This window comes from Sinohyriopsis cumingii, chromosome 5 (genome assembly GCF_028554795.1).
Source record: "Sinohyriopsis cumingii isolate HCF-2022 chromosome 5, ASM2855479v2, whole genome shotgun sequence".
NCBI classification, from domain to species: Eukaryota; Metazoa; Mollusca; class Bivalvia; order Unionida; family Unionidae; genus Sinohyriopsis; species Sinohyriopsis cumingii.
This window is the reverse complement of record NC_142965.1, coordinates 66,401,943-66,474,031: the sequence shown is the minus strand read 5'-3', so window position 1 is coordinate 66,474,031 and position 72,089 is coordinate 66,401,943. Positions and strand designations below refer to the sequence as shown.

Here is a 72,089-nt window from a genome sequence, read left to right as displayed (position 1 = left end):
GATAATGATTCTTTTAAAGATTTATTTTTATATGGAATTTAATGCATAAATCAACTTCACATCTGCAATATGCCTTTGTTGTAAATCTTTACTTTTAAAGGTATATCATGAATATGACATGCCTTATTAATAGTGTTTATTGGATATTCACCATGTCTTGGTTGATCTTGTTCATCAAGTCGGATATCAGGTCAGTTACCAGGACCGCAATAGATATATCCAGGAAGATATTTTTCTTCAGGGTAATTTGCCCCTGGTGTTCCTGGTAATTTTCCTAATGAAGTAGTGATATCACCACCGCCAGTAAAATTAATGGTATAAATAAATTTATATTTTTTTGTACCACATTTTACACATTTACCTGTAAGTACACGCTTTCTATTTGTTGTTATTATTGTTGCTAGTCCACCTGTGGATGTAAATGCTCTACATCGAACACAATATAGATCCATATTATTTATTATATTTATATTACATGGATGTCATTGATTTATCAGCGACACGAAAGCAAGAGCCAGTCAAACATTATCCAGCGCTACCAAATTCTATCAGAGCAATTATCATAGGTCCATCTGATCTGGACATGGTAAGACGCAATTATTACTTAATTTGATAATGAGATGGCTCAAATGGGATAAGTTGTATTTATTAGCTTCGTCAGTTGATGATCAGAGACGCTACAAAAAATTTTAAGATTTTAATTTAAAAGCAAATCAAATTTGTTGGACGAAGATGGCGATGACGTTATTAATTTTATAACTGATATTGATGAATCACCATCCGTAGACAACCTTGATGGATTTGTTAATAATTTAGTTGTGTACGATGATGTGATACTGGGCAAACAATCAAATCCAGCTAGGATATTGTCGAGATGCAGACACAAAAACACGGATGTGATTTATATTACTCAGCGATATACACAAATACCTAAAGTGATCAGAGATAACTGTAGTGTGCTAGTTGTATTTAATGGAGTCGATACACATACTCTGTGAAATGTTCATCAGACTTGGTGTAGTTTGGATATGGACATGATTAAGTTTAGAAACTTATTTTCAAAAGCGCAATCTACACCACACGGATTTATCACGATATACTTACATGATCCTCGTTCACGATATCGTGTAAGTCTCGATAAAATCTTTGGTTTAGAGATTGATTTAATTACTCACATACTTACAGCAGCAGGAGGTGCTACCTCAAGTTTAGTCCAATTTTGTAACATACGAGTACACATTTATATTTCAGTACATGAAAAAGCAAAATAATAAAATGAACTAACCCAATTAGAGACGCCTGCACTAGTGATGAGAATGCTTAATTTTAGCGTTAGTTTTACGTTATTTAATCGTGTTTTGTTTACAAGGGTTTATTTCGGCCTTTGGACCCTTCAAAAAAGTTGTCTGTTCATCCTCCCTGCTGCTCCTATCCATCAAAATCGTTATTTGTTCTAACAGCAATATTTTGTATTCTTGACACGATAATTGTTTTAAACTTATCCTAACAAATATTGCATTTTTAAATATCAACCATACAAGTTTGAATATGTTGTAACCATGTGCAAATTGTTTCTATTCTGATCAAAGTTTACATTCTAATTGTGTCCATATGATCACCATTGTTTTCACTACCTGTGTTTCCTGGAAACTTGTGAAAGGTAGGCATGAACTTCCAAATATGGAAACATAAATTTAGAGCTGTTGGTTTCCCACCTTTCTTAGAAGAACAATTTTGTATCTGCTTTTGTGTGTATACAATACTGTAATTGTCCAAATTACCGTTATGTTACATTGGTGTTAAGAAGTGCATATGTAAATAACTCGTTATTCTGTCTCACAGCAATATTTTGTATCCCTTACACCGTAATTGCTTTAAATTAATCCCAGCAAGTATGGCATTTTCAAAGATCCACTATCACAGATTTGATTATTTTATAACCATGTGCGAGATATTTGAATTCGGATCAGGTTTTGAATATGTTTGTGATACACAAAATATTGTCCAAATGACCACCATTGTTTTCACTAACTATATTTCTTGGTACCTTCCCATAGGTAGGCGTTGATTTCCAGATATGGATATATAAATATAGAGCTGTTGGTTTCCCATTTTTCTTGGAGAAACGGTCTTTTCTTTGTACTAGTATGTAGACAATTAATATTTTGTATAAAGTACTATTAGTCTACATTGGTGTAAAGAAGTGCAGATCTAAAGAACTATATTAACCCAACTTCAATTTGCACAAACACCCGACACATGAGAAATTAAATCAGTATCATCTTTGCTGCAGTTCTTTGAATATTTGAGTCAAAATTGTGCCTTATTTATTAGTTACATACCTGAGTTGTTCATATATCTATCTATCTATATATATATATATATATATATATATATATATATATATATATATATATATATATATATATATATATAGAAGTGTGTACACATATTTTAATAGTGAAAAAATCTTGGTACCATGTATACCACAAAACAATCATCTACGTTTTTTGTTATTCTCGATAATGAAATAGTTTATATGTTAGTCATATTTAACCTGCTTCTAACTGCTGCCAAAAAATACACACTTGTATATGACCAGAGGGAGGCGTGCCTGCGCGCGCGCGCGCGTGTGTGTGTGTGCGTGTGTGTGTGTGATTTATTTTTGAGTGATACCGCACAGCAACACATTGAAGCTTAGGACGTGCCAAGGCAATTAGAGTTACTTACCTTGCCAAAGGGTACATTGCAGTTGGGAATCCAACCCGAACTATTGCAGTCACGAGCACAATTCCTTGCCCATTAACCACGGGGTCACAACGGCTCTGAGACAGAAATAACTTCAGTTGCATGATTTATTTGTGTTATTGTTTTTTTTTATTGCTTTTCGTTCTTCTTTTTTAGGTTTGAAATACAATATTACCACATTAATGACTATCTGACTCACAGGACACGGGAGCCTAATACCTTTCCAAAGGATACATTCTGTCAATGATCCATGATGTTCTTGGCGAATATTTAACCCGGGACCCTTAAAGTACGAGTCTAACGTTTAATTAACTGAGCTATCACTGCTCTCCTATCTGCTATGATCTATGTCGCTTTGGTATCATCTTTTGTAATCAACGTACTTATTGAGCTATCGTAATGTGTAATCAATACCTTTATTTTTCCAAAGATAGCATTCTTATACGTTGTCAAAGAGGTCGAATATTTAGCCTTATTCACAATGACGATGGAAATATTACTGGTAAACTATGTTAACTATACTTCGCATGGTTCATGCACCCGATCCGTGTACAGGTTATAGCAGTGTCGCCTTTTGCGCTGTTTTGAATACTTTATTGTCCCTGCCTTTTGTTGTTAAATATCTGAGCTCCTGGATATAACACTTAACGAAATGTTCATCAAATTAGTGACAACTAAGTTAACCACGGCGGTGGGGTTACAATGATTGAGGAAGGAATCGTGCACATATCTCGCAAAGCGATCTCAGTAGCTCACATATTATGCAAGAGACTAATCATCCATTCACCTTTTGGATCCTCTTCGATTTTTGTAAGAAAAATCTGTGCCTATAGCTGGTACAAATGCGATTTAATATTTATTATTAGAGAGAGAGAGAAAGAGAGAGACAGACAGACAGACAGACATACAGAGAGAGAGAGAGAGAGAACAAGTAGAGTTAAGTGCGTCCCAAAGGTTACACCATGGGAGACGTAACTGACACAAGCTGGTTGGATGGCAGAAATCGAACCCGTATTATTGGGGTCACGTGTCAAACATTTCATCCACTTTTTCAAGCAGCTCGTTTAGAACAATCACTTATGCTATATGTTATATATGGCCTTGATACATAATTTGGTAGCACTTAATTATCAACAAGAGATCGTGTACATTGCTTAAAATACTTGTCTTATTCCTTGAACACTCATGTGTGTCGATAAACATTTTCCATCAATTAATAAGCTGATTTACGTTTCAGATTATCGGTATTTCGATCCCAGCTAATGTTTGAAACTGCAATATAATTTCCAAGTGTTGATGTTAGTATGCAAGATAAAGTAAAACTGTCTTGGCTTAGCAGAACCCTAAACATTATGCATTTTATTTAATCAAATAGGAAGTAATATAAGAAATCTAATTACTAAAGTAATACCTTGATTAATAACTCATTAAAACTCATTGTGAACACATATGTGTATAATTAAGCAAAATAAGTAAATAAATCATTTTTTGGTGTATATTTGAAATTTGTCATAACCTCCATGACCTAAGAAAGGAAACTCGAAGCTGGAGAAGAGTTGGTGTGGATGCCGCTATTGAAGAATATAACTGACAACCAAACTGAAACAAGACATGGGAAAGGCATCAAGGCTCTAATCTAAAGATATTAGTTTGAAAACCAAATGTTTCCAGTGTGTATCAACACGAATCTATCCAAAGGAGAGAGAAGTTCTGGCGAGAAGCAGCTTGCCAACGCGATATAGCTACCTACAATTGGGTAAAAACACCACGATATTATTTTGGCTGCCCATAGATTACTTTCAGTTTTTATGTTTTTGCGGCAAGAAAGAAGCCTTAAGGGCGGCTGATAGCGTCCTGAACAAATAATGACTTTGCTCTCAAGTGACAATATACATATTTTGAAATAATGAAATCAGTATTTATAAATGGACATTACCCTGGACATTAGAGAGTGACGGTTAAGGACACGTGCATTTTAGAATGTAAAATATGTTGAAAATAACATTGATTAATCTGTGTTCGATAAACACTGTTTTGCTTGCATTTATAAATGAGTCTGATGTAAAGCGATATTGTGTATGCATGTATGTACCGATTATTCGATTTCCGGTTTCAATACTCGTGTTTGTTTATTTCTTTGTATCGTTGTTGCCATGTCTATAATTACACTTTCTTTCACAGCTTACGATGTTATGAGTACTAATTATTTGTCCAAGTTGTTGGACCTTATTAACTTGAAACAGATAAAACCACTTCAGATTCTGAATTCACATTTCATCATAGGCTTACAATAAGTGGGTATAATATTGACATATATTCAAATTGCATATTGGTTTCAAGAGAAATCGTTTATATATCTATGCGTGTTATGTCTATTTAGACCGTTGTCGATTCAGAAATTTAAATACATTAATGATTTTGTTTTTCTTTTCATGTTACTACTCACTTTGTTACCTTCTTGAAGCAGCATTTGAGAATCACGATTGCAATAACCACCAACATGGCTAAGCCTAATACCGCCGAAACAACGGATGCTACGATTAGAATCCAGTTGTCAGGTGAATATTGTGGATTCTTTTTGCTGCTGATACATCCTGCAAAGAATATCAAACGTTTATAACTAGGACATATATATCACCTTGCCTCGCTCAAGCATGAACACTTTTATATCAAAGAACATGACAGATTAATTGAAATTAACCTTGATAAAAACACCCACCCACTAAAAATTAAATTAGTAATATTCCTTCTGATGTCTCCACTGCAACAGTTGAAATCAGTCTATTTCTTGTTTGTTACCGTAACAATGAAAATTAGTTTTGTTGATAAAACATATGATACTCTAACAGTAAAAATCAGTCTTCCACTGAAATGTTTTCTCCTGCGGAATACAGTTCGTTGATTGGACTTTTGCCTGCAAGAGGTAATTGATTTAGCCAAATAGTTCACTTCTGTGACGAATGAAAGAAAGATAACATGGAAACGTAAATTAGCATGTCATGAAAAATAAATATCAACCGTTACTTTCTAAATGTGACTTTGTTGTTTTGCTTTTTATAATGAAGTTATCGTTGCAATATGAAAGAAACAAAATAAACTTTGCTATTTGTTATTTGTTAAATGTAAATATATTGTAGCATGATAAAAATGAAAAACTTTAAAATCATGAATAGATTTTGTCTTGAAACTTAAATAGGTGTTTCCATAATATGAAAGCACGAACATTGATTTTTGACTAGTAAATTGTTTCCACCATTAAAGACAAATAAAACTTGCTTTTGAGGTATGCATTTGCAGCACGATGAAATAAACACATAGTATTGTTAGAAACGTAAAGCTGTTACACGATGAGAAAATTAAAAACTTCTCTTTCCCAGATGCAAACGTTTTTCTTTCGTCATGAAAGACAAAATAAGAAATTGATTTATTTTGAACGTAAACATGATGTGCTAGAAAAGAAATTACTATTCTCAATGTTTCGGTGAACTGTGAATGTTGTTCGCAATGAAATAGAAACAAAATTTGCTGCACAATAAAAGAAAAGCGTAAATGTGATTACTTGTTTAAATTAGAAACCGCTTTAACATTTAGATAACAGGAATGTTGTATGTTTAATAAAAATACATTTTTGTCACAATGAAGTAAATAATAAATGAAAGTTGTTTTCTGAAATATAAATGTTTTGTTGCACCATGAAAGAAAAATGATCTTATTTTCATTTATTGTGCTATACATAATGTACATTTACAAATATCAGAAACATAGGTTATGTGTTTTGTACATGTGGAAGAAATATTTGCATGAGAAAAAAAAAAAACATGTTTTCTTTGATGATCATCTAAATCACAATTAAAATAAATTAAGGTTTGAGAAAAAGCAATGTTCACGTTTTGATTTTCTTTCATGATACAATATATCCACATTTCAAAAAGCAAATTTCATGGCTTTTCTTACATGTTGAATTAAAAAGCATATTTATATTTTAAAAAATCCAAGTTTATCTGTTCGTGTTGATGCAACAAATTCACATTTCAAAATTAACAGTTCATATTTTAGTGATGGTTAATCAAATTCACATTCAAATTCATACAGTTCATACTTATCTTTCATAGTTCAACAACTTTACATTCACGTAATCAAAGTTTATGATTTGTCTTTCATGGTGTAAAAGAATGACATTTACAAAACCAAAGTTATTATGTTTTAATTTGTATCGCATAATAAAATTACATTTGTAAAACGATAATGAATGGCTTGCATTTCATTTTATAGCATAATTACATTCTAAAGATAAATGCTCTGTCTTTCCTAGTGATGAAAACTTTTACAATTCAGTGCATGTCTACTTCATGTTGTAACAACCCACCCCACCCCCAATAAAGTGCATATCTTTCATTTCATGATGCCACAGAAGTTATGTTAACTCAATAAGGTTTATATTTTCTTCATGGTGCATTAAACTAAAAATTCAAATGACATTGTTTATGATTCTCTTTTCATGATGTAACAAATTGGCATTCCATATCACAAAAGTCATGTTTCTTTCATCACTAACGCGCATACAAATACACGTCCTTCACATCATGAGTCACGTACTGTCGCTATGTCTTGAATCCAAGATTATAAATTTTAGCGAAGACTTTTGCTGATGCATTAGCGTATACTCTAAAGACGAAACTAAACTTCATGCTGCGGCTGAATACAAGTCTGTAAACAACTGACCTTTACTGTTGTACACGCGTTAGATAAGAAAGTGGCTTTTTACGGTTCCAGATGGATACATTTAGGGGAGAAACTGACTTTTACTCTTCCTGTAACACACATGGCTTGCAAAGCTAAGTCAATTCCTATTATTAAGCGTGATTTTGTTCTTTTCACCATCCCTTTTAAAGATTATTGATGACTCTGCTTGTATATGCGTGTATGCACTACTCCCTCGTTTTTGATAGTGTATAAGGAACATAATGCACTCAGGAACGTTGAATCTACGAAGATGGATTTGCCACAGCACATTACACGTCTCCTAAGAGATTTCCAGAAAGTCGTCCGACAGAATACTTGCAGAATGACCTTTTCTTTCGAGATTGGACACGGGGCTCACTAATGGTTACGGCGTCAAAGAACAGAAACTTCCATGAAAGGAGAAAAGTGAGACAAACTTAAATGTATCTGCTATGATATTCAAGAAAAATGAAAGGGTCTCAAGAAAGTTACAACAATAGATAAAGAAGGACATTTTGGAAGCAGTATCAGTAACAGAAAAACAATCGATTTCATCAAAGTAATTCATAGCAAGACAAGCGCAGGAAACATCACAAGAATAATTTCTAGTAAAGGCACTCAGAAGAGAAAGAAAGTGAACAAGTAGAAAAGTGTACTATGTGGTGGTTTTGCAAGGTCATGGTCAGTTTGTTTCTGGTTTCTCCCAGGAGTTCTATGAACCGGCGGTAAGGGGAAACTTGACAAGTCGTAGTAGGAAACGGTTTATCCTGTGGTAACAATTTCAATCATGTGGTTAACAAACCATCAACCCTATTCAACGTCACAGAAATTCTTGTAAGACCTAAATTTTGACATTAAAAATGTGTAATCACTGCTTTGGTTTCATACATTATTACTGTCTATATAGGTTACCTATTTGTGTTTGGTATTGTAAAAGGTAAAATTGTTCCTTTTCCTTCAGTGCATATGTGTTTTTACTGTCTCCATTCTATTCAAGTTTTATGGACAGCTACTTGTTCTCTTTTTTCCAAACTCCTAGTGCTGATATTACTACAATTGTCGGGATTATGAATAAGGTAATCGCTGTGTTGTTAAGAAAAGGTATGGATGAAAACGTATTGTCCGAAGAAGCGCCTTAATGTGTTCATAAATGGATAACACTATAGGCATTATCAGTGAACAGGAACAATCCCTTTAATAAGGGATTTTAAATTTATTTTATACCCCTTTATGTGTGGTCTTTAGTATAGTAGGACTTGGTTACTTCAACGGCTGTGATGATAGTGAAGTGTTCAGCATTAAAATATCACTAACTATTAATGGTAGATGTAGTTTTTACATTCCATTTCTAGTTAGACACCGAGCAGCCATTTCCTGGTCAAATTCCCGTCTGACTATAGACAGTCTCATAATGTTAACCCTGTTGACATTTGTATGCATATGCTTTCCCATTTTGTCCTAACACTTTTACAATCCAGTTAGACCTTAGTCGGGACCCCGAGTGGCCGAGTGGTCTAAAGCGCTCTCCGTTAAGGATCACTGCCATCTCACCTCTGTCTGCCATGGTTCGAGTCTCGGATTCGGCCGATGTGGGTATGTGAGAAAGCTTGCCTGTAGCTTCTCGTGGGTCGGTGGTTCTTTCCAGGGTTTTGCCGGGTTCTTCCTCCACCATTAATACTGGCCGCCATGTATAGCCTATCGGTCGCTGAAAAATGGCATTATACGCTACAACAACAGCAACAACAAGACCTTAGTCAGGCACTACTATAACATAATTCCGTTAGACCGCAGACAAGACCACAATGTTACCCTATGAACATTTTTAACATTACATTTGCCACAGGAGGCCAGAGAGGGCCATAATGTTACATTGTTATATTTGCCCTCAAACATACACATATACTTAACATACCATTTGTCATTGTGACGTTATAAACCCACAACATTGCAACATGATTTTACAGTGGGTTTTCCGCTTATGTCCCCCACTATACTATTGGTGACTTTTGAAGATAATATATGTTGATGATGATGAAAAATGTACCATAAGCACAAGGACAAAAATGATAATAATAAGAAAACCAATGATAATATATCAGTATTATGTGTAGGAAAGCTAATTATATAATATGTATGTTCGCACCTAACGCATATTCAATTATGTACATTAAAATTCCTCATGCATGTGAATGCAGTCTAATATTGTTTTATATAGCCTCTTTAGTAGGTACATAGTGGAATCAACAGACCTTTAAATTATTATGTTTGCCTTTCGTTGCAAGATCTTTCAGTATATTCAATACGCTCGCCCAAGTAGTAACCACTGGTTCAAATACAGGCTTCACATCAAACAGGGGAGATAACTCTTAAAGTACTAATCTGACAAAACTGTTTTGTAGATAGACCAAAAACCTTGTCATAATGCAAATGCTTATTATGTTTCTTAAGTATATCTCAAATGGCTCTGGAGAAGTTAATCGGATTAGAGTATGAAGGACGGGTCGATACAATTTACAATAGAAATAAAGATAATGTTTAAAATACTCATAAGACAGAATATTTTCGTATACAGGACAGTGTATAGTTTGCTAATGCATATCCTATTTAATAAATAACAATAAATATAAAGCTAAACAAAGTGTGGCTGAGAAATCTACTATATTTGGTCAAGTGGTTTTTTTTGTGGGGGTGGGGGTGCGTTAAGGTGGGTTTGGTACGCTGAATGTTGGCTTGTCTCGCAGGCTGCTAACCAGTTTCGAATCACGGCAGCGACATTGTTTGTATTCTTTTGTATATTTTTTTATATTCCCTTTTGCGCCCAACTCTTAATTAGGTCGTTGCGCATAGGGCATGCGATTCGCCCGTTCTGCGCTGTGAATCTTTGGGACATTCAAGAGTAAATGTTATTGTTCTTTGTTGTGTTTCATGTCTTTTATCAGCACAATATACAATATGCATGGCGGCCAGTATAATTGGTGGAGAAAGAACCAATGAAATCCCGGTAGGAACCATCGACCAACCCGAAAAGCTTTCGCACGTACCCACATTATCCATGCTCGAAGATCCAACCAACACAGACAGGGTTGAGATGGCGGTGATCTGGAACAGTGAATGGTTTTGACTACTCGGCGATTTGGAGTCCCCAATTGTATACGAGAGACAGACAGACAGACAGACAGACAGAGAGAGAGAGCAGTTAGGCACATGATCTCTGTGACACTGCTATGTTCTTTAACACTTTTAAAGTGCACCGATACCAAATGCTAGATTGTTTAAAACTTCGTTCATATAGCATGCACCTTCATAGGTGTGGATAAGCATTTTCAATCAAGTCTTTATTTTGTTCCAACAACAATATTTTGTATCCTTCCAACCGTAATTGTTTTAAATTAATTGGAACAAATAAAACATTTTAATAGTTGAACCATATCATATTTCAACCATGTGCGAAATATTTTAATTCTGATCAAACTGCACTTTCTATTTGTGATACATAAAATAGTTTCCATACGACCACCATTATTTTCAGTAACTGTTTCCTGGGACATTATCAAGGTCAAGCGTTAACCTCCAGATATTTAAGTATGAATATAGAGCTGTTTGGTCTCCCATCTTTCTTGGAAGAAGAGGTTTGTATCTGTTCCAATATGTGAACAATACTATGTTTGTCCAAAGTATCATTAGTCTGTGTTAGGATGAAGACAGGAATGTGTAAACAAATATATTTACCCTGAATATTACTGCCGATACACTGGAAATTTTTGCAGTGCCATCTTTTCCGCAATTCTTTGAATATGTTAGCCAATATTATGATATAGTACCATAGTTAAGTATGTTTTGCCTGCTTATAACTGCTTCCAAGTACAATGCATACTTATATATGACCAGAGGGAGGCGTGCCCGTGAGTGCGTGTGTGTGTGTGTCTGTGTGTGTGTGTGTGTGAGAGAGAGAGAGAGAGAGAGAGAGAGAGAGAGATGCGTTAGCTACATTCTCTATATAGCACATGTATCTTTGTAGGACTTTTAAACTTCATTGATGACACATTTTGGATTGGTTAAAACTTCTCCCTTACTGGCTGTAACTGTGTAAGCTTTTTCCATCAAAGTCGTTATTTGGTCTAACAGTAATAGTTTGTATCCTTTAGTCCATAATTGCTTTAAATTAATGCCTACAAATATCACACAGAGCCACCAGAGCAGACTTGATTATTTGATAACCATGTGCAAGATATTTGAAATCTGATCACGTTTTGAATATGTTTGTGATACAAAAAAATATTGTCCAAAGGACCACCATTGTTTTCACTAACTCTGTTTCTTGGCACCTTGCCATAGGCCGGCGTTAACTTTCAGATATGGAAATATAAAAATAGAGCTGTTGGTTTCTCATCTTTCTTGGAAGAACGGTCTTTCATCTGTTCTAGTGTGTAAACAATAATGTATTGTATGAAGCACTATTATTCTACATTGGTGCAAAGAAGTGCAGATCTAAAGAACCATATTGACCCAACGTCTCATTGCCCATATACCCGAAACATTTGCGCTTATATCAGTGTTATCGTTTCCCCAATTCTTTGAATATTTTAGCCAATATTATGTCTTTGTCATTAGTTAAATACCTAATTTGACTGAAATAATACCGACAGAAATATCGGTCTACTCAAGCCTATGTAAAGTTTTGCAAAAGTGGAGACGATTAGTGGGTCAAATCTGGAGGAAGGAGTGTGCACACATATTTTAACAACGAAAAGATCTCGGTACCATATACACTTGACCAAAATATAATATTCTATTTTATGTATTATATAATTCTCAATTTTGAAATAGTATCGAATTTGAAGCACATTTCGCCTGCTTCTAAGTGCAGCCAAAACTATGCATACTTATTTATGACCAGAAAGAGTGGTGTGTGTGTGTGTGTGTGTGTGTGTGTGTGTGTGTGTGTGTGATTTCTTTGTGAGTGATACTGCACAGCAACACATTGAAGTTTAGGACGTGCCAAGGCAAGCAGGGTTAATTACCTTGCCAAAGGGTACATTGCAAATGGGAATCCAACCCGGAACATTGCGGTCACGAGTACAATTCCTTACCCATTAACCACGGGGTTACAACGCCTCTGAGACAGAAAGATAACTTCTGCTGCATGAATTATTTGTGTTATTGTGTTTGGTTGTTTTCTTTTTTTTTTAATTTAAAAGATACATTCAACACATCAATGGATATATGACTCAAAAGATACGGGAGCCTAATATCATTCCAAATGATACACTCTGACAGTGGTGTTGCATTACACTGGTCAACAGTGAAATCATTACTGACTTGAAAAGGCCCTAATCTGTAGTATTTTGGTGTGCCGAACACGAATATAACCGTGAAAAATTTGTATTGGCTCTCGTTTTGAAGATATTCATATACCTCATTTTCTATGTTTCACTGTGTAAATTTCTCCAGTAGGACTGCAGCAACATCCGGAATAATGATGTAACATTGCATAATACCATCATGCTCACATCATCCACAGTTGATTGCATCATTTTCTGATGCAATGCAATACTAATGCCATGCGGCTGCTGAAGTAAGTTGACGTCAGCAGTGTACTATACATGTGTAGGCCTATTATACTAATGCCAGGCGGCTGCTGAAGCTGACGTAAGCAGTGTACTATATAAAGCCCAATCAGATAGGTTCAGCATTTAAAATATTTTAGACGTTGTGCGAGACAGTTCAAGCTACTGTTACATAAAACTTATTATTTTATCCATTTACGTACAATAAAGAACAGTAATGCCTCGAAAGTGTGTTAATACCGCGGACAATTTTTGCTATATTTGTGGGGAAGTGACATTTGCCAACCAGAAGAAAAGTATCAATTCTCAAGTGAAGAAGGCATATCATCTTTACTTCGGATGCAAGGTTGGTGACCAAGACAAGCCTTGGGCTCCGCATATATGCTGTGCTACATGTACAACACAGCTTTCACAGTGGTTGAATTGCAAAAGGTCATCAATGCCGTTTGCAGTCCCAATGGTGTGGAGAGAGCCAAGCAACCACCTAAATGACTGTTACTTCTGCTTGGTTCCTCCTCTTTCCGGCGGAATAACGAAGCGAAAGAAGTCGAGAATAGTCTACCCAAACATTCCGTCTGCATTGAGACCAGTTCCACATGGTGAGGGACTTCCTATTCCAGAACCTCCAGCAGAATATTCTCTTGATTCATCTGACGAAGACAAAGGTGAGTCGACCTGTTCTTCTCCTGGTCCATCAGCATGCAGTGATCCAGATTTTCACTGTGGTGCATCATCAACCCCACACAGAATAACACAGGAAGAACTAAATGACCTGATTCGTGATTTGGACTTATCAAAGAACAAGGCAGAATTGCTAGGATCAAGACTCCAACAATGGAATCTTCTAGAAGAAGATGTCACAATTACTGCATATCGAAAGCGCCACCAGCAATTGGAGCCTTTCTTCAGAAAGGAAAGTAATCTGATATTCTGTTCCGATATTGAGGGCCTCATGAATGCTTTAAAAATCACTCATGACCCACAAGAATGGAGACTATTTGTGGACTCTTCGAAACTGAGTCTCAAGGCTGTGCTTTTGCACAATGGAAACATTCTTCCATCTATTCCAGTAGCGTATGCTGTCCACATGAAAGAGACATACGATAACTTAAGGCAGCTACTGAATTCCATTGAGTATAACAAGTACAGCTGGCACCTCTGTGGTGATTTGAAGGTAGTTGCCCTTTTAATGGGACTGCAGCAAGGATATACAAAATACATGTGTTTCTTATGCGAGTGGGATAGCCGAGCAAGGGAAATGCACTACATGAGGAAGGAATGGACTCACAGGCAGAATGTAGCCATTGGAGAGAAGACTATCCAACACCCAGCTCTGGTTGAGGCTCAGAAAATCTTGCTACCACCCCTTCACATCAAACTAGGTTTGATGAAGAACTTCGTGAAAGCCATTGGCCGGACTTTGCCAGCATTCCGATACCTGCATGAAAAATTCCCTCGACTCAGCGAAGCAAAGATTAAAGAGGGAGTTTTTGTGGGTCCTCAGATTCGAGAGCTTTTCAAAGATGACCGGTTCAACAACTTGCTGGAAGGTGACGCGAAACAAGCATGGAATGCTTTTCGCCTAGTTTCTACAAACTTCCTCGGAAATGTTAGGGCAGAAAACTATAAGGAACTAGTAGAAGACATGTTGATGAAGTATAAGAAACTTGGCTGCAATATGTCTCTAAAGATTCACTTCCTTCATTCCCATTTGGATTTCTTTCCTAGCAACTGTGGTATTGTTAGTGATGAACACGGCGAACGTTTTCATCAAGATATCGCAACAATGGAACAAAGATACCAGGGAAAATGGTCCACTACAATGCTGGCTGACTACTGCTGGACACTCCTCAGAGATGCTCCCGAACAGCTGTACAAGAGACAGGCGAAGAAATCTAAGATGTAGTCAATGACTTGATTTTTTATAGGTAGGCTATTACAGTTGACCTTTTACTATTGGAATGCATTTCGTTATGTAAACATTAATTTCTTGCAGATTACAAAAAAACTAGAGCCAATTTTGCAATTTGACTGTCATATTCGTGTTCAGCACATAAAAATTGATAAGAATTGACTAATTTTATTTCAGTAACATGACTTTTGTAAAAATTTGTTGTCCAGTGTTATAGGAAATCTACCATGGTATACTTCACTGTTTATTACAATGAACGGAGTATTGTTAATTCTAATCACATTTACGTTCCCCATTTCAGGTACACATTATTGACGTCCACCAGTGGATCAACTAACCCTCGGCAAAAAGAGTCATTCAATTCCCGAAGGGGAAGAGCTAAATATATAGCTGTCGGCTATTCTTAGAATAGTATGCTTAACTCTCTTTTGTAATCAACGTACTTATTGAGGTATCCTAGTGTGTAATCAATAATATTATTTTTCCGCAGGTAGCTTTATTATACCTTAGAATTAAAGAGGTCGTGCATTTAGTCTTATCCAGAATGACGAGGAAGATATAATTAGCAACCTGTCTTAACTCTACTACGCACGGTTCGTACACCCGATACGTGTACAGTTAGTTTATAGCGGTGTTGCCTTTTACGCCTTTCTTTGAATAGTGTAGTCTTAGTCAAATATCTGAGCTCCTGCATATAACACGTAACGAAATATTGATCTAATCAGTGACAACTAAATTAACCACGGGGGTGGGGATCCAATCACGGAGTAAGGAATTGTGCACATATCTCAAAACGCGACGAGATCTCGGTACCCTACATACTACGCAAGACACTAATTACCAATTTACCTTTATGGATCATTATCGATTATTATAGACAACTATTGCCTACAACTCGTACAAATTCGATTGAATATTTGTTGAGAGAGAAAGACGTTGAATGTTAGTACGTGCCTTTTTTTATTTCAATCTGTACGTCGTCCCTTTTACTAATTATATATCTTTAGTTCCTTTGACAGCTTACGACGGACTTGGCGATTTTATGAGTACTAATCATTTGTATAAGTTGTTGGAACTTATTAACATGAAATATATAAAAACATTTCAGATTTCATATTTCATCGTAGGATTACAATAAATGTCATTTACACTGTGTTAGGCAGCATACACTCATAGATCACGTGTAATGTTAAAATAATAGTAAATAACAGGAGAGTGCCAAGATATTAAGGATGTTTTAATCCGATTATTGTCAGAGATTTGTCGAAGATATTTTGAAGTTTGTGTCAAGTTTGTTTATTTACTGCTTCTTTCTGTATACGAATCGTGCTCCCAGTATTGTACTCCATTAATCCCCACTCACTCCATTTCAGTGCTGCATTACACAAGATGGACATTTAAAAAAAAAAGACTTCGGTGTGATAATTTCTTAGCTGCAAAAGAAAGGATGAAACAAGTACCCAAGTTTATATTTAGGACCACTTCAGGGTTGAATAGAGGTACATACGCCAAAGGTCATTATCCACGTAATAATCAGATGAACTCTCTATCTCTCTCTCTCTCTCTCACACACACACTCACACACACACACAAACACACACACACACACACACACACACACACACACACACACCTACCCTCATCCAATGTACATTTGTGGTAACCGACAATTTACAGACTGGTATGGCAAAGTGACGTATTTTTTGCTGGCTAATATTGACTAACACAAAGGTACTACAGGATGCGTGATCGGGGTTAGGTTGTATATAATTCAAACGCTTATCTCTCAGGTATTTGGCTCATGTTCCTTTTGAGATAGGCAGATATGGAGCTGGATGAGGCTTGATACGACGAAGCAGAATGAAGAGTTTGCTAATTGAGAATAAAGATTAAACGAGAGAAAACTACATTTTTAAAATATGTATAAATATCACATTTCATAGATCTCATGACTCCCAGCTTTACATTATTTAAGCTTGATTTTATTGCACTGATAGACAATGAAAGAAATCTAACAAAACCCCAACATTATTATGAAGACACAAACGCACGTGCATCTGTAATAATTCAGTAACTTATTAAATATATTTAAATGAAATAATTATCACAACATGTCCTGATAAATAAATACATTATAAATTAGAGACGGTTGTATGATCTTGAAACAATACAAATATAAAACATATGAATAAACAAGATAAAAATTAATATAAATATTTAAATATTTATTAAATTAATGGCCACAACACAACGACTCAAAATTAAAGCGTATACAGAAAAGAACAGACAAACACATTATTTGAATAACAAAAGACACAAAGTAAAAAACAGATTGAGAATAAAAGCCTCTGATACATTTAAACTAAGATCGATACGTCAGGATACGTTCAACCGACTAGAACAATCCTAATATACCGGTACAATATACTTTTCATCATTTACCAACAACCGTCCGGCCTTGAACCTCGGTCTTTAATAATTTCATATGTAAATACTCTTGATTAAAGTTGAGATTTGTGCCGGAACACTGTCAAAATTAATCACATATGCAAAATAGAAAATATAATTTATATGAATAACATTGATGATGCAATCATACAAAATATGATGTATGTGTAACATCTTTAGGCTGCGTAATTATGTCCGTAACAAATAAATAAATCATAAACAGCGCATTGATAACAATAGCATGTTTTCTTCAACTCGGTGGACTAGTTATATCTTCTATAAATGATGATGACTATATTTAATAGAGCTAATCACTGTAGCGAACACTATCTTTAATAATGTGTGCTTAATCCGAACATGAGAGGAGATTACATGTTTAAAAATGTTCCAAGATTTTCCATTTCACCAACAGCATTCACTTCAGGTAGGCATGAGATATGTCAGGACCACTAGATTTCACTGATTGTCGAGTGTCTTCCATCTTTCAAGCAGAGTTCACATTACGTCTAATTACAGAAAGAAACACTAAGCAAATAATGATAATATAAGATATCAGAACGACGGAATATGTCATTGTAATGACGCAAGTATTTATTCACAAATGTATGTTCCAATTAAGTTATACAAATATGTACTGACCAACATTGCTACAGCAGTCATAAGACATATATCGTTGAATGCAGCAGCGTATAAATTGTAGTTTTGGTAGAACAATTGAAAGCTAGAAATGACATTTGCTTATTTGTGCAATTTGTGGATTTCCTTATAATATAGACATGCATTGTTCCTCCTTTGAACTACATACTGGGTGGAAAAAATGTTGCAGTGAGCATACAAAATGTGCAATTCATTTCAAAAGACCTTCAGTGGAATCAATGTTTCTATATATAATAATGAGAAGATAAAGAGAATATTAGAAGAAAAAGAAAAAAACGATTAAAGCTAGATGTGTGAGGTATTACCGGTATTTCGTTTTACCGCGGTATTGTTTTATGATGAAACGTTCCACGGTACTTATTTACAGTGCAGATACTTCGGTAGTTTCCGTCAGTAAGGAATGTACAGAAATTCCCGAATAATCTCGCGACGAATTTATTGATATTCGCAGTATAATTAGGCTTTAGATGACAAAATAATTCAATAATTACTATTTTGCTTTAGCAAAACAGATGTAATTATCACAAATCAATTTTCAATATTACAAATATAATAACATGCATGATTATTTAATCACATATTTGACTTGGAGTAGGCAGACGTGGTTTCCACATTCAAATTGAATGTCGTGAAAGATCTTAGATTCAAATCCAAAGTGGTGGAAAGATTTCGGACTTAAGAGCACATATAAATGACATCTTTAATTATTTTCTTGATTATGTTAATATGTCATAAAAATGAATTCGTTTTGTAAAATTGGAAAACATTTTAAAATGTTTAGGAGAGCAGTTGCGTTTTGTTTTAATATTAGTTAATATTTCAGTCCATCAAATATTTTCTCATTTAGCAAGTCAGTGTGTTTTATGTGTGCTGCACCACTCTGATAAATATCGTGCCAGGGGCTTGACACCAGACAAAGTTTCCTTGCCTATTATAATAGTAGGATAGCAAGTAAAGTGTACGCTTCGGTCGAACAGATCCTTATTTTTATCAGCAACCTCTCTAATGTTAACCTGATATCTTTCACAGGGTGTCAGCTATAATGTAAGTTAAAGTTGTCAGATTACAACCTTTAACACAGTTATCATTAACCTAGTAAATTTATTTATAATCAGATACGAGCCATTTAACCTTTGGTTGAGGGAGGGCAACATTTTCTTTTGAGATGAGATATTCCATTTTAATTTGTCTCAAGATAGTTTTGTTTTCTTCAAATGATAAAATGGATATTACCTGGTGTTAAAATGCATTTTACCTCATGCTATAATGGGTTTTATCTGGTGTTATACTGGATATTACATGATGCTTGTTTGCTATAAATCAGAGCAAGTTATTATTACAATTGATGTGTGAAGGAATGCGTCTCGAAAATAGTGTCATGCTCCTGACCTAGACCAATAAATTGTTGATCCCTAATATAATTGCGGTAGAACTTATCGCTGTATCTTCAGAAATACCGCGGTGTATCCCAGTATTAAATTTACGTATTACCCAGCTCCAAGTGCAACCACAGCTTTAGTTCTAAAATATCAAGTGCAGACTACATTTTATCTGTACCTGAAGTTAGACTTATCATTACAAAGCGAACTCATTGGTCAGCTTGTGTGCTCTCTAATCACGGTGAAGGGCATGTGATGTCACAACATGCCAATGATCATTCAAGGAGTGTCGAGTATGGAAGTGGTGTCGAGGAAAAATCGAAGGAAATGTCTTTAGCAGTTCCTGGTCTATTTCCCCACGGTTGATTGTTGAGGAAACTGAGCTCTCTTTCAACCTTTGGCTCATTGCCTGGTACATTTTTCTGACCAGAGTTTTGTTCATTCTCTTGAAATTTAGCATTGCCAGGAGACGTTGTTATTATGTTGCTTTGAAAGTTTCCGGTAACCCTGAAAATTATAAAACTATATATATATATATATATATATATATATATATATATATATATATATATATATATATATATATATATATATATATATATTGCACAATAAAAAAATGTTTAATATATAAACAGAAGATACAATACGGAGCATATTATCATAAATACGATAGAAAAGATGAATTATGCACTGAAAGCTTTTGCATATATTTTTCAATAGGCATGGACTAGTATATACACGTGTTTGGGAACAATTCAACACTTTCCTAAATATAATTAAATGTCATGTAATTTGTGCCAAATGTGAACTACTAGTGAAGTAAATACATCGTATGTTTATCTTTAGATTTACATTGCACAATAGTTTGTTGATTCTTTAAGGGGTGCGGTTGGTGGAAGACGATGTAGGTATAATGTTGACATATACTCAAATTGTGTATTGGTTTCAAGTGCAATCGTTTCTCAGTGTATGTTTTATGTCTATTTAGACCGCTATCAGTCGCGAAATTTAACTACATGAATGCATTTGTTTTTCTTTTCATGTCCCCACTCACCTATTTTCCTTCTTAAAGCAGCATTTGATGATTACGATTGTAATAACGACCAAGATCGCAACGCCTAATACCGCCGAGACAACGGATGATACAGTTAGAATAAGGTTGTCAGGTGAAGATGGCGGGTTCTTTTTGTTACTGGTACATCCTGCAAAGAAAATCAAATGTTTATAACTAGGACATATATATCACCGTAACCTCGCTCAAGCATGAATACTTTTATATGATAATACATGAACGATTAATTTAAATTAACCTTGAAAAAGCCTCCCTCCAAAAAAATTACATTAGCAGCAATTGGCGATTCTTTCTGAGGTCTCTGACTCGTTTCACCTTGCAGACCATATCACGACACCGGTCAGAAGTCAAGATTGCTAATACTGACTACACTGACAATGTTCTAAAACGGGACGCACGTCATCGTGTAATGATATATCATTAGAATGCCTGGGCCGAAATATTGACCTCTTTGCACGATTCTAATGAAGATAAAAATGGCTTTTTCGCGTAAAATGTCGTGAAAATAAGTTCAAAGGAAATGTAAATTTGAAGCACTTCTTTATCTGCTTCTAATGTAGCGTGACTGGGTTCTAATGATGATCAATGGAAACTTAAATAACATATCATTCGCTATTGTTTGGTTCCTTGGGGTTCTATTTAATTTCGAAGTGGGAGTTGCAACTGAACCCTAACTGTACGACTCTCATCCTAAAGCGTAAACTAAACCCTCTGCAACGATGCGCGAATTTAAGATATATAGAAGAGCAGGCATCATGCTTCAATGGATGAGACTACAATGACATTTCGGAATATCAAGTTACTCTGTGTAATTTTGGTACACTCTAAACAGTTCAAAGAAATATGAACACAAAGCAAGTACAAATGCAAGAAAATATAAACAGTCCAAAACACTGCCATTAGTTTATCGTTTGAATAGAAAACATAGACAGCCAAAGGTTCTGCCGACACTTCTTCGTTTACATACAAAATTATAGATAGTTACAAGCTAAGCCAATAGTTCATCGCTTGCATAGAAAGAGCCACAAGTTATGTCGATAGTTCATCGTTTAAATTGAAACGATAGACAGCCAATCGTTATATAAATAGAAACGATCGACAGCCAATCGTTATATAAATAGAAACGATATACAGCCAATCGTTATATAAATAGAAACGATAGACAGCCAATCGTTATATCGACAGCTTGTTGCTTGCATATAATTTTACAAGAACTTCAGATTGTGTATATTCAAAGTGGCAACCTCTATAATTAAGACTTTTCTCTTTCCATGGTTTTCTGCTATCTAATCTATTATCAACATCATGTGCGGTTGGGACAACCATAACGGTGGAAATCGTACACATTTTTGTCCGTCGAAGAAAACCGAAGAAAAAAACAATCGAATACTGAATACCTCTTAATCACTGATATTGACTGATTCTATTAGAGTTCCAATGCCCAAACATTTAAAGGGTATCTTATATATATATATATATATATATATATATATATATATATATATATATATATATATATATATATATATATATATATATATATATATATATATATATATTTAGATATATTTAGGCCGAATAGTGGATAGGAATTGTTTGTGTCTTCATCATTAAAAAATAGTATTAAATGTTATATATATTAGTGTTTTGTATCACAAAATTACTCACCTTAATGGCGTAAAACTATCCACATTAAATTCAGCGCAAATAAAAGTATAAACGATTTATAGACTGTGTATCAATTGTGTTTTTACACTTGTAAATCACCGCTCCGGTGGCCAAGTGGTTAGAGCGTCCGCCTCGGATGCGGGAGGTCGTTGGTTCGATCCATACCAGAGACTTAAATAATGGTACTAACAGCTGCCTCGCTTGGCGTTCAGCATTAAGAGGTTAGTGTTAGGACTGGTCGGCCTGGTGTCAGGATAATGTGACTGGGTGGGACATCATGCTACATGTCTGCGGCATGATGCCCCAGTGCTAGACATCACTATAAACTGCCACACTGCAGACATCGCAGCGATAGGACTGAAAATTTTTTAAAGCTACGTTAAAAATAAAAAATCACATCACATCTCATCACACTTGTAAATCTATGCTTTCCTTAAAGTGCAAAGTCAGCTCTCAGTTTTACCGGCCATAAAATAAAGATATATGCAAAACCAACTAGGATATCCAAGGGTTAAGTCACAAAAGATCGGTCTCATTGAGACATGCGTTACTAAACATGCTTCTTTTGCTCAGTTCCTTCAGTTAGGGTGACACCATTTACTATAGCTCTCTAACACGTAAGGTCATAAACTGCGTGAATGACCTGCCAGCAATTATCCGAAGAACTACGTTTTGAAACACTAAAAGAGGTTTAATTTACCGTCCGTCCATGAGTAGGGATCAACAGAACTCTGGCATGTTTTACAGCTGTCTGATGGATCTTGGTTGCTATCATTATAGCACACATCATCAATAAAGCAGCTTCCATTCTGAAAACAAACGCAAAAGCAAAATAATCTTTAAATCCTTAAGGAAAATGTTTATAGGCGTCAACTGGCTCTCAGGTGGTAATGGATTACACTGTACATGTTATACTTCAGGACGTATTCGTATCATTCTTAGAATGTATTGAAAATTAAAGCAATATAATAGTGCCGAATGTTATATATTAATGTTTTTGTAACCTTAAGGTAACATAATCATAAATAATAGTCATTACCACACCAGTCTTAAAATTCATGCGTTTGAAACGTTGAGATATTTATAATTATTGTACGTACCATCTTGCATGCTGGCGCCTGATATACTCAGGTACGACTTATCCATGAAACATACTTACCATAAGATAGAACGTGTATCCATTTGTTGCACTGGCAACACCCTGACATCTGGAATCATATATAAAGTAGGTCTGAGGGGAACCATAGTTCCTTCCATCATTCGTCAAGTATACTCGAACTCCTGAGACGAATGTTTGGATAATATTTCTAGAATCGGTTCTTGAATAACATGGTACGTTCATTGTACCCTCGTATTTGTTCTTAACGGGAATGTTACTGATGATCGTTTCAAGGACTGTCTCTGTCCCATCAGCATACCTCTGCAAAATAAAATATTAGATACACATTGACTCTTTTGCGAAGGATTATTCTAACTAGATTGTAGATATCACTCTTAGAAACACGACTATGCGATGCAATTGTCGAACTCTCATCTATATATTCAAATGTACAAAAATACAGAATGCATGAATATGCAGCAGAAATACCTTTAATAAAAGCTTACTTCATTGTTTGCACTTTTAAAATAGGCAATAAAATAAGGCAGAAGCAAAACCTTACATAAAGAGCAAAATGGATACCTACTGGGAAGAAAATCTATTTCCTAGATGTGTAATGAAATTCGTATGAGTCATAGAGCTAATGTAAAAGAAATATGTACTCTGTACTGACTGATATAAAAATAGCTTTTGTACGTTTATCAATGCAATTAACGTACATAAAATTTCCCTTTATGTGCGCATTAAGACATTTATAAGCCTGAAATGTGAAGTTTCGAACATTTTCATCGCTGTCATCAAATAATTTTAGCCATTTTCGGCATGCACATTTGTCTAGTAATTTTAAAACTATAAGGCTTTTGTCAGTGCAACGTTTACCTGGAAGCGTTCCGATTTTTGCTTGGTTATTCCTTCCACAAAATGTATTCCGTATATTGGTTTGTCGCCGCAGCAGTCCTCATCGTCTCTCTTGCATAATCCCCCATTGAAAGTGTCATCTACGTCTGGGTAGACATTCAGAGACACAGAGCAATCCTCTTCAATGTAGGACTCGTGACAAAAGCACGTTCCTGAATGTTGCAATATACATCGGCAATTTTTTATTTGGATTAGAAATAATGTCTCTTTAAAATAAATCACAATGTTACCGACTTATATAGCACATTTGCGAACTAATAAATGCATGCATAATTTATAAACTTAGGGTTGAAATTATAAGAAGGTAAGGATTTATAAACAAAAATACAAAACAAACCGGTATTAAATCCATGTAGCCATGCAGTATATCCATACAAATCGACAAACACAACTTTTGTAAGTTTAGAAGTCACTCATAAAAGTGTTGTTACCGCATTGAAGATAAAATAGTTCTTACAGAAAATAAATTGAACCACGGTATAAAAAATATATATGTAAGGTTACAAATAATAATGGATTGTTAAACGTTCTTACCGTTGACGCAATCGCCGTGAAAGTTGCAATTACTAATGCATGCCATAGATCGAAATGAGTTCACTACATCAGGGTTAGCCTCTCTGTATGTACTGTTTCTGCTTATTTCTTCATCGACAACTGATCGGTATGATTCACAGTGGACATTTGCAAGCGAAGAATCTCCAATGTACTGGATTATTCGATGTTGGAAACAATAACATGAGGAACAGCGAAACATATTTGCAATGAAGGATTCAACATTATTTTACAAGGTCACGTATATCAGCCAGTGTATCAATTCACCTTCTCAAGCGGCAAAACATGTTATGTTATTAATCATTTTGAATTTAAATGTTAAATGTAGCGTCACTGTCTGCCTCCTGGAGCATACTATCTAAAGGAGAAATGACATATAGTGAAAGTTTTGATTTTTTTGTTCGGTAATTTATACAAGGCTGCTCCATCTATACATCCATTTGTATATCTGTCATTTGGCATTTGATCTAATACAAATCATACACACACATATATGAGCGTAATCTAAATTTTTTAAAATTAGAATCTTTGCATATCGTACATATTTACTCACCATAATATCCAGGGCACAGTTTGAAAGCGAGCCATTTTTGAACGTTTTACTATTTTCTGGAAGACTTCCTTCAAAGGCAGTTGTCGTGCAATTTGCATCAAATATACTTGTGCATAAGGTGAATGCTTCTTCAAAGGTATAATTCCTTGTTTGTCTCTGTTAAAGAAATATTAAAAGCAATGTCAATATGGTTTTAATTCAACAACAAGCTGTCTCTAACGCTGAGTGAAGACATATTAATTATTCATGTTAATTGTTATCTTGTATTTTTTCTCAAATTTTTGTTTAATTTTCATATTTGTCAAATATTTACACTATGTATGAAGTCCAAACTTTTCATTACGATATTAATCGCTTTATAGCCTACAATAAAGTCATTGTGGAATATAATATCACCTTTTGAAATCTATGAATATCGAAAATTGGACCAGCATCCGTGCTCTGTTTGAAGGATATCCGTTCCAGCTCTTTAGTTCTCGAGGTTTCTGATCTTTTCGTTCTCACCTCACAGGAATAAGGCTTGCCCTGATTAATGACTTTCTTTGTGCACGACAAGTATAAACTAGCGGAACAGAGTGGAGTTGACCTGTCTCCAGAGGCAGTGGTAGGAGGTATTGTTGTGTTCAAAGCAGCCGGGCATACACAGAGGTTTGACCATTCATCCCATAATGTAGGCTTGAAGTTCATTGGGCTGAAGAATGAGTTTGCGGAGCTGATTCTAGAACAACAGAAATAACACTAAACTAATATTAGTACTATTATTACTACTACTACTACTACTACTATTAATAAATTTAGGAATTGTAGAAAATTATAACGATGGCGATGAAGAAGACGAAACGTATAGAGTGGAAACCATTTGTGTTACTTTCATTTTCAGATATAAGGAGCATATTCAAAATGAATAGGTGGACTATTCCCAAAATCGCACAACTATACTACTCCAATAAATTCCACACTTTCTTGTGTTTTTATGTATTGAAGAACAAACGTGTGTGCAATATGCATAACAAAATAACAATTTTAATTCTGATGTCCGTACACTCTATCATTGATAAATAATCGAACTAAGTTGTACAGAAAATAAATACAAATTTTGAATCAAAACCAGTGAAAGAAATTAATGCTTAATTACAGATATTTAAATTTGGCATTTATTAAAATAGTAGTGTATATTTTAACATTTCATCCGCCAGTGCCTTATTAGTGAAAAATCTTTTATTGCTACATAAGTACTGGTAATATTTGAAATAACTTATGCTACTAAATCAAGAAAATAAATAAACTTATTCCAAATATCCTGGATTGAATGCAGTTGATATGATTTCAGATTGCATTATATTGTCTATTGGGATTTGTATTTTACGAGCAAGTTACTGCACAGTGACGAAATTCTTGAATAACACTATCGTAGATTACACGGTAACGTCTTATATTTATATATAACGCTTGTTGTTATTTATCATTTTTTTTGCATGACATAAAAGAAGATCGACGACGTAATATAGGGGAAACAAAATGTTCCTTTGATCTCCTCTGTGGACTTAATTTGGTGTGGATGTGGACATTAAATCGATAAGTCAGTATTTTATTTTCCTCCAATATATTCAGAAATCTAAAAGGAAAGTACATACATTTCGACTTTGCGATTTATCCGATTTCCATAATAGTATATCCTTTATTAAAATAAGAAGAAAAAACTAAGATGATGTTTGCTTAAATAACATACCTCCAAGACGTTGAGAATACATTATTATTGGATTCTGGAAGTCCCGATGGCAATATAAAGTCGTCTCCTGTGTTGTTGTTTAGTACACCACATAGACCAAGTGTTTCATCGGCGTCTTTTACTGACGGGTAAATGTCTATATTTAGGTATACATCAGACCAAATAGTGATATCCACAATAGTTCCAAGCGGCATGAAAACCTATTGGGAAGAAAAAATTCAAGTGTGTTTTTGTACCTTTTTCTTGCGATATTTAGGCACTGCATTGATGCGATCTTGTTCACACCTTTGTATTCAGCTATTATTCACATCAATTCAAACATTTTTACTGCGAACCGAAAATAATGCTAAAAATATAGCTTTCAAGACATGATGTCGGGAAAATGACGGCCAAATTCTACATAATCAACTGCACATAACGGCAGGCGCTGTGTTGAAATGTTACTACATTCCTATGAACATGAAATAGTCAAGCTGGGTGTTGCTGTAAATTCGCTGTCATTGCCAGATCAGAATCGAATTCAACTGACCAATAAGTGGAAGCACCCAGCAATGCGGAGAAATTGAGTTTGAATGCAAGCAAATGACCATAACATCGTACCATTATCCAATTATTATAATATATGGTCTGGAGAACCGACAAATCAGCTTTTAGTGCATACACATTCGTCCACGTTAGTTCGATATCATCTTGGTCAACGTGGATATATGGATAATGTCTTCTGAATATAATCCATACAAGACTATAAACGTTGAATGAATAATTAGAACTTATCCATGTACCTTGTAACGATTAGGATTCATCCGAGTCACTTGGAGGATTGATTCGGCGCAGGAAACAAAACTGATTAGTCTGGGTGTGCTGCATATATTAATCATGAACAAGTCACCCCCAGCTCGAGCAGCCACAGCACAAGCACATGTTGCGCGTCCGCCCCAGCACCTTGTTGTCCTCATCTGAACCTATATATATATATATATATATATATATATATATATATATATCTGTGTGTGTGTTTGCGCCCTCGTATCTGCGTAAATCTCTTCACTACAAAGCCACACTTAAATTTCCAGATGTTTTGTATTTTCTTGAAAGTAATAAATTATTATTTATGCGACGTTTCTCAAACCATATTCAGTGATTCCTTTTAGTGGGATATTATAAGCGTATATCATGTTCAATAAATATCTACGCATCAAAAACTACATTAAGTTTTTGCAATGAATTCTGAACTTTTAGATATCTTATTAATTATACTATTGTCGAGTTGTTTCCATCGTTGTATTATTAAACTCAAATTAGTTCAGTTGGAAAATTAACGTATTCAATGTAAACAATTTTAATATGCAAAAGAAAGTAGTACGTCTGTCACACTTAGGTGAATCTATTCATCCTTTTTCGTACCGTTCTTTAGGCAACCAAGCAATGAAATTTTGGTTTCGTTTTGAATTGGAAGGGCAGCTCTAATTTTGCTTGTGCAGTCCCTCTTAGTACAAAACATATTTGATAAAATTGATAATGATGCATCATACGTTATGAGCCTGTACTTACCTGTCAAACAAGCACTTGAACTGCTCATAGTTCGTAATGAAGGCATTGGCATATTTCACAAATTAATATGATTCCAGGGGTGACAATATTATCTAGAAATTTAACCAGAGTTCATTTGTTTAAAAGAAGTTTCCAATATTCTGAAAATATTGATGAACGAAGTAAAAGAATGTTTCAAAGTTGAATTAACAGTTCAGAGGGATGTCGCCGAAAATGAAAAAGCATTTCATTTCCGAAAGGTAAACAACGCTACTGTATTATTGATTCTCGCTATCAGGGTTGACTATGAACCTGAATGATACTATTCGTTGGACTTATTGCACGTGGCAGAATATATGATGACATAAAAAGATAAATGCTCACCTCTTGCTTGCTAGACCGATGGCGATACATGACAAAATCCCCATCGTTCTGATTTTCGTAATACCTGAAAATTAAGAAAACGAAGCGCTCTATAGCAAGTATCCGCATATTGTATTTCATGACCTAAATGTTAAAATTTCATAATTATCTACCAATTTATATAAATAATCTTATGGGACCATCTTAGAATTCACGTATATACATTTCATAACAGTAATTGATGTCAATTATAGTGCGTTAGTTGATTTCAAATATCATCATCTTAAAACTTTCAGAAGGCAAACTGAATAAAAATATATTCTATTATTTTCTTCTTTTTGTTAATTGTACACGATATTGTTGTAAACAATGTTTGTTCTCACAGCCAAACGGAAAAGATGGCAAAACGTAAGACATTTACATTAAAAATGAATTGTCAAATTAGTACATACTCTATAAAAAAGGATATATATTTACTGAATTAACTTCAGCACTACAATAAAGCTAATGCACCTTCGTGTTACATTATGCAAAAGGTGGGATAGGGTTATAGCTTGTTATGTTCTAGTTATATATATATATATATATATATATATATATATATATATATATATATATATATATATATATATATATATATATATATATATATATATATATATATATATATATATCTTTATATATCTTTATATATATATATATATATATATATATATATATATATATATATGAAATTAATGATACATTTATAAATCAGTGTATGCATAGCTTACACTGTTTATGTGCATCTTTATTTTAGACACATTCTACTGATGTTCGAAATAGTCAAAGTTGTATACCATGTTATATATTAAAGTCCCACTGTTGTCGTTACGTACAAAAAGTTACATATGTCAAATCATCTGAATAATACTGCATCTAAGACGATATTTTGCCTAAACATCGTTAGATGCCATTACAACTACATAAAATCGACGTTTTATCAGGTTATGAGCCATTTATCTTCTCATACGAACTAAGAGATCCTCCTAATTTGCACATGATTCCGAAATAATCCGATGATTGTCTCAGACATCTGTGATTTCATCCGATTTTAATCGAAGGCTGGAACACAAGATTTAATAACGTAATCATTTTAAATACAAGAAGCCAACATCATGCATTGTCGGAGAGTGTGGGGGATCCTTATGTGACACGTTGCTCCCATTTTGCATTTGATATGATGTAGCATTTGGCCTCGCACTTAAATAATTGTTTTTTCTTTAAAGGCGTTATTCACGTACATTAATTCGTATGCTTGCCTATCAATATGAAATTCCGAAAGAGCTCGAGATGCCTTCAGCCCAAGTTCGCCCTTCAAAGTATTTCAGCGCCTCAGTTGATCGAGTATGTACTAATTTGATAATTCATTTTTAATGTAAATGTCTAACGTTTTGCTATTCGTCCCAGTCTTCAGTTTGCGTAATGCGTGCTTTTTTGCCTCAGATCCGCCTAAAAACGCGGTCCTGCCTCTCTTCATTCCCTCTCGAATGTGTGAATGCTTTTATTATTAAATAAGTCAGTGACGGAATGTGTTGAATGTATCACGTTGCTACTTTTGGAGCACTTGCGAAAAATAACGGAATTACAAGCAACTTCGGTGACTGAATTAAACGGTGGCATCTCTTAATTCTAAATTGACTATTTGAACGTGCTTAAACTTAAGATCTTGATTATTTCAAAGAACAGTTTATGTCAGATAGCTTTCCACGAATCGTTCCAAATTTTAGTTCCACTGGAGGAATAGCGAAATTTATGAGAAACTGCAGCATTTATTCTTTAAAATGGAAACTTTAAGAAGTTTTATATTATGTTGCTGTATCACTAATGTACCACATGCGCAAAAGTTTTATTAAAAGGAAGCGTGGATTGCCGAATTTCCTTTTAATGAGAAATCTATGCAGTTATACATATGTTTATATATATCACATGCCAATACACATACTTGTATTTCCAACGGAGTAATATTGACTACAGGCAACAACATATTGAAAGAGCGAGTGAACTCTCTAATTCAGTACTCGGTGTGTCATCTAGTTTGATATGCTCAACAGTATTGGTATAAACAATTGCTTCATATGAACACTTGATCAGCAATTTTTAAAAACAAAATATATTTAAAAAGGCAAATAAACTTACTATGCCTTATTGCACTTACATTCCATCAAATGTCAGCATGTGGGGATCTATGTGGGATTGACATACTTTTCCTTGCCAGGACGGTGTTTCTTGAACCACCACCTGAAATAATATAATTTATTATGCCTTAAGCCATTATAATATGAGAGTCTTAAAGGTATGCGCATATGAAAATTGCAGAAGACAAATGAAAGGGAAGATATTTAATAAAATGAATTTTGTTAAAAGAAATATAAACAAACATATTTTATACAATATCTATAATACCAAACAATGTAGGTGATACAAATAAGATGAATTCATTCAAAGACTAAGCTTATTTGTGCTAAGCAATATTGGCATTTCAGCTACGTGTGAGCGTATTACGATTGACTCATGCTAAAAGTATCCTGGTATTGGTGTATTTACCAGTACTTCAGTCCAGTTTTTAAATATATTGTTCTTTGCCAGATCAAAGCAGTATAGTCAAATACTTACATTAACATCGGTTAAGTAGTTTCCTCCAATTATATCGTTTACCAAAGTGCCTTCTGTACGAAGTTTTAGTACAAATCTGTTTCGTCTTGGATTGTAATCATTGGCATCTTGGTAGTGATGGTCAGGTTTGTTATAACGTTCGTGTAATTTTTTCCATCTGATAGATCGGTAAAAGTGAGTCCTGGAAGTCGCACTCCACAAAGACTGCTGTCTTTCACTGATATGCTACTGCTTGTACAGTCGTATGTATCATATGGGTCATACATTTGGACGGACATAAAGCAAGAAGGATCTTTGGGTCCGACAGCCGTGTAGCATCCGAAAGGAAATGTAGCTCGAAGCTGCACAGTTGCTGTTTTTCCTTGCTGCACGTTCACGTTAGGATTGATAACCTATAAATACAATCCATGATATTGGGCTTAATGTGTGTAACTGATTATTGTGGTATACAGTCTCCCATCCACAATGTACACTGTTTAAAAATACGATATTATACATATGTCAGATATTCATAAATGTAACTTTATTGAAAATGTATAAACTAGAATAGCAGTGCATTTTTTATTTACCATGGAATCTGCACAATTAAAGTTGGACATTACAGACAGAATAAGCAAGTTTCTTTTTTTAAAAATATGCAAAAGGTGGCAAAAGGGGATCTCTTGCTGTTTGATGTTTGCTTTTGCCTTCATATAGTGCTATATTAGTTTTACTGTTTTGTTGTATTTTTATCAACTCGGCACTATCACCGCTTTAGAACTAGAGAATGCAAATTTACCTGTACGCTCATCCAGTATCCTGGACTGGCTGTGCGATTTCCTAGAAGACCAGTCACACTTGTACTTGCGCGCACAATACATTTGATCTAGAAATAAAACAAATGTAACATACAAGCAACATATTTCCTTACATCATTTGACGTGAAAAATATTCAACAGCAATAATGTCACATCTGCAAATTGTAATAATTTTAAATATGAACCTATATATTACTGCATCAAAACTATGTGCAGTCCAATTCGTATTTATATAAGGTGCAACAAATTTGACTTGAACTTAAACACAAAGTTTAAAACAACCTAATTCATGGTCTTAAACTAATTTTCAATTTTGACTTGGTCTATCGAAACAAATCGTAAAACCAACGGCAATGATAAGCCAGAGGAATACAGAGCAAGATTTGCTTACAGTCCGAAAGATACTCAGACCTTAAATCAAAATTATACTGAATAAACGGCATTAAACGTTCAGTATTTTAATTTTGATTTACATTATCCTTAAAAGAAACGTTTATTTTAAAACTGATGGCCAATAATTTGATAGTGTCGAAATTTCATTGCACTTTTTTCCTATCAAAGACTGTACAGTACTGAAATAAGAATGTGAATATACAATGCCGGTTGTCATTTCGTTCCAATATTGTTCAAATATCGTTAAAGCATCTTTAGGCATGCTTAGAACAAGGTCACGCTAACACCATAATACTTGATATATCTCTCCTAGTCATCTATCTTTGGTACCATCTGTACTGGGGTTAAACTAAAGTCTCATATTTCATCATTTCATCTGTATAAAAAACCATGCTTTCTCATAAACCTGCCACTAATCGAACATCAGTTGATTTTTCTCCCTGCATGCCGTCTTATAGTTTGATAAAAATGTACAAGTTTATTGGTGTTGTTCATTGTTCCTGTTGTTCGTCATTCACTTGTGAACATGGCATTTTAACAATAATGTAACCAATCACAATGACCTCCCCTTAGTGCTGGTTAATATGAGGCGCAGTAATTCATAAACGTCATTTCTACATGGTCACATATTTGTATATCAAAACATAAGATAGAATGGTTAAGAAGCACGATGTCATACTTTGATGCAAAGAAGCCAATCTTGAGCTGTTTATAGTGTAGTAGAGCTTGTGAATTCAGTGTATATATTTGTTGAAAGAATACTGTCAAACGTGTTATAAATTTTCCAATCATTGGCGCCTGCCAGCGAGCAAAGCTGTGCATAACAACAAATGTTAGCATTTTTATAATAAGGAAAAGAAATAAAGCTACACATTACAAAACCTATTCTAATCTTGAATTAACGGCAAATAAGCAAAATACACGTTTAAAGGTCGTCGCCAATATATATATATATATATATATATATATATATATATATATATATATATATATATATATATATATATATATAAACGTATGTGTGTTTGTGTTTGTGTGTTTGTGTGTGTGTGTGTGTATACGTGTTTGTGTGTGTGTGTGTGTTACTTACTGTGATGTCCAGTTTGTAATTACGTGCAATTAATTCGTCTTCGCGCAAATTTGTTTTATCTCTTGAGGTATAAAGTTCTGGCTCTTCTTGTTTCAAGAAAACGTCGTTGACGTACCTATTAAATTCCAGTTAAACTAGATTGTCATGGATAAAAAGATGTTATATAATTATCAACAATTCCTAGGTTTTCTCTATGGTATTTATAGATCTTGGTAAAAGACGAATACATAGAGGTAAAACAAACTATCTTCCATAAAGGTGTTGATTTATTCATTTCATTGAAAGATAGAAAATTCAGTCAAATTGTACTCATGCTTTCGTCTCTGAATCCATCTTTTCATGCATACCTCATTATGTACGCATAATTCTCAAAATAGGAAACTACTTTATTACTATTAATATAATTATTATTATTATAAACTCTCTCTCTCTCTCTCTCTCTCTCTCTCTCTCTCTCTCTCTCTCTCTCTCTATATATATATATATATATATATATATATATATATATATATAGCTAATAACAATTTCATTGTTTTTTGTTTATGGGACTAAAGTCGTAAAAGTCTTAAAGTCATAATTTTCATTTGTACTGTCCACACATTCACATTACACGCTAAATGTTTGATATGTTCTTTTGCACTATATCTATTCGGTACAAAACAAGTGTATGAGAGTGGAATCACTGCTATAGATCCAAACGTTGTCATGTATAGCATTGTTTGCAAATTTGTGTTGTAATTAAGTTCACCAATAATTACCAGGATATCGAATAAAAGAGTTTATCCTTTTGACTTTCTTGAAAATCACACCAGAACCGTAAGCGAGGTTTCCGAAGTTGCTTCCCATTTTGGCCTGTTTCAGTAGTAAAGTAGAGTTCTGTCCGAACGGTTGCAGAGTCAGGCTTGTAAAGTGGGGCTTTTCCAGGTGCTGAAAAATCACACACACACCCACACACACACACACACACACACACATATATATATATATATATATATATATATATATATATATATATATATATATATATATATATATATATAATCTTACATGTTAGAGAATTTTAAATTTGTACTCTACGCACACTTGAACACAGATCAATATGACCATATCTCCTTGCCTGTACGCACGAACCTGATTGACAATGTTATTTGGAATTATCATATTCTTTTAATAGTATCAAGCGTTCTTTTGAAGAGTTTATTGAAGTCACTTTCCGTCCTGTTTGGCGTATCTTTTTTATTTATTTATATGTTTATTTATTTATTTATTTATTTATGAGAGGACTTATATCAGGCAACGATTTCCTTCTAACACATGAATTTATTCTCTCGCAGAAAACTCTATAGACTTTTCGAGCTGTTTTAAACAGATTTCCGATTTGTTATACACATTTTACTTAGTTGGCATTACAAGCTATAAGAAATAACTCACCAGCATCTGTCACGAGTGAATCTGGAACATAAATGAAAATATTTTATATTCGGCAGAGAAAGGGTTCTAGTTGTTTTCTTGTATCCATTACCGTATGTAAAAGGTATGAATATAAAGTATTTTTTATAACATGTATTCGGACATTACTTTAGGCATATTCTGCTCAAGACCTTTCAGTAAGTAAATGGCATGGTAAAGGACAGCTTATAATGGTTACACCATGATCATTAAGGAATCCACACAAAATTGAAATAAGTACGTAACCTTGAATAGATTATATATGTATCATTTCGTATAGTGTAAACGCGTTTTCATTTTCACAAGTGCAATTATTTGCACATGCTGTTTGCCATTGTTTTGAAGAAATGTTAAAAGATACTTGTGAGAAAAAAAATAACATATGCGTACAAATGTCAGTGATCCTTACTTAACGGATGAAGATTGATAGGTTAGTTAGTATAGAGGTTTTCTCCAGGTTTGTCTTCTTCTCCAATTATACTGGCCACCATGTATAACTGGTTGTGTGTTGAAGATGGTGTTAAACGCAACAAAAAAAAAAAACCACAACAACTGAATTACAAAATTAAATATCGTATGATATCAATCAATATCATAAAAGCCAAAACTTCAGGATCGAATAAATATGCAATAAAAATTGCAATTGCACCAACAACCATCTGTATGTAGAACAATTGATGAAATACTGCTTACGAAATAAGGCAATTTTTTGAATAGACTATTAAAAATATTTTGTGCATTATCGTGAATGTTGTGTATTGCAAACTATAATATTAATTATATGAGCAATTCAAAATTAATGACGAGGCAAATGTATGACAATTGAAATGAATAAAGCTAGTGATTGCACAAAGAGTACTACGACAAATCCCTTACCAAAGCAGTATCCGCTTGATTGAACCGTTGGGCCAAGCTTGTACATCATAAACGTGCTGCAATTTACAACTTCTATGGTCTTTACGGGGTTACACACATCGAAAAATGAAATTGTGCAGGCATTGCGAGTAACTCTTCCATCACTTGAGCTTGGTATTGAACCTTGCAATATAAGAAAGTGATAACCCAACATAAATGCCCCAAAGACAAGTAATATAATCTATGTTGGGGTTTGGGCCGAGATGAGGAAATCCTAGTCAAGTGGTGAGACAATAAAATGTAACCCCATGAATGGGATTTACTTGACTCGTTACAAATACCGACATATATATTTTTCTCATCCAATGTTTCCATTTAAATTAATACAACCCTGCACTTTTGCAATATAGTTAGCAGATTCAAAACGCAGTATTCATCAGTACTATTATTGCCTCTCACTCTTTACAACGGTCATCAGGTTTTTCACTATTTAATGAACATCCGAATAATTATCTAAGTAGAATTTAACTACATAGACTGATCTTAGAAAAGAAACAAATAATTAAGAAGAAAAAACAACAATTTATAATTGTTATTTAAAAGCGCATTAATTTGTACGCAGGGGAAAATAGAAACATAAAATCATTTGATATTATTAGTGTATTATCACATTTAATTGATTGATATCATTTGAATCTAACATGAACAATTAATATTTGTCATAATTATAGCTTTCAACTTTCATCAATTCAAATTTGGAAAAATTTCTATGACAGGCAACAGTACGGAAAAGTACACAACTCAGTCTAACAAAGTGTGAAATGACCGTGAAGAGATTTAAAATGTGATATTCTTGGACATTTTCTGTCTTGAAAATATGACAAGTGATGCTATCACTCGTACAGTGATACGCTACATGGAAATCTTTTGGAATAGAGATTGGACTAATGACAAAACCATTCTGATTGATAAGTGCAAGAATTTTTGTTTGCTTACAATGTTTGATTTAACTGGGGCAGGTTGGAAGTGTTCGATAAAGTTTGAAGACTTAGATACTTTCAGTTACATTTAATGACTTGAAAGTTTACTAAGTTACAGATAAAATAAAATTTGCCATGTTATGTATAGTTTCTAGCAAAATACCTATTATCTCAACTGCGTGTGCATATGGGTGCATGTCTCTCTTAAAATGTTTAGTATGGTGTGTTATCAAAGTTGGAGAGACCTTAAGTTGCTTTATGAGCAAAGGTCTCTTTATTATATATCTTTTGTTGTTGTTGTTTGATTTTATTACAACTCCGGCAGGCACAGCAGCAGATAATAGGTTTGTTTCTGCTTAAAAGTAGTTTCTAGCGCGTGGACTCCATAACTGAGACGACCTGTCTGAAACAACCAGATTAAGATAACAAAAGCAAGGTTTGCGAAACAGCTAGTATTCTCCTCCATGTTTGAGAAATATTATTATTAATGTATTGCGATATTGATTGCAAGATCACGCCTATTTGTCAGCATCAGAAAATCGGTATCTACACGAGATGCGAATTATCGGGCCATGATCTGAAAAACTAAACTTTATTACTGGATAATTATATTCCTGCTATACACCTATCAACTTTGAGATCATCATAATATTTACAGTTTCAAACTCATTATGCGGGAACCTCATGAACAATACTAATACTGAACATCCGTAAGTGGGTTTTACTGTACGGTAATGTGTTGGTACGCGAACCTTTCAACTATTAAACATCCAACGATGTCAAATGTTGTCGTAGTCAGCGTGACACGTAACCATTATGATTGGCGTATGAGCTAGGCTTGTTGTAAATTTCTGCCTCGGAAGGATAGGGTATGATCTGTTTGGGGCGTGATTGGTTTATAATTGCACCCGTTTGGTAAACGGTCACACAGACTTGTCAGTTGTTATGTATATTTAATTTGCATTGCTTTTATTTTATTTTGCACTACACGTTTTTGATAATGTGACATTGTATGTTGGACTTGACCTTGTCCAACATCAGTTTCATATTCTACCTAACCTAAATTATTGATTTCGTTTTTGTAGTAGACACGCTGAACAAAATTAATTGTTCGTGCTTTGAGATATTGTCAGAATCATTTGTATTATTCTTGTGTCCAGAAATTCATTTGCGATGAAATTTAATGTATTCAAATTATTTAATTGAAGTGATCCTTTTCTGTAAAATTTCGATCATCTCCTGCATGACGATAACACAAGCACTAGAACAGGTGGGGGTAGCTCCCCAACAACTAACAATATGAATGTTAAAAAATGAATGGCTGTTTTTCATTGTTGCATTAAAAAAACCATTGTTGCAACCTTTCATATAATTTATTTGCGGCTCTTGTTGGCATTCCATTCAAGGATCAAGTAGCTGCAGCCTTTTATAAGAGCATGATAATGCTAAATCAGAAAACGATGATATCAATTTCCTACTTGAAGGAAATGATAGTAAAATTCTGGTTCTTTATGCGGGTAGAAAATTGTTAGGTATATGATAATACCACTTTACTTTAAGAAAACTGATGGCGTTATTGTCTATTCTTGTATAGGAGTGTTATGGGATATGAAACTACAGACTAAAACTATTTTGTAAATATTATGTTACAAAGTCGCAAACAAACAACAAAGAGGCACCTCACCAAATTCCCACCAAGGTCAACGAAATTTTAATCACGGCTAAGACGTTGTTGTAGTTTAGATCTTTATCAAGAGAAAGATATGCATGTTTATCCTAAACATGATTAATACACGTTTTTTATTTAGGATTTTCTTTAGCAGTGTTGGAGGAGAAAATGTTCAAACTTCATTCTTGATTGGATAAAGTATACGTAGTACCTCTTCCTTTATTAAGAATGTCAAAGGGGTTAGCGATACAATACATGAACCAGTTTGGGTTTGATGAACTGACACAATAGTTGATTAACACGCCGAAAAAGATTGTTGGAAGTTTCATAACTGTTAATACATGTTAATACATACATCAGATACTTCAAAAGTATGTAAATTATTGTATTAAATGCAGCTACAAGTAGGCCAATGCCTGATATAAGGACTAACGCCCTATTTATACTGCGTTACAACCTTATTGATAACAATTTAATTTGCGATTTACGGATTTGATAATATAAATTGAAATAATATGACGCAGCGTGGACAAGCCTTTACAACGAATAATGTGTCGGTTCGTATAGGTCAGAAATAAATCTCACACATGGAGTAATCATATTGCCGGTGTAACGCAATACGCCGATGAGCAGTACAGAACTTATCAACCAACCTAACTCGGAGTTGGTATTAATATAATTCTAGGAAAAATTTAAAGCAAAAACGAAAGTTTCACCAGATTTTATTTACTGATGATACGCATATAAATCATATAAAATAAACAATAACTGCTTTATATAAGTTTCATTTATAATCATAATTAAACGTACCATTCATCCATATTGGGAAGTAGGTCCCACACATACCGACATCTAAGTTTGAGTAATTGGTTGGCATGTTGTACTGGTTGACTTTATACCATTTAGATTCCAGGAGGGCATCAGACACATAACCTTCATTATCCGCTAGGACGTAATTTCTAGCGCGACGCTCTAAATCCGGAAGTGTGCCATACGTTCCGGTACAGTCTTGTCCTGTAAACGGAAACATAAAAAAGAGGATATTTAACGAATACTAAGTATGATGCCGGTCATGATCACCAAGAACTATATCATGTCAACTCACAGCATCGAGATCAGCAAAGAATAATAGGTTACTTTATTGTCATTCTTCTCACGCACTGCACATCTAGTTCTAGCTATATTTTCCTATGTGCTTTTGATTAAGATTTCTGTCTGACGTACTATTTAAGCAGAAGGAGTGAGTAGACATTGAATGGTCCACCCCTTACCCAAGTCGAAATTGAATTGAGGGCTACGTAGGTAAAACATTAAAGTGGCCATAACCCCACCTACACCCTCGACAAATATTTATATAAATCACAAACCATATGGGTCTTGACATGTAATTGAATTTCGTCTTAAGTCTAACACAGTCGCTCCATTCAAAAAATGAAACTGTACATCTGGCAGTTTGTGATTTAGAAACGACATAAATTTAGTTGTGTCCTTACGTTTGTACAAATGGCAAAGAAGATTACCATGTTATGTGCGAAGTATGTAATTCGTATTCGTAACGTTTCTTTAAATTTGTAATCAATTCAAAATTGCTCATTTGTCTTCATTTCACTTTAATTTTAAATGCTACATGGACTCGCTCCCTATTCACTTTCAGCCTTTAATGCCAGAGTAGACTTAAGATAGCATATATGCTAAAGTATTAAAGATGCAATTTGTTCCATTATATACTGTTCATGTTACTGTGAATATTGGCTTGAAAATATTGTATTGCTATAAATGTTAACAAAATGGGTCTGGCTTAAGGTTACTTAATTTATCCAATAAATATGATCCTGTGTAGGTAAAATGCTTATAACATCTTAAACGTATTGTTCCATCTATCTATCTATCTATCTATCTCTGTCTCTCTCCATATATATATATATATATATATATATATATATATATATATATATATATATATATAGAGAGAGAGAGAGAGAGAGAGAGAGAGAGAGATGTATAGATAGATAGATATTAGTTAGCTTGTAATTAGTTTTCAAGTGCGCGTCCAGAACATTGACACTAGTGTCATCCGTCTTGACTGTTACAGGCAAATGGAATTGAGACATTATGTTTTTTCAACACCAGGAAAATGTTAGATGTAACGAAATATTCGCATCAATGCAGCTTAGTGAGGTTAACTTCTTTTCGTGCTAAAAGGATGCACACATCTAAAATAATATTTCGAGCTTCCTCCAATAGAATCAATTTGCGCCAAGCTATGAATAAGTTTTCCTATTCTTATTTTACTGGTTATTGAATTTATTAAATATTTCTTGCTATTTTTCCCGACGAATCGGATTACTACTAGTAATTAAAATTATTTACTATCACCACAAACCTCTAATTTAGTTGTTCAGTCTATACATGTTATACAATTGGTTTATTTTGGTTCAAATTCTGCTTCATTAGAAAACCTCCTTACTTTATTTGATAATATGCTCATGCTTCATAATGCAGCGTGGCAATGAAATAGGAGGAGCCGTGATCACTAACATTTGCCATTTTATTTTTCATTGTATAAAGATCTTGCGACCGAGAACATTGCAGTCTTGTGCCGTTATTCGGTAAACACTGTAAAACTAATAGTCAGGTTAATCTAACTGCTCCTGAATATCAATGTGAATGACACAGTATATAATACGTCACATGGATCAGGTGTACTAACACCAGTATGCGTGATCCAGGAATATTCTCTTGTGTTAATACGAAAATTACAATTGCAAACTTGTTATTCACCTATTTTGTATACACCCGATAAAGATGTCTGTTAAATTTGTTTCCAGAAGACAGCTATTTGAAGAATAAACCCAAGTCCAATTTTGTATGATCTGGTTTCGAAATTTCTTTTCCCAATACAAATATAAACCTTTCTGCGATTTCTAAAGCATTATACAGATCACCCCTCTCTCTCAACAAGTACATACCCCTGGCCAACAAGTCAGCCTTAAGCAAAAAAAACATCAGAATGATCTTCATCTTTCTGTCAACTGCAAAAAAAGAGGAAGTAATTTCGCAAAGTCAAATATTATATTATCAATAAAAATGAACCCCAATAAACAGACAATGACAGTAAACCTCGTGGTGTATCTTTACATTTAGAGTGATCGTATGATATTTGTATTGCATAAAGCATGTTATATTAAACACTACAATAATCACTGACATTAATATTGCATAGACTGCTCCGGTGGCCTAAGTGATTTGATGCGGGAAGTCGTGGGTTCGATCCTCGGCCGAGTCATATCAAATTCTTATTAAAATAATTCTAACAGCTGCCTCGCTTGGCACTCAGAAATAAGAGGTTAGTGTTTTGACTGGTTGGCCTGGTGTCAAGATTATATGACTTTGTGGGACATGATGCTACATGTATGCAGCATGATGCCCCAGTGCTAGACATCAATATAAACTACCACACTGTAGGCATCTTTCAAAACAGCTTAATTTGGAGTCTGCTTCCGAAAATATTTAATAATACTTGCTTATATCCAGGATGAAGAACAGGTACAAAATTAATTATATCACTTATAGATTTGGCTTTATAAATACGCTTCGTTGTTGGTGAGAAAAAAATCACCCTAAGGCATGCTCTTTCGAATCTAACTATAAAATAGGAAAGACGAAACCATTTTAGATTAATAACTTTTGCATCTCTTTTTCTTTCAATCGTGTAAAAAACGTATCGTAATTTTTACATGAAATTATATTTTAAGTTTTTTGTGAATATAAAATGATGGTATCCTTATCATAAGCAACATGTGCATGTCATAAAATGAACATGCTAAAATTATAATATATTTAGACACGATTGGCATATTTTTAATTCAACAAGGCCAACACAACATCATGCAACCTACAACTACTGTCACTAAAACAATATTAACTTTTTCTCCAACTATTATCACTTCTAACTAGTAATAAGTGTATGCTACAACTATGCGTATGTTTATTTATTCTATACTTACTAAAATGTCAGTTAATGATGCGGTTGGTTTGGTAAATTGGTAAGGATGAACGAAGACAATACTGAAGGCTAGTAATGGTTATTGTTTGCGTCGTTGGTTCTAATACCACTTTCAACACATTAGTGAATATCAGACCCAAAGGCGCAACAGCACATCGAAGAACCCAATTCTGGTTATCCAGGGCTGGTATTGAACCCGAGACACTTATGTTATGAGTTTGTCTCTATACCAACAAAGAGGACGTCGGGCTTCCAAAACGAAGAAAAGAAGAAGAAGAAGAAGAAGAAGAAAGAAAGAAAGAAAGAAAGAAAGAAAGAAAAAATTAGGAATTTTAACCCGAGGAACATTTGATTATGAAAAATTGCAATGAACTTAATAAATACATTATTATTCTAATTATGATTGATGTAATTCATTCATTCGTTCGTTCGTTCTTTCATTCATTCATTCGTCCATTTATTCATTCATTCATTCATTAAAGAGTGTAATCTGACCTCATATATTCCTTTGAAATGGTCTTTTTATCCTATTAATTCGTCCTGACGCACAAGTAACGTCTGTGAGCGTTTTTGGAGTGAATGAATAACGAGGTGGCCTTTATACCATCGATGACAAAGTTTAGAAATATTCCTGGATTTTAAAAATGGGATTTTGACAAAAAATTCCCCATGTTAACATTAAATGAATTCTTAGTATATATGTCTTTATTCTGAGCTGCAAATGTCTTTTTGAATACCTTAATTGTGTTCTAAAATTAGCCTTCTTGGAAATCCATGAAAACGTGTTGATACAAATTTGTATGGATGCCGTAATCAATATTTGCATTGAAAGCTACTAAGGGATCTATCGTTATTACTGCTGTACATAGACCTTGCAAAAAATGTGTGAGCAAATTTATTTTATTTTATTTATTTATCAGAGAGAGAGAGAGAGAGAGAGAGAGAGAGAGAGAGAGAGAGAGAGAGATGTCTAGTGTACTTGTTTATTCGCGCTTGGAATAGTAGTAAATAGACAATGTTTCTGAAATTTACTGTAAATAAGTCCAGATCAGCCCGTTTTCATTTATGGACTGGAGTTCATGCAACGTAGATGAATAATACTACTAATGTGAGGATAACATTTGTAAAGTAAAATCAGATAAATAAGGACGCGTTATCCGTCCATTAAAACTCTTCTGACTCTGCTGAAAGATACACCATGCAACGGACATTATGTTCTGTGTAGCAAACATGTTTAATTGCATTTAGTATAATATAAAAAATTCAATTCTATGAAATCGACGGCCATGCTATTTTTTCTGATGACATTTCAACTTTTAGTCCATAAAGCACCATAATCTTCGGCACCTTAATATCACTTTAATATACTTTACTGGGTATTTCGGGGCACTGTCTGACTTCTAGTATTTGAATGTATAACAAAGTACAAAGTAATGTATTTATGTGTTATAAAGAAACAGAAGAAGAAAAAAATAGGCCAGGGCTACTTGAGCCTTAACCTTGGCATCCTGATACACTTGTAAAAATGTACACATTATGAATCGAGCCAAAAACAAGTTATTTGCATGTAATAAATAATATGTATCACACGTACTTGTAATGACAACGGAGAGAGAGAGAGAGGGTATGAGATATAATAACTGTGACAGCTAGTGAGCTAGTGGAATCAGATTTCAGTATTCTGTGTCCAACATAACACTAATAATGAATTCAAGACGAGTATGTACATACATACATACATGCGTACGTACGTACGTACGTACATCCATTCATCCATTCATCCATCCATCCATCCATCCATACAAACATACATACATACATACATACATACATACATACATACATACATGCATACATACATGCATACATACATGCCTCTCATGCATTTCAATGACCATAAGAAAACTTTAATAGACTTCTAATTGATATGAAAATATTTTTACAGTTTTATGCCATTGATACAGTTAAGAGTAATGAGGTATGTCTTACGTGTACAGTTATCAGTTCAAAATGAGTATACGTTAATGAGGAAAATTACAGGGTCATACATGAGTGAATATTATATGTCATGACGACCTTGTTTCAAACTTTCAAGAAAACTACTAACTATTGTAAAGGTCTTTATAACTTCTTCCACATTATTTCTAAAATTTGACTTGGAAAGTAAACTTCAGAATATTTATTGCTGCACTTAATCGTAATTTTCCTATTGGACTGAACACCATAATGGTCGGTAAATCGAAAATTTCAAATCAATTTTAATAAAATAGATACAATAATGAAATTGAGATTTCGAAGAAAAGTTAATTTTTCTTACCTATTTGTATATCATTAAGAAAGCATAGGAAATCAATTTTGAAATTATCGATGCAAGAATTTGAAATATAACCCACACAATATACCGAACACTTTGAAACATTTGGTATACATGAAAAATCTTTTTTATCGCCTCCATCCTGAACAGCTCGCTTCAAACTCTCCGACGTATAAGGAGTTCCATTGTGCACGGTAAAGTTCACCAAAATATTCTTGATAACGATCGTTTAGGTCAATTTTGTTTATTATTTTATAACTCACCATAGATTATTTCCTTTATCACGATAATGAGCTGTTTGATTTTTCGTTTCCATATTTTCTCTTAAATTATTCCACGTTCAGCATTTATATTTTTGTGATATCAGTTAATCTAATTGTTATGTTTTGTCCAAAGTTTGTTTAAACACTTTTACCAAAATGCATAAAGAAGGGTACCCCCAGCTTAGTCCGATAAATCAAACCCACAAATCTGTGTTGATACTGATGTACGATGTTGTGGGTGTGACGTCACCTGTTCATTAAAATGTGCAATTTTGCTATATGCATATAATTCCGGAACAAACCCACGTACACTTTAGACACATACCGGGAATTGGTAACAGCCATATCAAGCGCGAAATTCAAAATGGCCACATAACAGATGGTTGTACTAATCCAGGTAGATTTTCAAGTCACTAAACATATGACTGGCTCAGGACATATAATTTACATGTTACCAAAGGACCCTTCAGCCGACGGTAGCTGGACAGCCACGAGACATACCGGTAAGTGTATAACATGTACTCCGATGTTTGCAGCTAAATTTGGATGCAAATAACCACAGCTTTTAATGAATAGGTTATATCACCCCCTCACCCGAAAATCAATATCAACATGGGTGAAGGGCTGATTTATCGGCCTACCCCCAGCTCACACAAGGGTCACGATATTTTGGTTGTCAGAATTCACTCGGCTTACGCGTGTAATTGTTCCTATAATTTCAGTTAGAAACGGGTAAATGTGCCCACACACGCGTGTTTCCAACTCGCTAGACGGGTACGCCACCGACTACAAACAAACACTCTCGGCTGCAACCCCTACCTTGTGGGGTTGGAGGGCACCCGACCCCCATTATTGTTCTGGGGATGTATTTTGGAAAGGGGTTGCAGCACGGTGGTTTTATTTTCAGCCAGAAATGGCCACTTGCGCAGGTAAATGTTCCTGCAAACAGCTGTTTGTAACCACTGAAGTGCCTACAGGCGAGTTTATCAGGCACGCCTGCGACATAACGCGTAATTGCAAACAGTGCCGACAGGGTAGAAAGGTTTTTGGCCACCCTCCCTGCTACTCCATTTAATATCTATTCCCAATATGTTCCGAGATGACTTGTGAGAACTACGTGATTATAAAATTTGCGAATGTAAGGAAATGACTAACCGGAGCGAAAATAATTTTTTAACACAGTAGAAAGATGGGCGTTCCAAGTCTTAAACTTGGAACATAAATGCACATGCTACAGTGAAAATATACTTAGGAAGAACTGCCTATTGTTGATTCACTAGGTTTAGTTGGTTTGATTTAATGAGTTTAAATCCATTTATCTGCACATGATATATTGCTAGTATATTTGAGGGCCCCGGTGTAAAATCCCCCATCCACGGGAAGCTACTGGCATGCTTTCGTACTTATCCACCTCAGCCGATCCAAGACTAGAACCAGTGCGAACAGATGTGAGATGCTAGAGATGTGAAAAAGCAAGCATTTTAGACCTTCGATAATGCTAATATAATTCATGCTACAGCTAATGTTACATAAACAATTTTAACGTTTCTTCAATTGCTTCTGTGATGACAGCCACTTATGCGATTGCATTGCAGTCATTTAGTATGAACGAAGAAAAGATTGAAGAAAATGATATCTTGTTTTTATTCTTCTTATTTTTAACCAACTTTCAGCACCTTCTCCAATGACAGATCCAGACAACCTGAATGGTCTGGGCGGGCATCAAACCCGAGACAGTTGGGTTCCAAGCCAAACGCTTTACCAACAGAGCCACTACGGTTCCCTAGCAGAGAAGAGGAAGAAGAGAACATCTGAAGAAAACGTACATGAGAAATAGCTGAACAAGAATAAAATGAATACAATTAGTAGTAGTAGTAGTAGTAGTAGTAGTAGTAGTAGTAGTAATAGTAGCAGTAGTAGTAGTTTTAGAAGTAGAATAAATTGAAGAATATAATTAGACCTGAGTTGATCGATGAAAATGTTCTGGTCACATAAGTAGTTACACCAGTAGTACAAGCAAGGTGTGTTGGATTATGTTAAGAGCGAGAGAGGTAGTCAATGGCTTTTAAACCATGGATTACGAAAGCGTCCTGAACAAATGATGACTTTGCTCTCAAGTGAAAATATAGATCTTTTGAAATATTGAAATCAGTATTTATAAATGGACATTACCATGGACATTAGAGAGTGACGGTTAAGGCCACATGCATTTTAAAATGTAAAATATGTTGAAAATAACATTGATTATTCTGTGTTCGATAAACACTGTGGAGAACCATTTTTGCGTGAATTTATAAAAGATTCTGATGTAAAGCGATATTATGTATGCATGTTTGTACCAATTATTCGACTTTTGGTTTCAATACCCGTGTTTCTTTATTTCTTGGTATCGTTGTTACCATGTCTATAATTACACTTTCTTTGACAGCTTACGACGAACTTGGCGATGTTATGAGTACTAATCATTTGTACAAGTTGTTGAACCTTGTAAACTTGAAACATATAAAAACATTTCAGATTCTGAATTCATCGTAGGATTACAATAAATGTCATTTACATTGTGGTAGGCAGCATACACTCATAGATACTGTTTAATGTTAAAATAATAGTACATAAAAGTGAGCGGGCAAATAAATAAAGGATATTTTAATCTGATTATTGTCACAGATTTGTCGAAGGTATTTTGAGGTTTGTGTCAAGTCGTTTATTAAGTGCTTCTTTCTAAATACGAGGCGTGCTCCCAGTACCGGACTCTATTAAGACCCCATCGCTCCATTTCAGATCTGCATTACACAAACAGGAAATTTAAAACAAATAATTCGGTGTGATATTGTCTTAACTTCAAAAGAAACTATGGAACTAGCACCCAAGATTATATTTAGGACCACTTGAGGGTTGGACAGAGGTAGTACATACGCCAAGGGTAATTGTCCACTTAATAATCAGATGATCTCTCTCTCTCTCTCTCTCTCTCTCTCTCTCTCTCTCTCTCTCTCACACACACACACACACACACACACACACACACACACACAAAGATACACACACACACACACAACTACTCTCGTCAAAAGTACAGTTGTGGTAGCCAACAATATACAAACTGATATAGTACACTGACGTATTTGTTTCTGGCTTATATAGACTAACACGGGGGTACTATAGGACGCCTAATCGGGGTTAGTTTGTATAGGATTCAAACGCGTATCTCGCAGGTCGTTGGATCATGCTCCTTTTGATAATGCAGATATAAGAGGTGGAATAGACATGATAAGCCGAAACAGAATATATATATATATATATATATATATATATATATATATATATATATATATATATATATATATATATATATATGCTTGTTATATTTCTTCAATCTCATGACTTTACATTATTTAAGCGTGATTTTATTGCAATGAAAGCCAAGAAAAGTAAAAAAGATAACAAACACAACTATACATTATTAAGACACAACACACAAACATCTGTAATAATTCTGTAATTTATAATACATATTTAAATGTAAGAATTAGCACAATATGTCCTGACAAATAAATACGTTATACATTAGAGACGGTTGGACGATCATGAAACAATAAAAAATCAACAAAACATAATGAATAAACAAGATAAAAATTAATATAAATATTTAACTATTTATTAAGTAAATTGTCACAACACAACGACTTAAAATTAAGTCGCAAACCTAATAGAGCAGACATGCACATTATTTGAATAACAATGAGATAAAATCAAAATTGAACATAAAGGCCTATGACATATTCAAAGTAATATCTATACTTCAGGATCCGACATGCATATTTAAGGGCGGAAAGGACAAAGCCCCTTCATAAAATGGGATCTAGTTACCTCTACTTGTGACCCTGGATCGTGGAGACAAATTAATCTTTTCGTGATATGATTTAATGGTAGGCATTGGAATCTACCGAGTACATTACTGAACAGGTGAAGCTTAACACCCAATGGAGCACCTGGCAATGTTAATTGGAATGGAAAGAAGGAGGATAAGGAGCCTCCAACTCAATGATTGACTAAGACGGTTGTATCACACTGTTTGCGTATAACACATATTTTGCTACAGTTATATAACCACGTTAAACAGACGAGGACAATCCTAATATACCGGTAAAATATACTACTGATCATTTACCGGCAGCCGGCCGGCCTTGAACCTTGGCCTTTCATGGTTTTATATAAAAAGACTCTTGCTTAAAGTTGAGATTTGTGTCAGAAGACTGATTCAAAATTTATCATATATGTAAAACAGAAAATATAATTTATATGAATAACATTGATGATTTATGCGTAATATTTTTAAGCTGTGTAGTTATGACCTTCACATATAAATAAGTCATAAACAGCGCGTTGAGAACAAGAGCATGTTTTGTTCAACTCGGTGGACTAAAAATATCATCTCTAAATGTTGATTATTATATTTAATAGAGCTAAGCACTATAGCGAACACAATCTTTAATATTTCTGCAATGTGTGCTTAATCCGAACATGAGAGGAGATTACATGTTTAAAAATGTTCCCAGATTTTTCATTTCAACAACAGCATTCACTTCAGGTAGGCATGAGATATGGCGGGACCACTAGATTTCACAGATTGTCGAGTGCTTTCCCTGTTTCAAGCAGAGTTCACATTACGTCTAATTACAAAAGGAAACACTAAGCAAATAATGATAATATAAGATATCAGAACGAAGGAACATGTCATAGTACTGAAGCAAGTATTTATTCACAAATGTATGTTAGAATTACCTTATATGAATATTACTTACAATCATTGCTACGGTAGTTATAAAACATACTGTAGTATAAAGTGTAAATGACACAGTAGCAACGCAAAACTGGAAATTACATTTGCTTATTTCCTGATAATATAGACATATATTTTTTCTGCCGTTGAACTAATCCTGTGCGGAAAACAAAATATTGCAGTGAGCATGTAAAATAAGCTTTTCATTTCAAAAGAACTTCAGTCGTAATCAATGTTTCTATATATAATAATGAGAATATAATAATGAGAAGATAAAGCAAATATTAGAAAAAATAACAATTGCAGCTAGATATGCGAGATATTACCGGCATATCGTTTTACCGTGGTATTGTTTTACGGTGAAACATTCCACGGCACGTATTTACAGTACCTGTATTTCTTTAGTTTCTGTCCGTAAGGAATGTACAGAAATTCCCCAGTAATCTCGCTACGAATGTATTGGTATTCGCAGCATAATTTCGCTTTAGATGACAAAGAAATTCAATAATTACTAATTGTCTTTCACAAAACAAATGTAAGTACCACAAATTAATTTTCAATACTACAAATATAATTACATGCATGATCACATATTTGACTCGGCGTAGGCAAACGTGGTTTCCAAATTCTAAATGGGATCTCGTAAAAGATTTTTGATTCAAATCCAAATTGTTGGAAAGATTTCGGACTAAAAATAAAAAAAAATGTCATTTGTAATTATTTTCTAGGGTATATTAATATCTTATAAACATGAAATCGTTTTGTAAAATTGGAAAACATTTTAATATTTTTAGGAGAGCAGTTGTGTTTTTTTTATTGTTACGTAATGTCTCAAGTAAATTAAATATTTTAATTTCGTGAGTCAATATGTTTTATGTATGTTGGACCACTTTTTAAATATGTTGCCAGGGGGTTGACATCATACTCAAAGTTTCCTTGCCTATTATATTTGTATGATAGCTAGTAAAGTGTCAGCTTGGGTCCAGCTCAGTAGTTTTCACAGAGTGTCAGCGATAGTTAAAACTTAATCATCTCACTTTAGTTACAGTTTTAAGGTAAGAACTTATCAAACAATTATCATCATTCTAGTAAATTTATATACAATAAGATATTGAACATTTATTTTTCAGCTGAGAGAGGGGCAAAATTACCTTTTCAGCTGAGATTTTGTTTTATTTTATCTTATGATAATTTGTTTTCTTCAAACAATATAGTAGTGTAGTGGGACACCCTAGCGGCAAGGGGACTTACCATGCAAAAACGGTCCATCCACTCTGGCGTCAAGGGGAATTTAACATGGGAAATTTTAACATGGATGGGACTGTCTAGCCTCAAGGGGAACTGAACATGGATGGGACTGTCTAGCCTCAAGGGGAATTGAACATGGGTGGGACTGTCTAGCCTCAAGGGGAATTAAACATGGATGGGACTGTCTAGGGACAATGGGAATTGAACATGGGAATATATCGTGGAGATAACACAGACAAGACACAAACACTGATACCACATTTTTAAAACAAATTTTGAGGCAAGAAAGTCATGTCTTTTCGAGACCAACGAGGGTCCCCGAAATAGGCCTTTGGCTTCTTCTTCTATTTTCTCCACTTCTTCATCCATCTCCCAACCTTTCCCACTATTCCTGTCTTCTTCTTCCTTTCAGACTCTGGCATCCAGTCAGGGTGGCCCATCACTCTAAACTTATCTTCTGTCTTGATCCAGTTCTTATTTCTTTGGTCAAAGTCCAATTTCTTCTTTATATTGTCTTGTTCCTTTCTTTCTTTTGACCATTTTTCCTTAATCTTCTTCATCTCTAACTCCATCACTTGTCCCATTATTTCTTTTCCTTTCTTCAGCCTGTCCAGACACATCTTCACATAAAACAACTCTGTCCCATACAACATATATTTCATAAAGCACCTGACTTGGCTCACATTGTCAAGTGCTTGCCTTAAGCTTCCCACTCTGACATAGGGCGGATTAATTAAGCCTCCCAACCTCTTTTCCTCCTCTTCTATCATCCCTTCTACCATCTCTTTGGCTTCTTTTAGACTATTAGCATAGTCCAGACACTCTTGCAGCTTCCATTCTTTCTTTATCCTTTCCATTACATAGCTAGCATCCAATATCCAATAATAGATATTTATCAAATTATTGAATAACTCTGTCACGGCCACCATCTTCGTTTTCTTTATTCCGTAGAATGGCGCGAACGACGGACGCTTGAGTTTTTATATCTAAAGCACGGACATGAAGGAAAACATCCCCTATTTTTCTCTTCTCATATTATCTACTGTCCACACAGAGGTGAGGAGACAAATAACTAACCAAAATATACTATCCACACACGGGGAAGAAGCCAAAAATCAAACCCAAATTCTACTATCATCACACACGCGAAGAAGCAAAACAAACTCTTACTTTAGTATCCACAAATCCCATTATATACTATCCACATACGCGAAGAATCAGAAAGAAACCCATCATTTACTATCCACACACGCGGAGATGCCAAATCATGCCCCTAATTTACTATCCACACACGGGAGAAGCTAAAAACATAACCACAATCTATTATCCACACATGAGAAGAAACCAAATCAAACCCCAAAAATCTACCAACCACACACGGGAGAAGCTAAAAACATAACCACAATCTACTATTCACACACGCGGAGATGCCAAATCAAACCCGCAAATCTACCATCCACACACGGGAGAAGCTAAAACATAACCATAATCTACTATCCACACACGGGAAGCAGCAAACACATAATCACAATCTACTATCCACACACGCGAAGAAGCCAAATCAAACCCAAAATTTACTATTTACACACGAGAAGAAGCTAAATCAAACTCAAAATTTACTATCCACACACGCTGAGAAGCAAAAACATAACCATAATCTACTATCCACACACGCGGAGATGCCAAATCAAACCCAAAATCTACCATCCACACACGCGTAGAAGCAAAAAACAAAACCATATATACTATCCACACACGGGAAGCAGCAAAAACATAACCACAATCTACTATCCACACACGCGAAGCAGCAGAAACATTAACCATAATCTAATATCCACACACGCGAAGCAGCAAAAAACAAAACCCAAACATAGCTTTCACACAGAAGAGAATGTTTAATAACCACACTCTACTATTCGCACATATATACGTGATAGATTTCAAACCCCAATAATCTACCATCCACACAAACGTACGTGAGCGCTTACAAATACATACACACACACACACACACACACACACACACACACACACACAAACACACACACACAATCACACCAGGAAAAGGAGTGAGTGCTTATAATCACACTACTCTACACTTATACAATTGGCAAATTGAATAGTATTTCTTTTCTAGAGTTTTGGTTAGCCCTGAAAAGGGCTGATTTTTGGAACTTCAGAGACACCTGGTTAATGACGGCACCTTCCGGGTCTGGCACCACTTACACAACATCTACTCCAGTCATTCTCCCAGTTCACTCTTGTGGTTGGGAGTACAGAGGCTTGATGGTTAGCCTCAGCACCCCAATCTTCTTTTCCTCCTCTTCTTTCTGTATTCTCTCCTCCTCCTCTTTCATTCTTCCTTCTTCTACAAAGGCCTCCGCTGCCAGCTCGTTCAGAAGGCGCCTGGCGTATTCCAGGTGCTTCTGGAGTTTCAACAGTTTGCTTATTCTGCTATTCGTTCTTCACTGATGTCTCGTCGACAATGGGTAGCCAGACTGACGAGTGTCTCTTATAAATACTTGAAGCACGGACGTAATTTTGGATCCATCAGTGTAAATCTTAATGTAGTTGCAATATTTTGAGTTGATTTCTTCTGTACAGATTGTGTTTAGTTTGAGTTCCTGTTCGTTTTTATTGCCATATTTCGTAATGAGGGTGTTAACTGAGGGGTTGATATTTATCCATGGTTCTTTGTCATAGTGATTTGCAATTTCTGCTTGAAGGTTGTCTATAGGATGTTGTTCAACTAATTGATGGACTAATTTCCCTGTTGGTATGTTTTGTGATAATTTAGTTCTAAAAGGTAGGTTGCATTTATTTATAGCTAGCCGGGTGGGGTGTGTGTCGGGGTGTGGTGTTAGCCTGGCTGCATATCTGAGGGTGAGTTCTTGTCTTCTAAGGTGGAGCGGCAGTTCTCCAGTTAAGATTTGAAGTTCCACTAGTGATGTGGATGGTAGTGCTCCAGTCCAAATGACTAGGGCCTTTCTTTGTATGCTATCTAGTTTCTTGAGGTAATTTTGGGGTGCCGAGTTGTAAATTTGGCATCCGTAATCTAGTTTAGATCTGATTAACGATTTATATAATGCTAGTAAGGTTTCTTGATTGGATCCCCAGGTGGTTCCTTTAAGGGTTGTAAGGAGGTTAAGGTCTTTATTGCACCTTTTGACTAGTTCGTTTATGTGGTGTCCCCAGTTTAGCTTAGAGTCATAATGCATTCCTAAAAATCGTGCTACTTTTACAAATTTAATTTCTTGATTTTGGATGGTGAGTTTGGGAAACTGATTTTGTAATTTACGTTTGGTGGTGAATAATAATGCTATGGTTTTTTCATGGGATAATTTGAAACCCCATTTATCAGCCCATTTCCCTATTTTGTTTAAACTTGTTTGAATATCGCTGATTACTTTGTGGTTGGAGGAGTTTCCTGCTCTCCATAATCCACTATCATCAGCAAATTGTGAGAGTTCAATTAGTTTTGATGTTAAGTTGGTGTCCAAGTCATTAATCATGATGAAAAGGGTTGGGCTGAGTACGCTCCCTTGTGGTGTACCGTTTTCAAGTGTGTGTGGTTCAGAGTATGTGTCGCCGACTCTGGTTGATATTTTACGGTCAGCGAGGAAGTTTTCAATGAATTTAAACATTCGACCTGTGATGGCGTAGTGGTTGAGTTTGACTAATAAGTCTTTGGTCCATACAAGGTCGAATGCCTTTTCGAGGTCAATAAATACTGCAATTAAATTCCCATCAGCTTTGCGTTTGGAGTTGAACGCTAATTTGATTGCAGTTTCCAATCGTATTAGTTGATCCGTGGTGGATCATTTGTTTCTAAATCCGCATTGATTATCGGAGATTAAATTATTGCTCTCTAGGTGGTGTTTGAGTCGGTTGGTGACTATGGTTTCCATGATCTTACAAATGTTGTTTGTTAGGGAAATGGGTCTGTAGGAGCTAATATCGTTAGGGTCTTTTCCTTGCTTGGGTATTGGAATTACTATTGCGTGTTTCCATTTATCGGGTAGTTTGCCAGAGGTTCATATTTGGTTTAGTAATTTAATAATTGTTTGTTTAATATTATTTGGGATATTTTTGTATATTGTGTATCCGACTTGATCTTCCCCTGGACTAGTTTCGTTTTTGGTTTTCAATGCTAGGTCCCATTCGTAAGTTGTAATGTCTTTATTTAGGTTCGAGACTTTGGGACCGAGGTCTTTAAAGAGATTACTATGGGTTCTTTCTACTTTGTCCCTATGTAATTGAAATGCTGGGGTGTGGTTGGTGTCGCTACTCATATCTGAGAAATGCTGAGCTAGTCGGTCAGCTTTTTCTTTATTAGTAATGGCTCCAGCTATTTTCGGGGTGATGTTAGTTGTCTTTCTTCTAATTGATCTAATCTTATCCCAGACTTGTTTGGTACTAGTTGTGATATTGATATTCGTGCAGTAATTATGCCAAGTTGATTCCTTTGCCTGTTTAATTATGTTTTTAAGGTTTTTCTCCTTTTGTTTATATATATAGTGAAATCAATAGAGCTTTTAGTGCGTTTGAATTTATTGAGGGCTTTTTTCTTATCAGTGATGGCTTGTTTGCTTTCATCATTCCACCATGGGACTGCTTCTTTATTTGGGTTACCACTAGTTTTGGGTAAGTTAGTGGTGGCTGCCTTTAGTATGGTATCAATCAGATCTTCGTAATATTTATTAATATTCTCATTTTCTAGGTTTTTGGTGTCTATTTTGCTTAGTGTTTCATTAAATGTGATCCAATCTGCTTTTGAATATATCCATCTAGGGGTTCTTTTTAGCGAGTTGTATTGGACCGTCATCTGCAGGGTGACTATTACTGGAAAGTGGTCACTGCCCAAGGGGTCAGTTTGATCCACTCTCCAGTCCGCCACCTGGGTTACTGATGGCGAGCAAATGGTAAGGTCGATGGCGGACATGAGATCGTTTTCTGGGTTAAGGCGTGTTTTTGTACCGTCATTTAAAATGGCTAAGTTAGATTCTGAGGTCCATTCTTCAATCAATGTGCCTCTTTTGTCCGTCACACCGCACCCCCCCCCCCATAGATCGTTATGGGCATTGAAATCTCCACAGATGACGATCTGATTTACTCGTTTGTGATCATCTATTTGTTTGTAAGTAATTAAGTTAGCTGTGCCTGATGTTCCCCCGGGTCATAAATATTGAATATTTGTACTTGACCCTTGCCTGTATGAATTATGAGGGACTGAATTTCGAATGCTCCGTTGCTACCTGGGGTTGGTGTTATGGTTATTGTTGTTACATTCGGGATGTTATCTGCTATATAGATGGCTAACCCCCCACCTCCTTGTCCTGTGGTTCGATTTTTGAAGTGACCTGGGGCGTATCCTGGGAGTTTGGGTATTTGTTTGGTTCTAGTTGTTATTTTTGTTCTTGAATGCATATAATATCTGGTTTGTGTTCTAAGCCTTGTAATTTGGCTTTGAGTTCACTGATATTACTTATTAATCCTCTAGCATTCCATTGCCATATTATAATGTTCCGGTTTATTGTATAATCCATTATTGGGGTGGTCATTTATTGATTGTTTTATGTTGAGGGTTATGATGTTAACTTCAAATTTGATTCGATTTTGCTTATTACGCTTATTATCTGTGTTATTTTATCCACGATGGAGTCGTGGTTGTTGATAAGTTCGGCTTTGATCTCTATGAGTAACTTTTCTATTGTCGGGTTTGACAGTGATTTGTTTTTGGTGTTAGTGTTTTCTGATTCTTCGTGGTGGAGTTGTGAGTCTTTGTGGGATTTGATTAAGAATGTATCTTGTTTATTTAATCTTGTTTGATCTTGTTTGACCTTGTTTGACCTTGGTTGGTTGAGTGTTTGGGCTGTGGTTGCTTCAGTTGCTGGTTTGTTTGGGTTCATGATGTGGTGATTTTTATTACTGGGGGTTAGTTTTTTCGCGGCATGATACGGGATTTGCTTGTTGTTCATCATATCTATGGTTTGATAGTCCTTGGTAGTGTTGGGGCATTCGTGGGATTTAGGTAGGTGGGGGCCTCTGCAGTTGATACATTTGGGTGTGGTTCTACGACATACACCTTTGTGGTTTCCCCCGCATTTGTAGCATAGCTGGGTATATCTACATCTGTTAGAGAAATGTCCCCAGTGTTGGCAGTTGCTGCAGAACCTGGGTTTGTTTATGTAGGTCTCAAGGCGGTGGCGTGCCCCAGAGTGATCTAGTCTTATCACGGTTGAGAGTGGAGAATTTGATTCTAGTATCGCTGTATTGGTTTCCTGTCCTAAATGATTTTTGAGTTTATACGCCCTATTTATGGGGGTACCACTGTCTTTGAGTTTGTCAGTGAGGGTTTCATTGTTTATCCCTTTATTTTGTCCTGTGAGTTTTAGAACTGCTTTAAATGTGGGGTTGTTCGTGCGAGAGTGTGTGGCTAAGTCATTTGTTCGTGTGTTATTGTTTATTGCCATGAGGGTCTGGTTGCTATTGTGTGTTTTGGTTATTATGTTCTTTGTCCCTATTTGTTTGTGTCTTTCGACGTTAACCCTAATGTTGTTAATAATTTCAATTTCTAGGAATTTGGCCATTTGACTGCGAGTGCTGCAGTGTACTATTATGTATCTTGTGTTTGGCCTAAATATTTTAAATTGTCCTTGATGAACCCTAAGGAGGGCCTGTGTGAGACTGTTAACAGTTAAATTTATCAGTTTATTGGAGTTGCTACTGATATAAAGTGTGTGTTCTATGGGGTGGTATGAAAATTTGGCCTGTTCTTTGGTTCCTTGGGGGTGTGTGAGTTTGAATTATTTTGGGGGGCAGGTTTGTTCTTGGTAAACATGGGTCCCTTCCCTTTACCCTTGCCATCCCACACGTTAGGTTTTGATTTAGTGGTTGGATTAGCTTGTGTTTTGTTTCGGCTGCTGAGTAATTGTTCTTCAATTAAGGGTTTTGATGGTCCAGGGGTCGTACTGTTATGATATTTCGGTTTGTTGTTACTGATATGAATGGGTGGAGTTATCGTTACCATGGGCGCCATTTTGGGTGTAGTTTTTCCTTTGTTACATGAGTTGGGCCCTATTTTCGGTGGGTTTCCTATTATCATGGCTATATGGTTTTTTTTCCGGGGATTGTGCAATGACCATGTATTTGGGGGTGGGTGGCTGGTCTTGTTTTTGGAGTGGCGATATTGGTGTTTCTATAGGCATTGTATCGTCCAGTTCATTGTTTGCCGATGGATCGAGTAAGTTTTTGAAACTTACAGTTGAGTTGATACTTAATCGGCTGCTGATATTTGAATTAGTTCATTTCTCTCAGGTGTGGTTAGATGCGGTATTGTTAAATCATTCCTTTCAGGAGTGGACGAGAAGTTGAATTTCTTCTCGCAAAGTTCAAGGTGCTTGGAGTTTGCACTGAGATCCAATTTCCCCGTGATTATTTGCGGGTTTGGTGTCATAGGGGTGGGGGGTTTAACCCTAACCCTAACCCTAATCCAAATCTTACGTTACCTATATGATCACCAAAGATCGCGCGGACCTAAAAGAAACACTCACTCACTTTTTATACTGACAATTACTACTTTAAAAAAATTTGGCAACCTCCTGAAACAAAGGACTTAGAGTCAAATTTTTTAACCAAGATAAAGAAATCATGTGCTTATAGACGCACTTCTAATTTTTTCTAACTGACTAACGTATCATAGGCAATGAAATGAGTACTTCTTTTCTAGAGTATGGGGTAGCCCTGAAAAGGGCTGTTTTTTTGTGATGGCAATCTTTTAAGGTCTAAGATTGCAGCCTCGTCTGGTGAGAGACTTTCTCACAGGATAAGGTCTACTTCTTCGGAAAGAGAAGGAGAACTCTTTGGTGTCCACACGGCAGTCGACAAAACCTCTGTTAGGTTCCTGTTGCTTCTGTTGCTGTTGCTGCTCTCTGTGTTGTTTCTGAAGTCTGTACTTCTCCGGCCATTCTTCTTTCTCCCTGTTAATTTCCTCTCTGAAGAGCTCTTCTATCAGGTCTTCAGTGATTTTTAACATTCTGACATTCTCTGTCTCTTCAGACTTCGGTATCAGACTTTGTCTGATACGATGCAAATTCACGTAGGCTTCGTTCAACTTGGCTATTCTTGAGCACATCTTCGTAGGAGGATGAGTCAACCATGGATGGTCAGACTGGAGACTTTCCCGCTTTTATGGTAAAAGCGCGGACGCGAAGGAAAACATCCCTACACGGTTTCGAGTCGGAACACTCAAATTAGTTCGATGTGAGGGATAGAGAGAAGTCAAAGAGTATGGTTTATGAAACCCCTAGCAAAACAAACGACAAACGCATTTTTTCAAAACACAACATTTTTTATTCAAATAACTCATAACTAACAATTCAAATTTTTAAAAAAAATTAACCATTCAAACAACTAACAAACATTTTTTCAATAACTATCTATTTTAAACAAGGTTGACAACATTTTGAATGAAATTGCGGTTTCCACTCTTGGAAGTCATTGAGTCATTGATGCAGACTACGTTTCCTAGCTAAAAGACAAAAGATAACCATAATGACCTATGTAAAGAGGGATACTAGTCTTCCATGGCTTCTAATAGTCTAAAATGGTTTATGAAACCCCTAGCAAAACTGTTAATTTCTAGGGTTTTATCGAATTCAGCATACAGGAGGATGTTCACCGTCTGGGGTAGAGGTTCTGCAAACTGAAGTTCCACACACAGTTGACCAGATTTTATAGGGTGGAAATGCCTCTTGTCACTGCCTTGGTCTGGAGTGAAATCAAAAGCCCACAAAGCATAGCCTGCTGCATAATCGTCGTACGAAATGCCGTGACTGGTGTTGGCCCCTAACTGTCCGGTGGCTTCGTACAGAGACAAGTACGATCTCAAGTAATTACTGTCACCAAACTTAGGCTCGAAAGGTCGGGTACACAAGGCCTTGCCATCGCGACTGACTTCAATTTGGAGACTCTGTAGTGCTTAAACTGGAATGGATTTTGATCGTGGACTCCGTTGAGTGCTGTATTGCTCACGATGCCAACGATTAAACGTTTGGGTAACTGTTCTTGGAACAGATGATCTTCGATCTTGGATCGGAGTACAGCAGGAATAGTGAAAGTTTTCACTTGCACACGTCGTATCGGATACTTGGCGATCGTTCTGCTCAAAGTGTGACTGATATCGTTTCCCACTTTAGGTAACACTTCCACACGTCGCACGTAGAGCCTGGCTTCTTGAATGATAGTTTTGTACTCGGCAGCATGGGCCATCAAATGGAATGCAGTACTGCTACGATTCAGTCTCAGGCGGATATCCACACCGTTCAGCAAATACTTCTCTTGCAACCACATGTCCAAATGCAAACGATCTATCAGTTCTAAACTTCGTCCTTGCAGGATTTTCTTTCTACGGGTCGTTAAAACCTACATTGTGAGGATCGTCATCTGCTGTCAGGGCTGTGTCGTTAAACGTGTTCTTCCCTGCTGTGTCACCTTTCCATACCACGCAAGCATCCAGATGAGTGTTCTTGCTCTCTTTTCCGTACGTCAAGAGAATTTCAAGGTACGCTCGATAAGGGTACGTATCCATGCTACTGCTGGCCAGTTTGTTATTCAAATACAAATCCACTTCACTGAACAAGGAATGCATGAAATTGTTGACGGGAGCTACTCTAGCAGTGTCGTCCGTTTTGATCACTTTGATTTTCAGGTACAAGTAACTGCTATTCAGATCAATGTAATCTTCGGGTTGTCCTTTGATTTCAAACTCGATGGGAGCTGAATTAGACAAAAAGGACACGGGATGAAATTCGACCCATTGGGATTCTTGCATCGTCTTCATGGTGGGTGGCATGGCAAACAGATCCAGTTCCGACTTGGAACAGGCGCAAGACTCTTGGTGCATCATTTCTATTTCTAATATTTAATAATCAAAAACGTCTAAGTCTCGATCAGTTCTTCCAGAAGTGTGAAGTCTGATGAAAGGGTGTTTTCTTCGTCGTCTTTTTCTGCCTTGTCCTTGCAGCAGGAATGTCTGATTCGGTAGTACTCAGGGTAGGAGTTTCTCGTAATCCCAAAATGTCTTTACCCGTTTGCAGCAATACATTTTTGCCTGCCCTCAAGAATACTTCTTTTGGGTTTTGTTTGTCAATGTTGACATTTTGGAGAAATTCTTTACCGTGTGTCAATGCCGCATCTTTCAAGGCATGCAATCCCCGTGTCACCAGCGGTTTCAACACCGAGCCACCGAACGAAAGGCTGATTTAAACATATCACCTAAACCATGTCCTCGCTGTCGAGCAACGCCTCGGTACACTGGATACATGACTTACAACTCGTTAGAGAACCGTTTTCGAAAATGGAGTTTCACCGTGACTTTCCCTTTGGAGAATGGAATATTTTGTCCCAGATCTCCTTTTATAGTAATGTTGACAGTGTCAAAATACGACTTACTGACGGGCAAATAGTGAGGATGTACAAATTCGCGGTGTACGTGATAGGTGTTTGCACCTTCCTGGTCATTGGTCGTGCTACTATCCACTTTGAAAGGAATGACACTCAGTAACGGCACGGAGGTGTGTCCCACCACGTTGTACTCCACCACATCGGAATACACAAAATTCTACCGGGTGTCCAAAAGCCCTGTAAAAATCCATATTACTGTTAATCTTTGGGCTCTAATTGTTTGCGACCATTTGTGCATGTCCACTCAAAATTTCAAACAAACTACCATTAAACCTGAGGGACAATGTGTCCGTATCCTGAAATTTGGTCATGAGGCGATGAGCCACTTTATGGTACTCAATCTTCACACTTCTTTTGGCTCTGTTCAGGGCATCGCCAAAGGCTAAGTCGAACCTGTCGGCAATAGTGTCCACCAAATGTTCACCACTAAAATAAAACCCTGAAAGAATTTTCAATGTGTAGATACTGAAGGATGGATTGCTGGCTGGTCTTGTGTCCCCTAAAACCCCGATTTTATTTATTTCTTCTTCCAATTGGGCATTCAGGGTTTCCACCTGGAAAGTGTTTTGCTTTTCGATGATGTTTTTGATTTGTGTCGGATGAATGATCTCTACCAAAGCCACTTCCCAATGGGCTTCGTGATCTAATTGGATGGCCTGAGGTAATTTGGCCGTGTAACAGCACAAAGTGTTGTGGGGAAACACCTCAGTGGATTTGTCACTGGGTAAGGTTAAGTGAAATTGGTTGTTATTGTTCATAATTCCAGAGTTCTGTGGATGTCCGAGGGGTTACTGGAAGTCATAGGCGTGTCTCCGCCCAAAATGGGGTTGTTATTGTTGTTGGAGTGGTGACTGACACTGGACGCAAGATTCCCGTTGTTCCCGTTCGAGGAGAATTTTAGGGAGGGATTGGGAAGCAGGTAACCGATGAAACAGCTCAATAAAATGGTCCACAATTGTTTGTCTCCTTGTTGCAAACTCAAACTGGCAATGGCTGCACCGATGACGCAATACACCACAAAGATTTGGCAGAAAAAGACTATTTGCGTTTTAGGCACACGTTCTCCACACCACACCCACAAGGGTTGTTTTTGTAAATCTTGCACAGAAGAACTAGGTGAAGGAGGAGTGGTCGACGTAGCTGCGTCTGCTGTGTGAAAGGGCATGATGGTCACTTCTTTTTATAGTCGATGACTTGCGAAGCGTCGATCCAAGAATCAAAACTGGGTGGATGTCCTTTCCAACGTACTTTGACTTATTTAACACGACGTTTGCCCACTTTACGAATTCTGTGTTCGAGAATGCTTTCGATGTCGTACACGTCGTCTTCTTTTTGGTGACACGTTGTAACTCGGGCAAGTAAAACTTTCCTTTTAGCTCTTCTCCGTTCATGTCTTCCAATTTATAGACGGTAGGATGACGGCCATGCACTCGTCCAGTGACACGAAACAATTCAGTGGTCCAGTTGGGCAAGTAACCTTTGTCGAAAGTGCGTTTAGTTTTGCCAATGCGCACCCAATCTCCCATGGCCACCATATCACCTTTCTTGCGGACAGCCACCGTCGGGGACGTACCAAACAGGCGATCAGAAACCAGCACTTCGTTGTCGGGAGTCACCTCTTGCGGGGCACGTCCAATGTTTCGATGGTAAGATTGGTTGTACGCTTGCACCAGGTACCGTAAGATGTCAATGTAGTGGTGATGCGTAAAATATTTCCCCATGCGTTCTTTCAAAGTGCGTTGAAAACGTTCCACGATACTGGCTTTGGTTTCGGGATTCTCGGTGGTGAAAAAATGAATGTCATGTTTCTTTAATTCTTTCTGGAAAGCTTGGTTCAGAAATTCAGTACCTTTGTCCGTTTGCCATCGAAGAGGGTGACGACCACTTTGTTTCAACACCCGTTGCAGGGCTCGCACTAACTCGCTGCTTGATTTGGAAGTCAATGGCACGACACAAGGCAAATTTGTAAAAGACGTCGATGACAAAAAACAAATATTTGTAGCCCCGATTGTAGCTGGCCAAATGAGAGACATCGGCTAAATCGGCTTGCCATTGATGATCGATGTCTTCCACTTGGGTGCGACTTCTGGAAAAATTGCGTCGAATGGGTTTGTACAAAGTGTAGGTAGTTTGTTCTTGTAACCATCGTTGCACTTGAGGTAAACGGAGACTTTTCAGTCGAGTTTTGGCAGCACGATACAATTTTTGAACTCCTCCGTAACCTGCAGGATGGGATGGGTCGTATAAATGCTGGCTAACACCTTCTCCATTATTTTTTGTTTGTTAATAAGTCACCCACTCTTCGCTGATGCTACTTTGGACGGGGCGAAAGGGTGGCTTGGAAACGGATTTACGTGTCCGATGGGCCACGGGCGTAGAAGTCGAAGCTAGTGGTGAAGGTGGTAATAGAATAGCTTTGGTCTTCTTTTCTTTTTTCACTTCTGGTTTCGCTTCTTTCTTTTTCACTTCTGTCGAAGGAGGAGGGGACATCATCTTTTTAACCCAGGCTTTCATTTCTTCTTCTTGGGGTGTGGGGGAAGGGGTCAACAAGGACGCTGCAATCTTACTAGAAATGGGAGTTACTGACGGTGTTTGAAAGACTTCTCGTACCGCTTCTTCCTCAGGCTTTCGTGGGGTGGAGTCTCTCATGACCACTGGGGATGGTATTGGTGGTGGTGTGGGGGATGGACTTTTGATCAAGGTCTTGGAATCTTTCAGAGTGGGTAGAGCTGTTTCGTCTAAAGCTTTCTGGTGAAAGAGTTGCAGTCGTTGCAAGAGTTGACCGTACTTTTGCGATTTTTCTGTCTCGGACAAATCGTGGCGATCCATCAATGATTGTAATTCGTGTTGTAACTGGGACATCTCGGTCAAATGGGGATTGGGAGGCAAATGCGGGGTTCGTTGGTCTTGTCATCGATGGTATTTCATCCATCGTTTGTAAGGCACTAAAGCTAGTTTTCGTCCTTCCATTCGATGTCAAGGGTCACGTCTGAGATCTTGGTACTCCAGAGGTCTTTTTTATCTTGCTCCCACGAGGCCTCTCAGCATGGTTCCCAAGACTCCTTTCAGCAATGGTCCTAACAATAGTGGCAAAATTCCTCCACGTAGGACCAACATCTTTTTCTTTTGAACCATTTGGCGAAGAACGTGACGATGTTCGCCTAAGCATTGGTTCTGGTGTTTCGACAAAGGAATCGTACCTTTCAAGACGTCCAAACAACATTCGAGGCCGTTTGAATGCGTTTTTGTTGCTTGGGTGAAGAAGCTTTCGACAGGACAGTCAACATGTCCCCATATTTGACTAAACGAGGCAGACCTTTCCTTTTCTTTCCTTTCGGTTTAGATGAGGGATGTTTTTTGGGGGGTGACATCTTTGAGTCTTCAGGAGCTCAAAAAACACTAATACCCAGGCTTTGTCTCAGACCTTTTTTATACTGGAATGTGTCGCAATGATTATCTTTACGTCGTATCAACTTGAGGACAGGCATCACGCGTCGTAGTGGGGTTCGCAACGGACTAATTCGAGTCAGTTCTTGCTTGGACAAATGCAGTAAACTCTGTAACGTGCCCGACTTATCTTGGACTTTGATTTTGGGAGCAGGCACTTTGTGAGCAGCTGCCACTGCCACTAAAGAGGAGGGTGTCGCCACTGGAGATTAAGTTCTTGGAGACACGGGCTTCCATGGTGTCATCAACGGAGAAGTGGATGAACCCGATGCTACCGGAGACGCGTGGTTTGCGAATGTAAGGTTGCATCCTGGCCGAAGTGCCTATCTTGCGGGTAGAAGCTATTTTCTGTGCGGTTTTCTTTTTCTGGGGTTGTAACCTGGTTTTGACACTGTTGTTCTTTTTCTTCTTGGGACTTCGTTTGGCTTTTTTGGGAGTGGTTTTTCTCTTGGGGAGAACTTTGGGGGCATTAGGATCCCATCTTAAGAGGGAGCGAATGATTGCACCTCCTAGAGTATTGCTCACTCCAGGTTTCAAAATGATTTGCTTTTTGGTTTGAGTGTCGATGCGGGGATCGGCCAGTTGGGTCAAGGCTACTTTGTTTCTATCAAACAAGCGTTTGGTTTGATGAGGAATCTGAATGATACCTTGCAGTAATTGACGTGCTGTCACCGTGAACCATCGTAAGACTTCTCTGAGACTGGCTTCTAAGACACAAGCACGTATTTGTGGATTTTTTCGAGACTGATGCCATACAAGGCACGAATCAATTTGACCGGAAGATGAGATTGAAGGGACGCTATATTGACACTGTATGAGCCAGACGAAAAGTGTCTGAGGTTTTTATAGATTTTTTGGGGTCAAGTCGAGGACGGAGACGTGTACAGGACAGGCCCTCCGTCTTGACACCAGTGGTGAAAGAAAGGGGCACGAAATCGCAAATAATCGATGGTAGTGGGTTTCAAATCGACGAGTAAATAGGCGTGTGGAGTTTGAGTGGCTTCGTCGTACGCCTGAGTTAGCCAAGGAGTTCCTAACTGTTTGGCTAAGACTTGCACTTGCGATTTATCTCGAGGGCTTTTAAACAAGACCACGTAATGAGCATTGAGACTGATGGTACGATGGGTTTTACTTTGTTGAAACAAATTTTGAGTGATGTAAATGGCACTGGCATTACGATGATGCCCTTTGCGCGTAAACCACAGTTTAATTTTTTCTTCGTCTTCTCCTAACATGTCGTCGAAAATGAACAAATGGGTTTGACGGGGGTCAGACACGATTCCGTCGTCTTCGTTAGGAATGCCTTCCACAAACACGATGGAATCGCCTCGACTTTCTCGTCAGTGGCTGTACGCCGATTGCCACTCTTTGTAACACCACACGATTCGTTGAGGGGGACGATCGATCAAATGATGTTTATGTTCGATCAAACGTTTGACAAATTCGGTTTTGCCTGAACCGCTTGGTCCAGCAATGAACATGTTAAAGGGATGACGAAGATACAAAGCCTCCCAACTGGCACGATCTAAGTGTTCGTCGATGACTTTGAAAGTGGAACAAGAGGGAGCAGAGAAAGCAGAGGTAGCCATAGTGTCAGGAATGTCACTTGTGATACGAAGACAGACAAGACAAGAGTTTATATACTTTTTCAGAACACGTTTATTGATGTTTCACAAATAAACCACGAAAGACTAAAATACATAAAAGACAAATAGTTATGTACAACGATAAAATGCACATGAAAACGATAAAAGTGGAATAGAAACAATTCTCTGTACAACATGTGTTTGGTCACTAAGATGCCCTAGATACAGTGTGTAATGTTCTGACAGGTTCTAAATGGGGTCTTGTCACACAAATGTCCTCCCGAAAGGGTCTTTCAGGAATGTCCATGACAGTCCTCTGAACTTCTTTGTGCTTCTCTGAAAGAATTCATCTTGTTTGCTTGGCCTTGGTACTCAGAATGCACTATTGGTCTTGAACGTTGTCCTTTTTTATCTGCTGACCAATATCGACGTGACCGTACGGCAAAGTGAAGTGTATGGAAGCCGCACTCGCTTCTGGTACACGATCTGATACACTTTTTCCAAGGGTCGACTGACGATTTGTTGAGTGGGTAAACGTACAATCTTGTTCGGTTGGTGAGTGGTCACTTTAAAGTTTTCATCCTCTCCAGATTGCAAGGCTTCTTTCAATACCCCAAAGTTGACCACACGACTGGTGCGATAATTGAGTCAGTCCTTTCACTTTACATTCGGTATACACTTCTCCTTGTTTGTCCCGGTATTTTTAGGACCGCAACTAGCGAAACTTAGAATCTTGTTGTCTGGGTGATCGTCTGTCCAGGCTCCTAAACGGTATCCTTCGATGTCAGGGTGACGTTGACCTGGGCGATCGATGTAGATGTCCGTGTCAAAGTACAGGACACGATCCACTAACAGTTCTAAAGCTTCGAACAATTTTAAGCGAGCATGGGCTGTCACGTAAGCCGTAATGATGACATTTCCAAATTCGTCAGCTTGTACAACGACCAGATCTTCTTCGTAATTGACTAAGATCAAATCCTCACGAACGACGTCCACGTGTTTCATGATTTTGGTTTTTGTCGTGAATCATCTGGAAGTAGCGGGAAGGTTCTGTCAAATATTCCGTCTTGGGTAAACACGGACGTTGTGCCATTTTGCTGCACAAGCAATTTAACATCACTTTCGTAAACGATCGCCTGCCTTCGTTTTTCTCGATGTGGTCCAAAGTGATGTCTTCTTGTTCCAGGTATTTCTCTTTGAATGTCTTTTGGTCTTCGGGAGTGTGACACCAGGACGTATAGCCACTGGCTTCTTATTTCAGTTTCAAAAAGGCATCCTCGTAGTCTGCGAAACTGCCTTTCTGAGTGGGGTCACCCTTGTGGTATTGTTGTGTCTTGGGAAAGTGGTAAATTTCGTACACTTCCAACAGTTGGTATCCCATGTCCAGAGTTTTAAACAATTCCACGCTAACCCACGTTCCCGTCAAGGCGCGTTCTTCCTGGATTTGTTGACAAGGCTGGTCTTGGTTGCACGTTTCGGCACAAGTACGGCACAAAGGAAACATCAGTTTGCCTTGGGAATGGTGAGGTAACACGGGATGGTACAAGTCCGTGGGAGGCAAAACTTTGTACTTGATCAAGCCTTCGTATTGTCCAATGTGGTCCAGGTCGATGTGTTCCGTCAGCAATTGCGGATGCCCTGCAGGAAAGCGAGAATATTTGCACACGTAAGGATACAGTGAGTACACGTCCAAGTATTTGATTTCTTCTCCTTTCTCTTCGTCGGCTTGGTACAACAAAACAGGTGGCATTTGTCCTTCCTCCGTACAAACTGTCCCTCGGGTTCAGGGAGTCCATCAACTTGTAACTTTCCACGATGCGTTTAAACTCGGGATCGGTTTTCAAACGGTGATCGTGCTCGTGTTCCCACATTTCCACGACTTGGTATCCTTGCTGTTCTAACTTCAAACGCCGCTGACAAGTGGTCTGGTACAAGTCTTCCATGGTTCGTTGTAAGACTGATTTTTAGTGCCACGTTCAGGGTAGCAGAGGGGACACCCGTGAAATAAGCAACCGTTAAACTCGTACACGATCTTGGGGTTTTCTAAGTTCCAGCCATCTACCGAATACGTTCCAGTGGTCTTTTCACCCCCTCCTTTGCGGGCTTGCTGAATCCATTTGTCTTCCTTGTCGCACAAGTAATGTAACTAGCGTAGGGCTTTGACCGAGTATTGACGTTTGACAAAGTTGGTCGTTTGAGGACTGATGACAGCCAGAGTGTTTTCAGGCATGAATCGTTTTCGGTACACTAAGGAACACGCTTTGGCAATGGTACAGGCTTCTTTCAAAGGATGGACCCCTCCATGTTCCATGAACAGTTCTCGAAATTTTCCACTGCAACGCCGTAAAATGTCCACGTCGCAACGACAATACTTTAACATTTCTTCCTGAAAGTCGAAAGGGTCCGAGGCGTGACTCTGGTACCAAACGTAGAAAGCTTCTCGTTGTTCGGTACGCATGTTGTCGGGGTCGTAGTCGACAGCCTCAGGCACATGGAGTAGAACGTCGTGTTGATTGGCTTCGGTATTGACAAAGCGTGGAAAGTAGCCTTTGGCCATTTCTGTCATTCTATACGTTGTAGGCATTAGACTCAAAGGCATAGCCAAGTAACTCATCGAATCTTTAAACTGTACTTGTCCCACTTGCATGGAAATGATTTTGGCTCCATTCAAAGTGACTTTAGGACGTTCGGTGCCTTGTTCCGTATAGTACCTCAAAAGAAACAGTCCATCGTATCCCGAGAAATTGTGGGCTATCACATGGCATGGTGATGACAATCTCAGTAACGTTCGATGTCCTCTTGGCTCCACATCTTGACGATGGGGTGTAAGACACATCGGGCAAAATCCGGCAGCGTGTTCGGTCCTCGAAAGATTTTTTCACGTCCTCCAGGAATCTTACTGCAGTGAGGGCAATGACTAAAGATAGTTTCTTGAATGCACTTTCACATGCTCGATAAGCCACACAGAAATTAGGAATGCGAATGGCAGTCTCTTGCATGCATTCGAAATCGAAAAAGATGAAATTGCCTTTCTTCTTCTCTTGTGGTCATCTTCCTCTTGTTGGGGTTGTTATTTTTGAATGAAGCACTGATGTTCCAAGTCCACGATTTGGTGACAAATGTGACATTTTTTCTTTCCTGGACATGCGTGTGCCTTGGCATTATTGGTACGTATGCCTTGTCCACACGTAGGGCACAATCTCAGGAGCTGACAAGCACATGTCTGCTGTGAACCTTGCGTCTTTAGATGTTGTTGGTAACAGGCAGGGCTGACAAAAATGCGCTGACAAGCTGGACAATGTACTCGTTCTTGTCCGTCGTCCAGACAGGGTTGAGAGGCCAAACATCATGAGCATTTCGATCCACAATGTTTGTGTTGCTCTCGATTGTTATAAACATAATCACATTTCTCACAGTAATATTTGTATCCCAGGAATCCAATGATGGTAGTAATGGCATCGAAATGTTCATGGTGATGATAAACGTGAATGTATTGTCCATCCTTAAAATCTTGACCTCGAAACAACAGAGGCCCGCGCACTTGTTGACTGTGCACTTTTAAGGTGTAGCGTGGAGGTAGGACATCTTGCAATTTTTGCATTTCTGGAATGAGTCTTTCGACAGGCCCGCTTGTTGTAACAGGAGTTCTGCTTCACTTCGTTGTTTGGCTCGGTCCGATTGTTGAATAGTTTTCCAGGCTCTTTTCCATTCTACCGTGTCGTTCTTGTTGGCATAGGTTCGTTCCACCACGATCTAAACACATCTGGTCTTGAGGGTTATTATTTCGGACAAGGCTTGTTTTGGTGTGACTAAGGTCGTCTACCAATAAGACCTTTTTGCGTCCAGTCCCTTGAGGAGGAGAAACGTGGGTCATGGACAGTGAGGCTTTACCATCGGTGATGTGAAACTGGTCATTGGATTGTTGTACCTTTTTTTCATCTTGTCCATGACTTTGGAAGGTGTCAATTCTGCGGGGCTGCTAAACTCGATCCAAACAGGGGATTTCAAGCTGTCGTGATGTATGGAAAGTCGTGATGTATGGAAAGTCTCAAGCAATCGTCTTCTTTGGCTTGACATTGTCGCTTTAGTGTGGTTAACACAGAATCCCACACCTCGGTGATGAACCCTTCTGCTTTCTCCAATGGTACGTCGGACTTGAAATCTTTAAAATTTGCCCTGTAAGTGTAAGCCGTGGTTCTAAATTTTCTAGACGAATTGATGAAATCGTTTCATCTTGACTGCAAAAAGTCAAATGACCACATGTTAAACACCATGGGTCACTTTATGTCTATGGCATACCGGCGTATATAAAGGGTGTGTGTCTTACCCTTCCACTATTCATTTCACTCTCATTGGATCGGAATAGATCTAGCATAAAACGTAAGTGTCTCTTAGTTCTAGAATAAGAACATACACTCACGCACTCATACATTCACACATACCATAGGAGTAAAAAGGGTTTCTGAGTTTTAATTGATGTTGGCAATTGAAATGCTATCTCTTTTCGAGAAAAATGGGTGGCCCTGAAAAGGGCCTTTGGGACTTTTTTGGTTTAAATCAACTTTAACTGTCTTAAGCCTTTGCCACGGCCAAGGCCTACTTCTGGTTTGCATCCTGTCGATGATGGTTGGGTAGAAATCACTAAGGGTGGTACGACAGGCGTAGTCACAGGGTTGGGTTGTTTAGCTCGCGAAGGTCTTATTCTCTTCGGTCGTAATACAGAAGTCTGATACATTTGTTTCAGACTTCTTAACTCTGCTAAAATGTCTGAAAGTACCGTGACTGATTGACTTTCACAGCCTTGTTTCTTCGCTGCTTCTTCTTCCTGTCGTTTTCTTCTTATTCTTCTTCTTGCTGTTGTTGAAGAAGAAAAGCTTGTTCTGCTTCCTTTTGCTGCTGTATAAATTTCTCCAATTCTTCTTTCTGTCTCTGTTTAAAATGATCAGCGAATGGTAAAGAAAGAGAAAGTACTGGCAAAGGTACTTGTACCTGAACAAATTCTTGCGAGGTAAGAAAATCCACAAAATTCCAATTAAAAGTAGCCTCTTCTGGAAGTAGGTCCGTGTTCACTTGGGTAGTGGCTGCTATTTCATCGCTTCTCGTCTCCACGACCGGTGTACCCCAATTCATTGTCTTCTGAGTTTCCTTCATGATTGAAAACGGTGTCGCATGG

The 72,089-nt window shown here is 36.7% G+C and overlaps 2 protein-coding genes across 2 annotated transcripts; both read right to left on the bottom strand.

The window, feature by feature from the left end:
* Positions 1 to 17,159: 17,159 nt before the first annotated feature.
* Positions 17,160 to 31,703, bottom strand: LOC149799350 (von Willebrand factor D and EGF domain-containing protein-like). The gene is made up of 13 exons (XM_089958673.1): positions 31,573 to 31,703; positions 31,115 to 31,197; positions 28,939 to 29,002; positions 27,807 to 27,986; positions 27,025 to 27,224; positions 25,692 to 26,013; positions 25,296 to 25,451; positions 24,725 to 24,896; positions 24,152 to 24,342; positions 23,333 to 23,593; positions 22,874 to 22,982; positions 20,488 to 20,635; positions 17,160 to 19,940 (listed from the first exon to the last, which is right to left on the bottom strand). The coding sequence occupies exons 2-13, from the start codon at positions 31,132 to 31,134 to the stop codon at positions 19,709 to 19,711; spliced, it is 2,055 nt and encodes a 684-aa protein (XP_089814799.1). The 5' UTR covers positions 31,135 to 31,197; positions 31,573 to 31,703; the 3' UTR covers positions 17,160 to 19,708.
* A 2,940-nt stretch (positions 31,704 to 34,643) lies between these two features.
* LOC149799349 (uromodulin-like) lies at positions 34,644 to 43,434 on the bottom strand. Its single transcript, XM_089958674.1, has 5 exons — positions 43,307 to 43,434; positions 41,775 to 41,837; positions 39,616 to 39,819; positions 36,178 to 36,339; positions 34,644 to 35,304 (listed from the first exon to the last, which is right to left on the bottom strand). The coding sequence occupies exons 2-5, from the start codon at positions 41,824 to 41,826 to the stop codon at positions 35,249 to 35,251; spliced, it is 474 nt and encodes a 157-aa protein (XP_089814800.1). The 5' UTR covers positions 41,827 to 41,837; positions 43,307 to 43,434; the 3' UTR covers positions 34,644 to 35,248.
* Between the last annotated feature and the right edge of the window lie 28,655 nt (positions 43,435 to 72,089).

What these genes read in the sequence shown, in the direction of transcription:
- LOC149799349 (XM_089958674.1), bottom strand. Translation starts at nt 41,826, where the DNA reads ATGAAGATCATTCTGATGTTTTTTTTGCTTAAGGCTGACTTGTTGGCC. An exon ending in GGCTGACTTGTTGGCCAGGG is followed by an intron (nt 39,820 to 41,774) that starts GTATGTACTTGT and finishes TTCCGTTTACAG; the next exon opens with GACAAGACTGTACCGGAACG. An exon ending in CTTCCCAATATGGATGAATG is followed by an intron (nt 36,340 to 39,615) that starts GTACGTTTAATT and finishes TTATATTGCAAG; the next exon opens with GTTCAATACCAAGCTCAAGT.
- LOC149799350 (XM_089958673.1), bottom strand. Translation starts at nt 31,134, where the DNA reads ATGCTGACATTTGATGGAAT. An exon ending in TGAATCCTAATCGTTACAAG is followed by an intron (nt 27,225 to 27,806) that starts GTACATGGATAA and finishes TCTTCCCAATAG; the next exon opens with GTTTTCATGCCGCTTGGAAC. An exon ending in TCCCTACTCATGGACGGACG is followed by an intron (nt 20,636 to 22,873) that starts GTAAATTAAACC and finishes TTTTCTTTGCAG; the next exon opens with GATGTACCAGTAACAAAAAG.